At 43.5% G+C, this 72,089-nt stretch overlaps 1 long non-coding RNA gene across 6 annotated transcripts; it reads left to right on the plus strand.

Moving 5' to 3' along the window:
- The first annotated feature begins 26,484 nt into the window (after positions 1 to 26,484).
- Positions 26,485 to 54,473, plus strand: LOC142495909 (uncharacterized). 6 transcript variants are annotated; one of them, XR_012801850.1, is made up of 8 exons: positions 26,485 to 26,733; positions 27,937 to 28,074; positions 39,795 to 39,969; positions 44,051 to 44,130; positions 45,110 to 45,305; positions 48,360 to 48,575; positions 50,838 to 50,913; positions 51,024 to 54,473. It is a non-coding gene; the product is annotated as an uncharacterized LOC142495909 (long non-coding RNA). The 6 variants fall into 6 exon arrangements; XR_012801853.1 differs by lacking the exon at positions 50,838 to 50,913; XR_012801849.1 differs by lacking the exons at positions 50,838 to 50,913; positions 51,024 to 54,473 and having other exon boundaries at positions 48,360 to 48,771.
- Positions 54,474 to 72,089: the final 17,616 nt, after the last annotated feature.

Raw genomic sequence — 72,089 nt, forward strand, 5'->3', positions numbered from 1 at the left:
ACATGATATATAACAACGGGGTTAATGAAGCTGGTTTGGTGGACCAGTAGAAGACATGCAAATGCATGCATGAAATTTTGATCTCCAGTGCAAAAAAAAATTGCATTTTTAAATGAAAAATGTAATCACAACAGCTGATTCTGTGCTATGAAGGACAAGTTAGTTGTCTCTGAGCTTTCTGATTCTGCACTTCACCCTGGGCTTTCCAGTACAAGCTGTGTAATACAGAAGGTAAAAACTCTAGGGAAAATATACATGTTCCAAATGGCTATTTACAGTGATTGCTTTGATGTAGCTGTGGTACGTTTTAAAGTAGCAGTTAGAAAGTTGGCAGCAATCTGTCAGCCAAATGGTAACCCAGAAATATTATTTCACATTGATGTGTATTATAATAAAAACAAATACGGAATCAAGATAAAAATGGCATGTCAGGTAATTAATTATATTTCAACTATAAAGCCTGTTAATAATAATAATAATAGCATGTTCTTGTATAGCGCTGCTAGTTATACGCAGCGCTTTGCAGAGACATTTTGCAGGCACAGGTCCCTGCCCCGTGGAGCTTACAATCTGTATTTTTTTTGTGATGCCCAAGGCACAGGGAGATAAAGTGACTTGCCCAAGGTCACAAGGAGCCGACACCGGGAATTGAACCAGGCTCCCCTGCAGCAATCTCAGTGTCAGTCAGTGTCTTTACTCACTGAGCCACTCCTTCTCCTGTTGCTTTCTTTTATACCTGAACGGTCTGATATTCTGAGAATATCTCCTACAATACAAGGGCTGAGCTGATTAGCTAGCGTCTCCAAAAATACTGGACTCAATGGTGAAAGGTGCGTCAGGTCACTATGTCCAGGGAGGAAAATACTGGACACATACATGTCTAGTATTACAGTACCTCTCATTTTTTACTGGACAGAGTATCCAAATACAGGACAGTCCGGTTCATTACTGGACACTTGGCAACCCTCTGATTAGCACGACCACAACATTCACATAAACAACCAAACAAAAACATACATCAATCTTTTGTTTAGGGTTTTTTCTTTTCTTCTGTGACCTGAATCAGCAAAATATCCCATTACCCCTACAAAGAGAGGGGAAAAGACGAGAGGCAGAGGGACCAGCTAATTACATTATCATTAAATTAGGCGTTTAAGGGGCAGCCTTGCATTTTAAGAAGGCAGATGGTGCTGTGTGTCTAGGCAAACTAGCTGGAGAAAGGTGAATGGCAGCTATAGGGAGAGTGTAGCAAGAGCCATTTTTCCCTGACTATAATCACAGTGTCACATTAAATCCATAGGGGGCACTAATATGTCACACCAATGAGTAGCCACTTATCAAAGGCAAGGAAAATGTGAGTTCTCTGTATTTTTATCTATATATAGTAGGAGAATGGCAGGGCTTCATTAAGAAGTTATCAGTTACAGTAATTATACAGATTACAATTATTATCTTTTTTTAATCTTATGCTTGGGTTGAAATCCCATTAGCCCCCTGAGTGTCAGAGAGGCCTGCAACATATTGCTTTGCTGAAGCCCTCAAGGGCATAAATAGGAAGTTATACACTGACTTATTGCCGGAAACAATGATTTTAACTTAAGTAAGGAGTAAAGAGTTGTATTCAGTAAAACCAAAAATGAACAAGCCTTTTTAAGTATGAATCCTATAGCATACTATAGCTTTGAAGAAAAAAGAGGGGTGGTACTCGGGGCTCTCCTGAATCATCACAAGTCACTTTTTATACAAAGCCTTAACCATACACTCAGAGCTTTGTAATAACCATACGAACAACACAGCAGACACAGACATAACATGAACTCCTTTCTCAAGCAGCTTAAAATATAATCGATATGACGGGAAACATAGATACTCTAAATATATTAACGCTCATGCAACATGGAAAGTAAATACATTTGATTGAAGTTTGGTGTATTCTGTAGGGGTTTCTAGATGACTGATACTCGTTTCTAATCAAAATTTGAAGATGGAGCGAATGACGGACCTTGGCGAACCCTGATGGGAATGATTAATAACATGGTGCAATGCATTGCAGGTCCTCTAACAGCAGAGAGGTTAATTCAAGCTGAATGTGGATATAATTACTGTCAAGACACCTGCTGGCAAATAGTATTAAAAGAAATGTATGACAGATATATTTATACATGTACTATGCAGTACTTTTTTCTTTTGATTTCTTTTATTCTGAGTTTGAATATTTTTAGTCCAGAAAGATCCCATCTCAAAACCACTTTGCAGAATGGATTGAACATCCAGTAAGTTGTTCCCTCTGGATGTAAACAGATTTCTGTGAAAGTTCAGGTCAGCGGGCTACCCTTGATTTTTGAACCTGTTGTTTATGTCATCTTTTAGATATGATTTGACAGCCTATGAAATAATTCAGTGTTGGCATCGGAGATGAATGCAAAGTTTAGACCTTTCTGGGAAATAGAGGACTTTTCTTTCTTTACCTAATAGCTTGTCTGCACCAAGCCTAAGGGTGAGCATAGCTATACTCTTGGCTCTCTTTAGTGAGTTTTATATTACATCAAGGGGGTAATTACATCCTAGCTTGTCAGGAAACATGCTGTGCACACACAGTGACTGACAGTAGATTTGTGTGAAAGGCAGAGAGCTGTCTGGTAAGGTTGTCATGAGTTTCATTTGACATCTTTTGGTCAAACTGAAAGGAAGACTATATGATTCCTGGATATGTGGGATTATTGACCTGCTTTTGCCAGCAAAATGAAGTGCAGTAAACACTAAACAGAAGACTGATAGTAGCTGTAAAATTGTAGGCAGAAATTGACTGACGATCCATACAACCCCATGGAATGTTCATTCTGTGCATAGATCATGACTGTGCTAAGCATCTAACATACTTAGGGAGTGTCTGCTTATTAAGCAATCCAATACACATTGTATACCATGCTGCTGTGCAATTTCTGCAATGGTTATTACTTAGCAGGGACTTAGAATCCTTTTTTTAAAGTCATGTGACAGCCAAGCTTTTGATATCACTGTTCCTTTTTAGTCACGGGGATAGGAGCCCTGTTTTAACAGAGTCTCAAGTTGTATATATACCCATGCCCTCTCAAACCTGCCTCTAAATACATTGCGAGAGACTTATGTGCTCAAAAAGGAGCATACCTTGTGAACCTGGGAGATATGCTAATGAAATATGCAAAGTATATTTAAATGAGAGTGCATTAGTGTGACGGTAGGGGGGTAACCTGGCTCTCAAATAAAGGTTTACGTCTGTTTGGTTACCACCCCTGGTCCGTAATAAGGGTTCAAGAAGAGTCAGCTCTTGAGCCCAGTACTGTTTAATGTATAAATGTATTGTGCGAGAATAAATAATTTTGTGTGTTTTTGCCTTTCCAGGGGTGCCAGCAAGCAAGGATTGCTAGGATATGAGTTTCAAGGGGGGGTTTGTGGAGGAAGGGTTGTTAGAATTTGTCTAGGTAGTCTGGGTCCAGAGTTGCTGGATACCCCAAAAATGTACCCGAAAATCATGCTTGATTCCCGGATACATATAGGCACATTGTTCTGTGGTGCTCCAACTATATATATGGTTGTGAGGGGATTTTAACGTCCATTCTTGGTCTATTTGATAGTGTTTGGGGAATATAGGCTAATAGAAAATAAAGTGAAGCTTTTTATTCTATTCCCCATACCCAGAGACGTAAGAAATGTAACAGTATTTTATTAATAATGTTTAATAATGTTCTCCCGTGACAGGCCCACCACTGCCACCAGTAAATAGGCCTGTCACGGTAGACCAGGCATTTACACCTTTTTACCAGGATCACACATTGAGCAAAACAGGTAAAAGTAAAATAAATTGTAAATGTATTCGCATGAAAAGGCATACACACAATGGAACTCATGCAAGCAAAAATGGTATTACCCTAACTGGCGCTTAGATCAAATACTTTCTTAACATAATACTAATATCCCGTGATATTTAATCAAGTGAGTGTGAATCCAAAATGGATAGTGAAAATAGTGATAAAAATTCAGTGATATAAATTAAAAAATATTTCACAGCTCAAAACCCTTAATGGATTGTTTTTTCTCAATCCTACATGAATAGTTGGCCGGATGATTGGCGAGCGCAGGTGTATGCAAAATAAGAGAAACATACAAAATAAAGTGCAATATGTTTAAACAAATATTGTGATCGGTGAAACTTGAAAACCTGTGAAGTGTGTACTCACAGATTCCTCATTCCTTGTAATATTGGCAATCTGGTATCTTTGTATTGTCTGTCTCTGAGGTGCCTTTGGCCCATGGGATCTGGTCACCTTCCTTGACAAAGTTAAAAAGCCGACATAGTGTGTACTTTTATAAAAAAATTGTTTATCTATGAATCGAGATAAAATGCACTCACATGGTTTCAAAGATAAAATCGCATTCAAAGTAATAGAAGGAGCACGACCGGTCAGGGAGTATCCTCCTGTAATCAAGCATTGCTTTTATTAAGGCATTTTGTCCATCGGAAAGACATCATTGACATTGTTCACTTTTCTCATCTTTATACTGTATGTCTTCTCTAAAGGTATTTCATAAATAATGATATGTGATATGTATGACCACATGCAATTCTATGCGTTTCAACCAACTGCTTAAAAGGCATTGCTTTTACCCAACCATAGCAAATGATATTGTTAACATTAATGCAGGACCTCCGTAAGGTGTTTTATCGCTGAGATCCAATTCCAGAAATCCTAGTTTTGTCGGTTTTATAGACAGAATGAGCCACTCCAGCATTCAACAGCTGTTTCCTATTTCACAGTCCCTTGTGTCGAAGGTTCCTTGTGCTTATCATTGGATAAATAACACACATTATAAAAGTTATGGTGGGTCAAATGTACCAGAAACCATCCACCGTACAGTAAATAAAAATATCACTTGTGAGCATATTCACGTCTCAGACAGTTCTGCAACCCTGATTTTCACCATTATTTCTTAGCATACAATTGCTCTCAAAGCCCATCCTCTTTTGAGAGCTTAATTGTTAAAATGTGTCTCCCCTTTCCTAAACCTGTTCTTATTGCTGGCATATACCGTCCCCCAAAATCCCCACTACACTCCATGACTGATATTAGTCACTTTATGGCACAATTTCCTCTCTAAATGTGGAGTGAGTCGTTAGTTCTAGGTTATTTTAACCTCAATTGGCTTGACCCGCATTCTGTGCTTGATTATTTCCAAACAGAGTTCTTAAAACTCTGTGATACCCATACTCCACCATGAAGAACAAGAGTATGGCGGGGCCCACCTTCCGTGGCTTACAACTGATCTTATTGCGCTATACAATCTTAGGGATGCGTTGTGGAAAAGATACTGTACAAAGAAACTGGCACTATCGAGGAGCTTAATAACTACAGGTGCCTGTGGAATACATGCACAAGGCAAGCAAGACTAGCAAAAGCTCAATATTAAACAGACAATCTGTATCAAAATGCATCAAATCCAGCAACAATATATTCCAGCCTTCTATCCATCAACAACCATCTAATATAAAAAAGGATGACAAATCATGCTGTCCTTGCAAGCGTATTCAATGAATACTCTGTGGGGTGTGCTACTTCCCTCTTAAGAAAGTACAACCCTAACTAGATTCAAGAAGGAGAACCTGAGAGAACCCCTATATCTCCACCCCCTCCCAACACTGCTTACAATTTTCAATTTGTCCCAGAGCTGAAGGGAGATTACGCCAGTGCTCCTAACATTAAAATTAAACAGCCAATGTGAGCTTGACCTATTGCAATCCAAGTTCCTACGACTCAGTGTCCCAGCCATTGCCAAGCCGTTTGCCTCCCGAATCAACTCTATTTTGTCTTCAGGCCATAACCCTCAAACCTGCCAGAGTTGACCCAGTCTACAAAAGTGGTGACAAAAACATTGTCTCCAGCTACAAACCAATCTCTCTTCTCCCAATACTATCCAAAGTCGTAGAAAAATGTATCCACCCAATTAAGTGATTACTATAATGAAGCAAATGTCCTCTGCCAAATCTGTCTTTCACCCCAACCACTCCATGGTAACTACCCTCTTAAAAGTTTGCAACAAGATCCAGTGTGGAATGGAACTGGGACAACTTACTGGTGCAATATTCCTAGATTTTGCAAAGGCATTTGACACTGATGCCCATTATTATTATCATGTTAAACAAGTTTCAGTGTTCTGGCATACAGGAATAAACTTTAAACTGGTTTCACTCCTATCTATCATTTAGATCCCAATATGTGTCAATCTCAGGCTCTAACACTAACCGAGAGCCAATTTAACCACTAGGCAAACTAGCTAGCCACCTAGCTTGGGAAAACATGGGGGCTGGCAGCTGCCTAGTCTGCTTAGTGTAGTGTTTCCTAACCGGGCTGGGTATTTCCCGTTCTCCCAGCGCAGGGAGAAAGTGAGGCACTTGCTAAGGGGCTGTGCAGTTTCCTCAATCCTTATTGGCTGCTGCTGGGGAATGCAGCAAATCAGGAGGAGGTGCTAGCAGCCTGGGGATGGGGCCAAGCAGAGGATGAAGCAGCATGGATTGGACAGAGATGAGGCCCTGTCACTAATTTTTAATATCTGGGCATATGGCTCCCATTTAACATTTGGGTTGCATATTGATACACTAGCATCCAAAACCTATGCCAAACTAGGTGTACTTTATAGAAACAAACCCTCCCTAAGCCTGCAGGTCAGAAAGCGCATTGCACATCAGATGCTAATGCCAGTTATAGACTGTGGGGACATAGTATATGGTACAGAACCCCAAACTCACGTTAGCAAACTAGACAATCTCTACAACTCAAAATGCTGCTTTGTCCTACAATTTAATTACAACAAACATAACTGAGAAATGCTCCAAGAACTAGATTGGCTATCTCTTGAATCCAGGTGCAAAGTACATTTTTCCGGCCTTGCCTTTAAATACATTCTGGACCAGCTACCAGCCTATCTGAAAAAGCTCCTCACCTCTACCACACGCAGCACTTAATACCTGAGATCCGACTCCAAAAGACAGGTCTTCAGACAGATGGTTAAACAAAGAATCTGGTCATTGCTCCTTCTGTTACTGTGCCCCACACATCTGGAACAATCTACCAAAGACTCTCAAAACCGCCTCCAGTATAAGTAATTTCAAGACTTTAGCTGTATCACATTTTCCTCTGTTAATTGTCTGTTAAATACGCCCATAACATATATTCTCCTTAAATTTAACGTGCAACAATGTACTGTCATTATATGTCCGTGCCCAGGATATTCTTGATAATGAAAGATAATTCTCAATGTATTATTTCCTGGTAAAACATTTTATAAATAAAATACAAATAAATAAAATGCTTCCAATGCTGCCAGGTGTTCTGGGAAATATCATGTAAATGAGCCACACAGTGAAGCAAAAGGTGACACTGTTGCCCATTTGCATGTTATTTCCCAAAATCCCTTGCTGCAGTGGCAGCATTGTATGCTAAGAGATAATGGGGAAAAGCAGGGCTGCAGGCCTTTCTGAGACTTGAATGTGCTCACAAGTGATATTTTTATTTACTATATAACACAGGAAGCTGAATAAGGGGATCTGTGTTTAATATTGGCTCTGGCGACCTTGGGTAAATCACAAAAGCTCCCGTAGGTACCAAATTAGATTGTAAGCAGGGTTTATTGTGCCTATATTGTTCTACTGTACCTTGTACAGCTTTCCAAACACTAGCAGAGCTATATTAAAACAAATAATAATTATAACAGCATGCAGCTGAGGCTAGTGCCCAAAACCGAGACACAGAGACCACATGTTTCTTACAATGAATTGTGTTTTCTCTTAATAGGCAAATTTACAATTGAGAGCTTGTACTACAAATATTCAATTTAAAGTTAAAGTAGCATTTAATGTTTGGGTACCTCAGCTGAAAATAAAACAACTACAATATACAACAATAGAGAGTATGAACACCACACACACACACACACACACACACACACACACACACACACACACACACACACACACACACACACACACACACACACACACACACACACACACACACACACACACACACACACACACACACACACAGCAGGGTCACCCCTGACTACTAATCTGCCCTTCTCCTGGCAGGAAGCCCTGGTACAACAGGCTTGCCAGTAGTCATCATGGGGTTTTCCCCTTCACCTTTAGTGCTGCTCTTGAGTGGCAGCAGGAGTGTGGTACATCCTGTTGTAGCTGGGACAACAGGGTGCCCGCCTTCTGGCTGTACTTAAGGGCAGGACCGCCCTAAAGTTAGTTGTTGTTCACGTCTGTAAGCCTGAGATTGGGGCCTACCCATGTGCTCTTCCATGCAGGGAGGAGTGAGTGTGATTATACCTCTGTCTCCGTTAGGGAGATGGGGAAGAGTTAGGACGGCTGCGGGTGCCCTTGGCCTGTAGTGCCGGTCCAGGGACAATCTCCAGTGAGAGCTGAACTAAGGAGACTGCATCTGGCAGAAGACTGCTGTGTACCTGTAGTGTTACTGCAAAGTGTGTAGTAATAAACCGTTCCTGTTTGCAATATTCCTCCGGCCTGGTGTGTGATCTAACTGGGGGGAGAGGTACAAGTTCTACCATGGGAGATCATTTCCATTTCCCTGGAGTCTACGGCAGATGGAGGCGCTGCACTGCTAAGTATTATGTGGGGTATGAAACCCAGAAGCCTGTTCCTGTGTCAAAAAGTCATCACTGACGATCAGCCCTCTTGTTGCCAGCAGGTATGCACCACACACACCCCGTAATGGCTCCTATCTGCGATTGGGGGTGGGGGGGGGGGGGGGAAACATCGTTATATATATATATATGTGTGTGTGTGTGTGTAGCTGAGCCTCCTTACCTCCGACGCCTGTGTGTATACTCAAGCTTTTTTCTTATATCATGCGGACAATGTACAGTACGCTGCACATGGAATTTTGCAGGCTCAATTAGCCCCTGCCCTGCCTAATGTTGTCTGAGACACAGGAGGTTATATATTAAACTGTGATAGTGCCAATTGGGGCCTAATAAAACATAGAGTGTGACACTGGAACTAAAACCAGGTGTACTTCAAAGGCAGTGAAATAATTCCTTAATAAAAGCTTCTCCTTCGGCCCCCTTTACAAACAATGTTTTACTTGTAATTAGCTTTGTTAAACCAATGTAATTACCCTAAAGATGCAACCCCATGTAGCCTGCCAGAAAACATTTAGCAAATAACGTAAAAAATGTATTTGGCTTCCCGAAACATATATGTCTGTTTTCATTTGGGGGGAAATAATTCCAAGTTGAATTTCATAGGGGCCTCAGAATGAAGAAGTATTTGTCAAGTAAGTGTTTTATTTACACTTATTCCACCCTGTCCTTATGAGAGAGCGAAAAAAGAGAAAGCGAAGGGAATAGAGGGGGCTCTGGCTGTGTAAACTCTTGCTTAACTCACATTGTATGGTGAAAAAGTAGAAACCTGGACACATTAAAAAAATATTTATAAACTAAATTACATCACTTAAAAATAAATATTATAATAGTATTTGTCTAATAACATCCCCATTTATGCTATATTATTGTTTTATTTCAGTTTCCTAACACAACAAACTCTCCCCTCACTCTCCCGCTCTCCTTTCCCTCTCCCACTCCGCTTTCACTCTCCCTCTTCACATACACACTACCCCTTAATCTCCCAAATCTCTCTCATACACCCCCATTTCCTCCTCCCCACCCCCTCTCAGTTAAAGTCCCTACCTAGGAAGCATGGCGGCGGCAGACACCGGAAGTTGTGACTGACTTCCGGGTCGGACCACTGGGGTCCGCTTCTGTCACCGCCCCACCCTCCTCTGCTGTCATCTTCATCCGCTACCATCCAGATAGGAATAATAACTAAAAGCCAGGACTTTTGAACAATTTTGAAAATATTGCCAGACAATGGGACGTTAAATTAAAATCCAGAATTGTCCCGGCTAAACCGGGACGTATGGTCACCCTAACACATTGACATCAAACAAAAGGGAATATAATGAGGAAATAGAACCCATCCCAATTAACCTCACGCATCATGTTTACAAATGAACTTCAAAAAAGAGTTGCAAATACTTATACGTATAAGATTTGGATTTTTTTTTAAAAGATGTAACCACATGTAACCCCGGTGTGTGTCCAGAAACACAGAACACTGCCCATCCAACAGGTTAAACTCCTGGGGCATGTGACTATCTCAAGCCAGTGAGAGGGCTGATGAAGGAGGTGGGACTATGAAAACGAGTGAACCTTAAGTGCTAAGGGCAGCCATGTAGCCAAGAGTGTAGCCAGAGCTGCATGTAGCCAAGAGTGAATTGCTTGCAGAGCCATCTACCCACAGGGATCTGCATATGCTTCACAGAGAGCTGGATTGATAATTGAGTGGTGAGCCACAGCACAGTGAGCCAGAGCACAGTGAGGCACTACAGTGAGGAGTTGCCAGCCCTGAGGACAAGCTCGGGAGATAGACAGCTGAAGGATGGAATTCCCCTGCAATTAAAGCAAAGGGTACTATTTACACTTATCTTTGTGAAGTACAGGCCTGCAACTGACGTTCTGATCAAAGAGCTCCAACGATACACTAGTGTCACATAGCCCTGCCTGATCACCCAGGGTTGGGAGGCTTGGAAAAATGACTGTACAACACACTTCTATAAGCAGTACTGTTTTGGGCTTGGAGGTTAACAATTGTACTGTGTCTGTTATGCAATGATCCTAATTATAAGTGTAACCCTGTTTACCCTACTCAATCTCACATAGGGTCTCCTAAGGGAAATAGCACTCTGGTTACATCGCTCTTGTTGGTGCATACCTGCTGGTAACAGGGGGCCCTGGGTCTCCCGCGATGACATGAGGATAACAGGACAGGCTGCTGGGGCTGTGCCCGAATTCTTCTTACTGATGCAGCGCCTCCATCTAGTGCAGCCCCCAGTGGTGTGGGGTGAAGTATCTGCAAAACAGTTATATTCCCCTCCTCACAATATACTCCACTCACAGGCAGGAGGTATAGATAAAAGCAGATGGTCTTTATTGGTCCTTCTTGATTCAGCACAGTCTATGTCACAGCACACAGCACTCAGAGGTTGTCACCTTCAGAATGTTCCTGGACACCACTCCTAGTCAGAGCCCTAGAAGCTTTCCTTGCTCTTCTCTTACACCCTTGTGGAGTAAGAGGAATATCTCTCCCCTCTCCAGAGGGAGGGCCTTAAGCGTACCAGAGCCCTGGCAGCTTGCTGGAATCGACTATCCTCTCTCAAAGGTGGGGAGGAACTCTCTCAATCAGGAAGGGGCATTTCATTTAGTACAGATCCAGTAGACCCACCCCTGAGCCTCTGATTGACACAAGGCCTGAGTACTACCTGAACTGACTCACTGAACTACAGTGTGTGGGGAAAACCCATATTTACTCCTGGCAGACCTGCCCTTACCAGATATTACTGCACAGGAGGAGGACAAAATAATAGTCCAAACCTACCAGGGCTATATAAGGGTCACGTGGGTATTGCAAATCTATATTTTATGCTTTTTTTTGTATCCATAAACTATTATACATATCCTGCTGTGGTATCCCCCTTCTTATTGGCCCCACACACATGTGGGGGGTTATTATATTGTACGAACTCAGGCCCCCACCTCAGATACTAAGGTATAGTCAACTAAAGAGGGGTTACACACTAAAGATATGTTACAGGTATTAGTTGACTTTAATCCTAGGAGGAATTGCCCCAGTAAAGAGAGAATTTCTCTGTTTGTGTTCTTCCATAGCTACAGTACAATATGTATTTCTTTTCAATTGGTATCACAATGCTAATGCTTACTGCATCTACTGTGTTGTTTCCTCTACATTCAGGCATTTGGCCTCATGCTTATAGTGACATAATCTAGATCTGGCACAACCCGCTGCCAGAAAATGTATCAAGAGATGGAGAGGACACTTTGTCGGTGCAAGGAGGACATATCCGGCTCAACACACATTTACATCTCACAAAAGGGAGGCGTTAAAGGAAATTAAACCTCTCCCAATTTTCAAGTTACAATGTAAACAATCTGATACAGTATAACTGTGAAAAAAGAACACATCTTTTAAAATGCTACTGCTGTTTTTCAAGGTATCAGAAACTAATATTTAACTAATTAACCAAACATTATGGCTAAGACGGTTCGTAGTAACTGTACAAACCTGCCAAGATTCACTTTGCTGCAGTATCGAGCAAACTTCTCAAACGTTTGTGAAACCAGCGAAAACTTCACTCGAACTTTTGGAGCAAAAAAATTCTTCTGAAATTGCTCAAAGTATTCTAAATTCACTATTTCCCTTTTTTAAAAGAGGTAAAAACACAGCCTGCGACTTTTAAAATGTTTTCTTTTTAAATATTAAATGCATTTGGAAAGCGAAAGTAATCCAAATTAATCGAAACATGCAATGCCAATGGACTTTGTAGCGATATGTGAACTTGTCACAAACTTTTTGATTGATACAAAGTTTTTCCCAGAACTAAAAATGGGGGAAAATCTCATAGTTCGCTCATGCGTAGGAGAAGTTTGCACATCTCTATCCGTAACCATAATCGTGGGACATTATTCGAGCTGCCTTTCCTTCTTACAGATTATCTAATATGAGAACTGACTCTTAACACGTCAGGATTCACGAACGTCTGTTATAGGTCATTGCACAGCGATCTAGCAATAACTGCCATTGATTTGAATAGCACTTAACACTGCATCGCAGTGCAATAACCTTTATTGAAGGTCAGTGAATCTCCACCATAGTCTTAACTATATGAAAGGCTGAGGCAGAGGCCCTTGTTTTGTTAAGTCAGAGCTGACGCAGATTATAGCATACAGTAAGTGCCACCAACTTGTGCTAGTTAGAATAAACATTGCATACCTGAAAAGGTTCTAAAAACACAGAGTTTTGTTGTACAATTAACAATTTTCTTTCCTTTTTTTTTTTTAGAATTGCCAAATATTGTCCAATTTTCTTTTGCCTATTACTGCATATTTAAATTTAGAAAAGCTAGCGATGACTTTCTTTTTGCTAACACATTCGTGAAGATTTAAAAATACAGTACCTAGAAACACAATTTGCTGCGAATGATAATTTTGCCCCCCCAAAATTGTCCATCTCTAAAGTAACGTGACTAGCAGCCTACGCTAATGAGAAATAAAATGGACGTTATAATTATGCATTAAACCTCAGGGAAAATAGCATCCGTTACTTTTTTCAGGTAACGTCACATTATGAAATGATATAACAGAGTTTTGATAGTTCTGTGAATCCAGCCCTCAGTGAGGCATTTTGAACATGCATCTTTAAGCGTCAATGTATAAAGATGCATTGCTAATCTCCACTAGAGATGGGTGAACTTGTCAAAATCCGTTCAGCTTTAGTGGTCCCATCCGATCCGGATGAAATTCAGACGCAGATTATACCCTATTAAGTTCGGCATCTGTGGAATCTTCAGCTGGAATCCACTAAAATTCACGAATTACACAAAGTCCAAAAACTGAAACATTTATATTGCCACTTCTACTTCCTGCCTATTTCAATCACTTTCTGGTGAGGGCAAACGACAGGGTTTGTGGGAGGGAAGGGATAGAGAGAGATGGAGAGCTACAGAAAGAAAGTGTAAGGAATCGGGGAACACGCCCCTTGCGGCGTGTTCCCTCCTTACCTGCCGCATCTCAGTTCCCGCTCTCCTTACAGAGCATGCACGCACCCGCAGTTCCTCTACTTGTACCACGGAGCCAGGCCCACACCCGGTCGCATCGCGCATTCTCATACACGTGACGGCATGCGCCGCCCTCTAGCTGCGACTCAAGATTCTCTGATGTCTCTCTGTATGGCGTGCACCGCTCTCTAGCTACGAGTCAAGGCTCTCTGTGTGGTCGGCGCCACACTCTAGCTGCAAGTCAAGATTCTCTGATGCCTTCTAGTATTCTGAAGCAAGCGACGCCATCTTGCTTTCTGGCAAATCCTGCCCTTTTCCTCCTGACAGGAAGTAAGCCTCCCTCTGACTTTCTCATTGCTAACAGCTGCCGCTGCCTTTTATATAAGTCAGTTGCTACCTGCCCTGGTTCCTGCAAGTACTACCATCACATGCTGTTCCTGTCTGGACTTCCTCTGGGACACTTACTCATCTCCTTTGGATTCCGGAAGACTGGGACAGTCACTCATTCTACTACTGAGGTTAGTTTACCGTGCGGGCAGTGTAGGACCTGCTGAGTAGGGTTTACCTTGACGTGGTAGCAGGCTTATAATTCTTTGGCCAAAGGATTAAACTAAGAACCCTTACTTTGTATTTAATGTTGCTGCACCCTTCTGTTTCTGCACTCTATCCTCCCCTTCTCCTCACTAGTGGCAAACACACTCCCCCGCGATTGTGCCTGAGAACGGGCACCTCCCCACTCTGCTGCCAGAGCATGTACACACATGCAGCTGGGCTAGTCGTGTCTCTGAGCTTGACTCCGCACCTCCGGACGCGTCGCGCATTCTCCTGCGCGCGGCACGCTCACGTGACTACGTGCGCCGATCCCCAGCTGCGCGGCAACTTCTCCTATATCGTGTCTCCTGCGGCTTCCCCACCTCGCTATTGGGTCCCTTCCTTTCCCTCGGCATGTGTGTGTGAGCACAACCGTAACAGAAAGGAAGCTACAAATAAAAATAATTTAGTAGTTTAGGGAGAGAGATAGAAAAAGATTAAAAGATAAAACGAAAAATAAATTAGAGAGAGAAATACAGTAGACATTTGTTTTTTTCCATTTGGTGTTATACACAGTATATACACAGTATATATATATATATATATATATATATATATATATATAATTTTTTTTTTTTTTTTTTTAAATCTATTTTTTTCCTTTTTAAATTATGAGTGGTGGCAGTCAGTGCAGTTGGTGCTCTGCCGTGCCCCTAATGTGAGATTGAGGAGGAATATTTCCTCAGGCTCAGTTGGCAGTGAGGGCAGAACAGCAATGGAAGTGGTTGGCATGCCAGTGGGTTTCCTGCTGGAACTAGCCGTTGGAGTAGCCTGCTTCTCCTACTGCTGTTCATCCTGTGTCACAAGAACAGGTTGTGTTGGCAAGTAGCTCTGTTTTAGAAGAAGCAGGTACAGTAGGACATAGGATTTGCAGTTTAATACCCATTTGTTAGAGAGTGGGTGCTTTGCAGTGAAGCGGTGCGTAGGGGCAGGAATGGAGGCCACCTGGGGACGAATGGTCTGCTGTAACACTTGCAGACCAACCACTACGACATCTGGAAAAGGCAGCATCAGGGAACCTGCATATTCTCACGTGTCTCCAGGGGTCACCACCACCACCACCCACTGAAAGAGGCAGTCACCCACTCCTTTTTAACGGAACACCAGATCCAGGTGGGATACACGGTCCCCTCCTGCTGAGAAAAATGACTCTGTTGCTTTTCTGCCGATCTTCAGAGTGGGACAGGGCTAGGTGCCACAGAACAAGCATTGTGTCCTTTTGCTTGGCATAGTGTGAGGGTGCAATGTATGTACTGTGGGCACGTTGTTAGTAGTGGTGAGGCACTTGAGGAGATCTGGACACAGGCCATTGGCGAACATATGAGGCTGACCCAGCCCGGTGAATTCTGCTTTTTGGAAGGGAGTTGATTAGCCTCAATGCAAGTTGATGATCAGGGGCGGATGGGAGAGGGGAATGGAATCAGCAGTTTGTGCTTTCCCTCTCATTCTGGTGTAGTAGAGCTATGCACAGGTATACGCTTTTCAGTCTCATGCCAGACTCAGCGGCTTGCTGGGGCTCCTGGGCTGGGAGTCCCTATTCCGGGACTTTGAAGGTGTTTAATTTCATGCTCCTCCATTGTGAGAGAGAACATCAGTTTCTTCTATCCTATATACAAAAGAAAACTATTTGTTGCGCTATTCTAATAATCAATGGCACTCTTAAAATATAAAATATACAAATGTCATCAACAGAAAAATAATAATAAACCTCAATAGTAAAATTAGCCTATACATTTTTTGATTTCTAGTGACATAAGTGCAAGTAATATAAATGCAGCAACACACTCAGCACACCTGGTGCAGCGCTCAAGGTATACCTTCCACAGTAGACAAGTCCATCAATCCAATAAATTACCAAGATAAGTGCGCTACTCAGTGGTGCAATAAATACAACAGACAAGACATAGAAAAACAAACACAATACAAACAAAAAGAAATGGGAGGAGAAGAAAAAGAGAGGAGAATGGGAGGAGAAGAAAAAGAGAGGGTGGATCTCCTGTTAGGTAGTGAGACAGGGAATCCTGCATGCATAACCTAATACAGCACTGAGGAGGTTCATTCTAAAGCAGGGTGACTTCATTGATCTCCTCACCTGCTTGAAAGCAGTCTCAGTATCTGTGATCCAGAGAGGTTCTCACTCTGGACTGCACTCGAGAGCACACTGCACCATGGACCTTCTTACCCCCTACCCCAGCCAAGGGAAAGCCGGTGGTTCGAGGGTAAAGACTTGCATATTACCAAGTTTACGATATTTGTTGTAGGTAAGGTGCTTAGCCCCCTAAACCTGTAAACAGGGGCTACAGTATGCTGTTGGAGCTCCCTATAGGAGCTAGGTTGTTTTTGTTTCCCTGTAACCCTGTTTTGCTGGTGAAAGCCATTTTATGTTTTGAAAGTGGTGAATAAAAGGCTTTTTTTTCCCTTAAAAACGTCTCCTGTGCTAAAATCCTCTGCAGACATCTCTTATAAGAACCAATAGTGTACTACGTTTCAAAGATAAAATATATTGAAAACATGTAATTTCTAAGTTGGGAGAGAGACTTTTGCAATTCCACCCTGTCATTGTTATTCTCAAAAAAAATTACTAAAATATTTTGAGTAAACAAATAAAGTGGCAATAACATTTGTGTACCCCAATGATAATTACGGAAATGCCATAGTTTTTCCATGATAACCAAAAACAGTCTTTTCTTAAATATCCAATAGGGTTTATATTAACCAATTTAATGTATTTTGAAACAAAATGATGTATTAATTAGACAAACAATGAGTAATTAAGAGTCAGGGTATATGCAAAAGTAAGTGAAACCCTGATTTTATCAGCGAAATGAAAGAGGATCATTAGAATCAAGTGTTTAAATAATTAGGTAGATCCCCATCCTATACAAAGATCAGAACATTTGTGATAAGAGATGATAATCAGAACCTGAGCCTCCGTGGACCAACTATAAAGGAGAACAAATACAAGTGGGACAAAAAAAACACTCTTAACCGTAATAACAGGGGAAAAGATCTAAATCGACAAGACCACTAAGGATACAATATATCACAGCATCTAGAAATCTCAACAATGTAGCGTAAATAGTCAGTGGGTACACGGTGAAGCGGTTGTATATACAATCATGCTGAAAAATATATATATCATCGCCAAAACATTTGGGGCGTGGTAGACAAAACAGGTAACACAGGTCTGGTGATATATATCAGCATAAGGTCTCAGTCAAGAGTAGTCCTGAAAGTTTTCTGGACTACTTTTGACTGAGACCTTATGCTGATATTTTGCATGTTTATTTTGCAGGCAGTCTTGGGACTATATCCAGGTCTCATTTGGACGGATACAGCATTCATCTGTGTCATCTACTCATGTGGAGGTTGCTTGGTGACTTGATATATATTTATTTTTTTAGAATTTTATCATGTCTGTCCTCATCATTGCTGATTTTGAGTACATTTGTATTGTAAAATATTTGCACACAACAGTGAGTGCTCCCAATATGTGGAGTTTCTGCGATTCCTGTCTCTTAGGAGTCTCACCCTCTGTTTGTGATTAGTTCGATTCTATACTCCTGGCGAGCACCGCCTGATTCATTAAGCTGAGTTGGTAGTGTTCATTTTTGGTAGCAGTGCTTTTTCCTTCCCTTTTTTTCCACTAGTTCAAGACCACAGTCACTCTATCCAGGAGCGTTCGTCCTACCAAAATCTCTCCAAGAACAAACTGGCTAATCATCCAGGAAGTCACAAAGTACCCAAGAGTAACATCAAAGGATCTGCAGGCAACTCTCGCCTTGGCCAATGTGCATGTTCATGACTCAGCTCTCAGAAAAAGAGTGAAAAAAAATGGTGTTCATGGAAATATAGCCAGGAGGCAACTACTGCTCTCTAAAAAGAACATTGCTGCTGTCTAAAGTTTGCCAAAGAGCACATAGATGATCCACAAGACTTCTGGAACAATGTTGTCTGCATAGACGAGACAAAGATAGAACTTTTTGGCCTCAATGAGAAACGTTATGTTTGGCGAAAACCAAAACTGTGTTCGAAAAGAAGAACCTCATCTCAACCGTCAAGCGTAGTGGTAGGAGTGTAATTGTTTGGGGCTGCTTTGCTGCTTCAGGACCTGGACGGCTTGTCATCATTGATACAACATGAATTCTGTATTGTATCAGAAGATTCTAGAAGAGAATGTCAGGCCATCCGTCTGTGCGCTAAAGCTGAAGCAAAAGTGGGTTATGCAGCAAGATAATGAGCCTAAACTTATAAGCAGATCTACAAAAGAATGGCTACAGGAGAAAAAATTCCGTGTTTTAGAATGGCCTAGTCAAAGTCTGGACCTAAACCCCATTGAATTGTTGTGGCAGGACCTAAACTGAGCTGTCCATGAAAGGTAGACCTCAAATGTCAATGAGTTGAAGCAGTTCTGTAAGTAGGAATGGGCCAAAATTTCTCAAAACTGATGTGCGAAACTGACCAGCAGTTACAGGAAATGCTTACTTGAAGGTATTGCCGCTCAATGGGGTGCCACCAGGTTGAATCTAAAGGCACATAACTTTTCACACATGGATATTGAATATTTAATCATTTGTTGATAAATAAATGTTGAAAAAGTATCATGTTTTGTGCCATTTGTTTAATCAGGTTATCTTTATCTATTATTAGGAATTAGATTAAGATCTAATAACATTTTAGGTTTGAAATGTGCGAAAATCCTAAATGGTTCACACACTTTTTCTCGTCACTGTACATACTGTACTTACATTCAGTCTTTGAATTGAGGTTCTAAAAGTTTAGCCTGATGGTGTGGATCTCACCTTTTTGATACGGACAAAACAATCTATCAGACATTCAATCAATTTATCAACCATTTCATGACATCCTTATCCTCATTTCTCAAATTATGCTGCATATCAATTAATGTTTTTTCAAGGAGGAAAATCAGAGATGATCTGACTTATGCCAGCTTCCTCACTACTCACAAGAGTGGTGGCTTCCTTAAGGGCAGGGCCGTCTTAACAGCATTATAGTTCCCGGGCAAAGCAGTGCACTGGGCCCGGCCTACACAACCCCAGCCGTTAATTGCCTCCCGCGAATCCGTTACAATATTCTGCTTCCATAACATTGCAAGCAATAAAAACGGCAACATTTCTCTCGCGAATGCAGACATGCCAACTCTCCACTACAAGTCGTAATTTTTCTCCTCCTACCGAGTTAGCGGGAGATTTGAATGTTGAGGCGGGTGATTGGAAAATTAGTGTTAAATTCTGGTTTGTGCATAGATTAGCATGGGGCCCCCATGCTCGTGGGGCCCCCGGGCAACTGCCCAGCGTGCCCATGCGTTAAGATGGCACTGCTTAAGGGCCTCAGAAGCCTACACACTTCTCCCATCATATGCCACTGTATAGGCTGTAGAAAGGTCTCATGCAACTGCTTGGCATGCTCCATTACATTGGTCAAAGAAATGGGGAAAAGCGCTATTAATACTAAATAAGTGTCTCAAAATTAAGTTGGTGCAAACAATTGATGCATACATTCAGAAACTCATGTGACGTCACAACAAAAGAAAAAAAAATTCTGTGAATGTTGAATGAAAACAAAGTCTTGTGGCGCATATATCCTGGTAAAAAAAAGGGGGGGAAAGGGAAGGGGAACAAAGAAAAAAAAAAGAAACATTGTGAAGTGGTAGCCAATAAAGTCTGAGTATGGTGAGTATCTTTCTCACATTCAATTATTTCCTTTAGGGCCTTTTAAAAAATTATAGCATTTAGATGGAACCGTTTTATATTTCTTTATATACAGCGTGCTTCTCATGTAAATTAGAAAATCTCAAGTGGTCATGTCAAAAATATAAACAAATGTTGGTATGATATATTGTTGTTTAATAAAAAAAATTAAATCAATGAGATTAACAATCACAAGCATTTCTTTTGTTTTGTTTTTTGCATTGTATATAGAGGTTATTAGTCTCTTGGGGTTAGTCTCCGTCCAGTATCAGGAGGAGGATTCTGTTAATAATGTGTTACCTTAATATCCATGCTCAGCTTATTGCGTCTGAAAGACTTGTACCATTCATTGTGCAGGTTAAATTAAGAAATATGTGGCAAAAGTGTTACTACCTTGTTTCTATTATGATTCAAGCATGCTAGCAGTGCACTGAGCATGCACATGCCTATCACATCGAACCTCAGCTCACACAGAGCCTAATCAGCTCACAGCTTATGATGGACTCTTGCTGTAATCAAAATCTATCCTTAGCTGCATCAACGCCGGATTGGATCACATTTACAGTAAGCTCCCCCACACTCCACGCTGTTACCCGAACCTGACGAAGGAATTGAGTTTCCGAAACACGTTCTTCCGGGCACAGCGTGGAGCCTCTGTGATTCTCTGCAGCCACCGTAGTTTGTTCCACTATCTGGGATCCAGCCCTGCTATCCGGACGTGGTGAAAGGGACTCACTGTAACCGGAACTGGGTATCCAGCTACGGAGACCATCTTTAGTATTTTATATGTAAGTCCCAGATTTTATTTTCATTTGTTAATAAATTGCACCTTTCTATCAACTGTACTATGACAAAAATGCTGCATGGTGCTCAGGAAAATACAGCAATCACTGCAAAGATCTTGATCGTTGAGAAAAGGTGGATTAACCCAATGTTAAATGTACATATAGAATGTCCAAAAGATGCATACAAGCATTTATCAAGGACTTGTAATAGTCCGAAACGCGTTGGTGTGTATCTTTTTTTGTTCTTGATCCATTAAATAAGCCTTTATTTTGGGAACGCATCCTTGCATTTTTGCTGGAAATATCAGCGTGGACCTAGTGCTCCGTTTTTCTCCCTTGCTACACTTAATCAACTGTACTGCCTGGCTTTCATCCTCCCTGGATTTCTACTGCGAGACACCACCAGTCACTGGACTGAAGACGCAAATATTTAACTTACGGAGGAAAGCCTGTTGCAAGCCCTGCCCATTTGGGTTTCACCCACACTAGCCCATGTGAGTGTATTTTAGTATTTTAGTAATCTCCTGACTTCACTTATCACCAGTGTGTCCACATTCCTCCTCCACACGTCCTTCCCACCCCTTGTCTCTCCCCTCTACCCCTTCCCTCCTTCACCGTACCAGCATTGCATAACTCTCCGTAGACCTTTTTGCTTTTTTCCCTGCCCACCGGCTCATTATGAGCATACATCAGTTGCTCAGAGTCAACATATGACAACGAGAAGCATCAGGATCTGCACAAAAGACTACACTGAATGATTTCTACTCACACATGCCCGTGTGAGTACATTATTATATCTTAAATGATTTCATCATCCCTGGTAATACCCATATTATTTTGCTGACTCTGGGCAACCTTGTGCCTTTCTTCTGTTCACGGGTTCACCATATCAAGTACACTCCAGCAGATGAACATACCCAGTAACCGGAAGAAAAATATTTAAAGACAACGCTGATTGATATTACTCACACATGCCCGTGTGAGTACACATAGTGTTTCACTATGCTCCATCTCCCACAGTACTGCAAGCTGACACTTTGTATACACTCTTTATACACTGTATGTTCTATTGTTTTTCTTTTCGCATGCGCTCGTCCAAACTCCACCTACACCATTACCATGGATCATGGGACAATCCTTTTGATTGAGCAGCAGCACCACCAGGGCCAGTATTATTCATTATTTATCTACTTATTCACCACTCTTATCTGAGCCCTAACCTCTTTTAGGGGTCTGTATCTCGTCCAGCTATTTTTGAGGGAGCGCCACTGTTACCCACTTTTGCTCTAAGCTCCCGCTTGGATCTCTTATCAAGTACAGGGAGAGTCGTTTGGCTATTAGCAGGTAGCTGGACATCTCAGCATCTCTGTTTCTCCTCAAAACACCCACTCTTGTCTCTTATCGAATACAGGAAGGAGGACCGTGGATACGCACCGTTTCTATGTTCTCCTGTAGCTACATGCTCCATTACATAGTCGCTGATCGCCTTCTACTGCTCATGGAGACGCTCATGCACATATATTGTAAGGTGGAATTCCAGCATGTTGACGCCTCCATTTTAGTGACGAGGCAAATTGTTTTGCTCCTACAGCTTAGACAGGGGTGTGTACGATCAGCTACACTGAGCACATATTGTTCTGGAAACTGACATTGAGCCTTATCTCTTAGGCCTGGGACCCGCTGCGCCCTGCGGTGCGGGCGGCTGCACGGGCTTTCCCCACCAGCAGGGGAATCCTCCCGAGCCGGTCCCGGTCCCCCCTGGCTGCACAGCTCACTACACGCTGTGACGCGTCAGCCGCTACGGGATACAAGAGAATTGTGATCCCTAGTGTTGACGCATCACGTGGTGTGGCTGTGAGCCAATGAGGAGGGGAGGCTTCGGGAGGAGGAGAGGCTTCGGGGAGCGGGGAGGAGTGTGTGGAGGGAAAGCAGCATGAGTGCCTGTCTGTGTGTGTATGTGTGTGTCTGAGTGCTTATCTGTGTTTGTGTGTGTGTGTGTCTGAGTGCCAGTCTGTGTGTGTCTGAGTGCCTATCTGTGTTTGTGTATGTGTGTGCCTGAGTGCGTGAGTGCCTGCCTCTGTCTGTGTGTGTGTGTGTGTGTGTGTGTATGTGTATGAGTGCCTGCCTGCGTGTGTGTGTGTGAGTGAGAGAGTGCCTGCGTGTTGCTTCCATCAGCAGCTCCAGCCCGAGCCCGAGCCCGTGGAGGGAGGGGGGGGGCGAGAGTAGCGGGTCCCTCCGCTCAAGCCACGCCCCCCCTCCCGCTCAAGCCTCCCACTCCCGCCCACCTCCCGCTCCCTACAGACCGCATATCGCGGTCTGTGTATGTCAGCGCCCCGCCTGTCTGCAGTGCGGGAGCGCTGACGGAGGGAGCGGGGCCTTAGCCTTACACAAATGCAAGAACTTGCCAATGTGTTGGATGGGGGGAAAGGGGGATACTCATTTGCAGCTATGTCCTCTTCGTTAGTCCTGGTTACCGGAAACTGAAATAATGTAGCTAATTAATTGAGTATACATATTACTGCAAATGTAGAAAAATAAATGTCAGATGAGATTGCATTTAGCTTATAGTGTTTTGCTGACAGAGAACGTAGTACATTTTTTCCAAATTCAGAATATGGAAAATATTCATTTATATAATTTTGTTTCTTGCTATAAGCTGCTGATTGAGTTTATAACCGGGCTGGTGATGTTTTTGATAGAGCAGAGCACTGACCACACATAATAAAAGCAATGTTTACTCGCTCATCCCACAACGTGATATAAAATATAGCGTTTTCCTAGTTTAATAACATTTTTGAATGTGGCACAGACACAAAGAAAAAAAAATATTCTCTTTCTCTGCAGTTTTTTCAGTCTTCTTTAGATTATTGGCCATATTTACAAAGCAGACTTCTGCCATAGTACACCTTGTGGTCCTGCGCTGAAAAGTGTCTTATGACAAGACTGCTCAGTAAATGTGCCCTACCTATAGTATATGTTTCCAAGGAGAAGGGATTTTTTTTCATTGTGGGTGGGGCGAGGCTAAATAGGTGCAGTAGGCATAGAAAGCTGATATTTCATTATCATTTTAAGTGCAGCATGCTTTTAATATGGAGGAGAAATGTTTCTTTAGATTAAAATATTAGTGACACAAATAAAAACCACCATATCAATATCCAATCTGGTTTTCACATGTTTTTTTTTAATGGTGCTGCAGGAGAAAGTAATAACAAAGGGAATTCTGTATGTTTTCAGATGTTGCTGTGTTTTTTCCTCCCTCATTGAGGGCCTGAATTTGCGTGGGAAGCAGATACACAGATGATTTCAATAAAGGCAATAAGGCAGAATATAGTGAGTGAGCAGTCCCTGTGATTTATTTCATGTAAACATTGGGCTCGCAGTTTAATGGTTACAATACGCTGTGCACTGCAGCATGGAAAACTCGCATTGCACATAATAATAATGGTTACTGTTTATCTTGCAGACGGGGGAACTAATTCTCTATGGTTTGTTTGAAGCATTTTTTATTTATCCTACCTGACTCAGAGGTCCTCTTGAGCATGACCATGCTTATCTTACTACTGGGAGCCTATTATTCTGACCAGTACAACCAACCAATAAATAAATAAAAACGTAAATGTCAGTGATCTATAAATTATACAGTCGGTACTAGGTCATCAATTATCACCTTTTATTGTTTCAGAAGAATGCTGCATGTTGACTGAACTGGTGGTCTCCCAGTGTGACCCTGCTCTATTAGACCCCATGCTTCAGCGACAGTATGTATTTAAACCGTACTGTATACTTATTTGTGGAGTTATTGCTTCAATATCCAAGGAACCACTCCTGAGTATTTATTTTAAAGCTTATCTGAATCATGCATACTTATTTTCTTACATAGAACTTAGGATCCAATTTTTATTTAGCAGTAATCCACACAGTAAACATAACACCATATTTACAATGAGTAAGAGCAGCCAAAGAGTACTGCATGCTATTTACTTAAATTGCGGGATTTATTTGATGTACGGTTTTCACTGTGTTGTTTGGGCATTTACTCAACTATATTAATATGCACTTCCAAGACCAGTAGATGAAGAAATATTGATGAAGTAGCCTTGTTCCAAGTGCAGTTTTAAAGCCTTTGTATTTGCTGCGGATAACTCAGACAGGTGGCTCAATCAGTGGCTCAGTCATTATGCGCTGAAGCAGGGATATCCTTAAAACCTGACCTGTTGGTGGCCCTTTAGCCCTGGAGTTGGCCACCCCTGATATATATGCATCCCTAATCAGTTCATTGCTTTTTTTTTTTAAGATGCCAAACCTCACCATATAACTCCATCTAATATAACAAATATATCAATCAGCTGCTGATGACCCAACTCCTATAGTGCTTTATTTACTGTATGTTTTATAAACTTTTAGCATCTCATTTAAATGTTGTTTTAGTGTACATTAAGTGTGAATGTGTCTTTCAACATGAAATTGGATCATATTCCATGTTTCAGTGAACTCTGTTTTAACCCCTGCAAATATGCAATTTCCAAAGTATGAAAGTACATTTCTCTGCACACCTCACTCCTATTCCCCTCGGCTTTCACACTTTCACCTCCCACACAGTTTCGTTCTAGCATAGAGGTGAAAGCACTTCTCATTACTACGCTTACAAAACACTTTGGGGAGCTATTTGTATAAAATGAACTGCAGTATAAGTGCAAATTATAATTCCTTTTTGCAGATAATATATGCATATCTATAAAGGTAGATACAGACGGTACCTAGTCAGGGATTAATTTTATTTACGGTTCAAAAACAGGCTTCAGAGTTCCATATTGAAATATTGCCAGCCGTTTGACGATTTGTCTTGCGGTTAATTAAGCAGGGAAATGGTTTCTGCCCTATGGAAATGTCATGTCATCCGCATGACATCCCTTGTAAATTGGGGACGTGTCATGGACCATTTCCCAAGAGAGCTACTGACCTGTCTTTAAAAGCACCTTGACTGCATGAAGAAGTTTCAAGATTTCATGCACTTGGTGCAAGCGCATTAAATTACATGAAAAAACCTTTTTTGCTGTGGGAGTTAATCAGGAATCACGTGATGTACAATATGCAGCTTCATGAAAATAAATCCCAACAGTCCTGTAGTAACATGAATGATTGTTGATGTCAAATGAAATCTCTTTCATTCTTTTACAAGTCATTTTGAACTATTTCAGGGGTAGAGACGTCACCCCAGATATGCTATGCTATGCCCAGTAAGCCTTCATCTGTTTTCAAAGAATTTACAGCCTTGTCCGTGGGAAAGGCCTGTAACTGATAATCAATAAGCACTTTTAAATGGTTACCTTTATCGAGGTACTACGGTATAGGTTAGGGCTCTTACTCAGACACTAATTCACTTAACTGAAAAAAAACAACAAAGTGCAGCAGAGTGCCCCTCTTACCTACGTAGGAGACTTCCTGGCTATGTAAAATAGCGGGACAACAATTCCCAAAAGTCCTGCGGCGGAACTCCTATCATATGGGCCATTACAGTCAATCAGGAGTGTGCCCATAGTAACACACAGCAGAGGAAAGATCGGGGTGGTGCGGTGGCCATCTTGCGGTTTAGCGCCTCATGTTATGTACGGGAGATGTGTAGGCGGCCATTTTGTGGGAGTGGCCATTTTGTAGAGGTTCTTCTCAGCGTTCCGTTGAGAGTTAACAGTTGACAGTTGAGAACAGGCAGTTGATCCGGAGCAAGGGAGGGAGTGTCCAGAGAGCCTGCCAAGCTCCTGGACTAGGCCCAAACCTGCCCCATAGCCCCAAATAGACCCCCCTCACCGAAGATAAGTGTGTAGGGCTGCCCTTAAGATAGGGAGCTCCTGTCAGAGAGAGAGAGAGAGAGAGCGCAGAGTGGAAACATCTGAGCAGATCAGAGCGCAGAGGGAGGCTTTCCACTGCGGCCTGCGTGACAGACATCATCCGGGACCTAAGGTGTGAGGGGCTTGTGTTGGAGACGTGGGACATGGTTGTGGTGCTTGCTCCTAAAGGGAAGTGTGGCTTAGTGGGACCTTAAGCCAGGAAGGTGAAGTGCACCAATGCAAGGGGGAGGGTAGCGCTGCCCTCACACATATTGGGAGGGGTTGCTCGCTGGACTCTGGGTTAGAGTTGCCCAAGCAACCTTGGTACTATTCAGGGCTAGCTACCCCTGGGCTATTGTTATTTCTATTATAATACCGTGCATTGTTTGTATTGTGTCATATTATGCTTTCTGTGGTATTACAGTAAAAGAGTTATATTTTACTGATTGTGAGTTTGTTATTTGAGTATACCTTAGGTATACAAGTCCTATGAAGAGTCAATCCCATTACCCTAGGATCCTCATAGGTGGAGGTGCTGCACCTTATAGACATATATTGAACACTGTCACCCCAGGCTCCCTATGAGTGGAGGCTGAGGCCTTCTGTAAATCCAACAGGTAGCACCAGTACTGTAGTAGCAGCTGATTCCCTTAGGGTGGGGGAACACCTGTTACAAAAGTTACACTGTTCAGTGCAAAAAATATAACTGTATTTTATAGGTATTTTAAGCATAAAAATAAAAAATCAGAGAAAGCAAAGTACAAAAAATACCACCAATAAATGGATCTTCTCATATCAGAAGAACGTCACAAGTAATATATCCATTGCATAGTACTGTATACTTGGCTTCAAGGATGCTATATCTACACACCATCATCTAGTCTGACAAATATCATGTGACACGGAATGTTATGGGCCGAAGTGGCTATGACATCCAGATCCACTGCTCGTAGATACAGCATCCTTCAAGCATTAAATAATGGATATATTGCTTGTGGCATTCATCTGATACGAGAAGATGCATGTATTGGTGGTATTTTTAATATTGTTATGCTTTAAAATACCTATATATATACATATATATATATATATATATATATATATATATATAAAATTTATTTTTTTGAGTGCTGCTTGGTGTTACTTTGTTTCTTTCATTTTTTTTTCAATTAATGCTAGAATGTAACGTGGCGGAAAAAAACCACAGGTCTCCATCTGACATGAAAGAAACAGAGATATTTCTGTTTATTGAAAAATTGTGCTTGAAATCAAATGAGACATTGTTGCTGGAAAAAGAAGAGGCTTTTTCATGGGGACTGTCTTTCTTTGGAATTAGTATGAACCAACCGCTCACCTATCAACTCCCTTGCATATAAACCAGGACCAGATCAAAGAGGCTGACTTTCCTCATGGGAAACAGTTCAAACAAAAAAGAAAAAGGAGCATAGAAAAGCAAAAGCTAAAATGAGATCTAGTGAGTGATAAAAATCCATCTATGTAACAATGTACAGTATAAGTTATATTCTGCGCCTAAGATATTGGTACGCTAAGAATTGTGAAGAATGCCATTACCTTGAAAAAATCTACATGTGTCTGCTACTTACAGTAGATACGTTTTTAATTATGTATTTTTTAATACATGTGTTTTATGTAACGGGTACTTCCCTTATCCCAATCACAAATATGTGTGTGAGGTAAACCTACGTGTTACCAGGTGTGGTGCGTATACCTGTAGGTTCACATGTGGCCTGAGCCTCTGCTTACTGGGAACCTGGGGTGAGTCTTCTGGATCGATCTGGTTTACAGTGCCTCCCCCTGTGTAGGGTTCTAGGAATGTAGAAGGTTGCCTACACAGGACCCACATACACAATAAGTACATACAATGAGATGTATATAACCAGTTTACTATATATGCAGAATAATCATAACACTTTGCATCGGTATCAGCAACAACCACTGTATACTCAGTAATACTGCTCCCCCTAGGGGGTAACTCTACACCAGTTGCCGTAGTCCCAAATGTCACTCACTCCACTAGGAGCACCCACCACCGTGTACCCCCACACAGTGTCCACAATCTAACCCCTTTGTCCCGTGGTCAGCGCTGCCACTATGTGAGAATATGTATATATAGGTGATTTGTTGGTGCCCTTATGAAGGTACCTGCCGAGCGCTCCTGCACTCGGGCCTGCAAGAAACTTTGAAAAGGATCCGCCGCTTGGTGATCCCGTCTGTGATCCGGCCCTTCCTTGCACGAGGGTCCGCCAGGGGCGATCCCACCCTAGAGATAGTCTCTGTCACTTTGGCACAGGCTTGAGCCCAATCCTCCTCTCGGGGAGCGCAGCGTCCGCTGTGTCCCTAACTAACACTGGTACTAATGTGGCAAGGTCCCTAACCTAGGGCCTGTCCCTGTAGCACCACAAGCTGTAAGGGGCTCAGGACCTAACTGGGGCATAGGGGGCTGCTGGCCTAATGCAGTGGGTCACAGACCCCTGCACTCACCTCCTTCCCCTATCTCTTCCTGGTCCTGACTAACGTGCTTACCCAGCGCGCGAAATGTATCTAAATTCCTTCCTTGGGGAGATCCTCTAACCCTATTGGCTCCCTGGCATCACATGGGATCCCCTATGGCTCATGGGACTCGTAGTCCCATCCAAAAGCCTTCCCTGGTAGGCTAGGGTCCGCGCGCTTGTCCTCACGCATGCGCAACTGGTCCGGCCGCCCGAGTTCTCACTGCGCATGCGCGAACTCTCACAAGATGGCGGCGCCCTGCACGGGAGCCGCCGGAAACCTCCGGAGTGCCGAAGCACTCCCTGCATGGCCCCCACCATCCAGAAGTGCCGGCGGGTCTGTCGAGTGACCCCCGGCAGCGGAGGTAACGAGGGGGGGGGGGGTCGCGGGGCCGATAGGGTACCTGGCTACATATATATCAAATGGAAATATAACTGTATGCTCATTTGCATATCTTAGGCAAGTCTGCAACCCCACCTTTCACCATTATCACCCAGCACACAGCACTTCCACTGCAGCAAGGGATTCTGGGAAATGACATGCAAATGAGAACACAGTGCCACTTTTTGCTTCAAAACCATTTTAAACATGGTCACATCTTTAAGCACAGCCAGGGTTAAGATGCATAGCCAGTAAACCCACCCACAGACAGCTGTTTCAACCTTAATGGGTCAGTGTGGGGTTGGTTACACCGGCTATGCAAACCTGAAGCAATGAGGATGAGTTTTACAAAACTTAGTTAAGTTATGGTGAGTAAAAAAAGTGACAAAAACCCTCCACAGCAAATGGAAATATAACTGTATGCTCATTTGCATGTCAACCATGGCTGTGCTTAAAGCTGTGACCATGCAGCAAGCTTAAGCCTATAGGGAACCATGTTAAAAATGGTTATTGAGGCAAAAAGTGACACTGTGTGCTCATTTGCATGTCATTTCCCAGAATCCCTTGCTGCAGTGGAAGTGCTGGGTGATAATTGTGAACGGTGGGGTTGCAGACCTGCCTAAGACATGCAAATGAGCATACAGTTATATTTCCATTTGCTTTGCTGAGGAGGGTTTTTGTCACCTTTTTTTACTCACCAAGACTATGACTAAGACTAAGATACACACCTACACACCTCTCCACACACACCTACACACCTCTCCACACACACACACACACCTCTCCCCACACACACACACCTCTCCACACAAACACACACACACACACACCTCTCCACACAAACACACACACCTACACACCTCTACCCACACATACACCTCTCCACGTGAGTAAAGGCACTGACTGGCACTGAATTTGAACATGGTTCAATTGCCAGTGTTGGCTCCATGTGACCTTGGGCAAGTCACTTTATCTTCCTGTGCCTCAGGCACCAAAAACATAGTTTGTAAGCTCTACAGGACAGGGACTGTGTCTGCAAAATGTCTCTGTAGAAAAAAACTAGCAGCACTATATAACAAACAATTATTATTATATATATATTACAGTATATATGTTACTTTTATGTATGATGCACTTATTCCCATGATCTGTTATGTGTATTATTTCTTATGTATATTATTACCACGTGTATTACTACTGTGAAGTGCTATGTACATTAATGGCACTATATAAATAAAGATATATATATCTTAATATATAAAATCGAATGGTTAGTGAGGTTAGTGCTATCTGCGGTGAATCTGATTGGTCCTCAGCCTCTGGCCAATCAGATTGCTGTGTGTGACGTCACCCAACTGCCACTCTCTTCCCCCTCGGCTCGCTACACACACACACACCTCTCTCTCTCCGGCGCTCATCTCTCCCTCCCGGCGCTCATCTCTCCCCTCCCGGCGCTCATCTCTCCCCTCCCAGATCTCTCCCCCCCCTTCCTCCCTCGCGGCGCCAGTAGAGGTCCGCCGCTCATCTCTCCCCTCCCGGCGCTCATCTCTCCCCTCCCAGATCTCTCCCCCCCCTTCCTCCCTCGCGGCGCCAGTAGAGGTCCGCCGCTCATCTCTCCCTCCCTCTCGGCGCTCATCTCTCCCCTCCCGGTGCTCATCTCTCACCTTCCTCCGCTCACGTCTCCCTCCCTCCGCTCACGTCTCCCTCCCTCCGCTCACCTCTCCCGGCGCTACGCTCATCTCCATCCCCGGCGGGGGAACAGGCAGCGGACCCCCTTCCTAAGATGGTGGCGCGCCCGGAAGGACCCCCTTCTTCCCTCGCGGCGCCGAGTGAGAAGATGGCGGCGGCCGGAAGTAGAGATAGGTGTCGCGTGTGTGTCGCTCTAGGTGACGTGTGTGTGTGTGACACTGTGTGTGTGTGTGTGTGTGTGTGTCACTGTGTGTGTCACTGTGTGTGTCACTGTGTGTGTGACACTCTGTGTGTGTGTGTGTGTGACACTGTGTGTGTGTGTCGCCTCCCTGCCTTTCACGCACCCCCCCTGCCTTTCACGCACCCCCCCTGCCTTTCACGCACCCCCCCTGCCTTTCACGCACCCCCCCTGCCTTTCACGCCCCCCCTGCCTTTCACGCCCCCCCTGCCTTTCACGCCCCCCCCCTGCCTTTCACGCCCCCCCCTGCCTTTCACGCCCCCCCCTGCCTTTCATGCCCCCCCCTGCCTTTCACACCCCCCCGCCTTTCAGGCCCCCCCCGACTTTCAGGCCCCCCCCCGCCTTTCACCCCCCCCGCCTTTCATGCCCCCCCCCCACCTTTCACGCCCCCCCCTGCTTTTCACGCCCCCCACCCTGCAATTCACGCCCCCCCACCCTGCTTTTCACGCCCCCCCCTCACGGCCTCCGGGCAACGCCGGGTATATCAGCTAGTATATATATATATATATATATTTATATATACAGTTGTAGCCCTGTGTAGTTTTGGGGTTACATGTCTTTCTCCTCCTGTGCAATAATTCCTGTTAAGACAGATTCCCAGCAAGCTCAAACTCCTACACCCACCACAAAGTGAATATATATTTATGTCAACCAGAGCGCTATTGAGCGTGGCAAATGTATACAACAAGAGACAGGGGGTGCCCAACGCTGCATCCAATTGACAAAACATATAGAGTAAAATACTTCAATAATAAAATACTTGGTTATTTAGTTAACCCTTTGGCCAAAGGCGTTATAAGCCTGCATACCAACGTCAAGGTATAACCAAGATAATGCAGGTCCTACACTACACTGTGAACCCTTCCCCTAACCTCTGTGAGAGGGAAAGAACCATAATGGGTCTTGTTCCTGCAGCAAGTGAAATGACCTTCCAACTTAAAATGGTGAAGGGGGAGGAGTGAGCTCTGGGAGGAGGTGCCATAGCCTCCAAAAGAGACATAGGTTAACACAGATTTTAGGGGAAGGGTTCACAGTGTAGTGTAGGACCTGCATTATCTTGGTTATACCTTGACGTTGGTATGCAGGCTTATAACGCCTTTGGCCAAAGGGTTAACTAAATAACCAAGTATTTTATTATTGAAGTATTTTACTGTATATGTTTTGTCAATTGGATGCAGCGTTGGGCACCCCCTGTCTCTTGTAATTCCTGTTAAGGGCTGTGTTGCAGGGTACATGCAACCACACATGCGGGTTCTCTTGATAAGGCTTATTTATTGAGCCTTAATAACATACAGCACACAAACAAAATAGCTTCTCTTCAGCATACAAAAAACTAAATGGCTTCTCTTCAGCATAGAAAACAAGGCAGCTTCAAATCAGCATGCAGGACACAGACAGTTCATCATACATGTACTTTGAAAACAGACCTTATAGCAGTAATCTCTTCAGTAGTTCAGTCCTGTCTCCTGACCAGCTAGCCTGCATTTTTGTACAGCCTGGGGGTTTTAAAACACCTTGGTTATGCAGCTGGGGTCAGACTAATTAAGCAGCCCTTCTCAACTGAAACTTAACCTTGTCACTGCTGCACTGCAAGCCTAAACATAGGTTTGCCAGGTATATGGCTGGTGACATTAATTCACCCTATCACATGCAGGTTGCCAGGAGTAATCATGGGGTTTGCCCTAACCTCATGTGCTGTGTATTATTCAGTGAAGGAAGTGACATCAGACTCTGTGTCCACTTAAAGTGACACAGGGGTGGTGCCTACTGAATCTATATAATATGCAGCACATCCTTAATTTAGTGAGTGTGCCTCACCACCTGAGTGAGGTGAGTCGGTCCAGCAACCTGTCAGGGCTCTGGCAGTGTTTGTGGCCCTCCCTCAAGGGAGTGGTGTGGAAGACTATTCCTCTTACTCCACCAGGTAGTAAGGGAAGAGCTAGACCTGCTTTCAGTGCCCTTGCCTGGGAGTGTATGGTCAGGGACTTCCTTTGGGTTGGCAACCTGAGATGAGTGGCTAGAAGACCAGCCACTATGATGGGCGGCTGTCCATGTCTGCTGTTAATAAAGGATGCCAAGGAGAAGGAACGCTTCTGTCCTGATTGTGGAGTCAGTTGGGAAGAAGGTGCACATAGGGTTCTCCTTCAGAGACTCCTCCCTACTACGCTGGGGGTCTGGAAGAGATGGAGGCGCTGTACCATGAGTGAGTATAACTCAGCATTACCTCTTAAGCCAGTCCTGATGCCATTCCCCATAATACCATCAAGCGGGAGACTCAGGAGTCCTGTAAGCCAGCAGGTGCACCACACTAGTATGCCATGTAACAGGGGTAAGAGTCCACATAGGGGGGGCAATATGAGATTGGCCCGGGCAAACACCGTTACATTTGGAGGCGCTGCTGAGATTGGCAACAGGACAGGCTTTCAGCTAGGCGAACTGATGTAGGAACATGTATGCTTCCAGGAAAGTGCTGCGGAGGGAAGGGAGCCTAGGGGTAGTCAGGAGGTTGCCCCCTCACAAAGCCCACCCTAGATGCCCCTGTATGGTGTGATATAGTTCTGGAGACTAGGCTATTGCTTGAGGTCACCTGGAGGAGGGTAGTTGTTTGATGCCTAGGGGGTAGCCTTGTTAACTTGGTTCAGGAACTCCTGGAATGTGTCAACGCTATGTATAACCGACAATAGGTGACATGTTAAGTACAGTGGGGCTGATCATAGGTACTTCTAGCCAGTAACCAGATTATACACCACAGAGCACTTACACTGGACTAATACCGTGTGCAGGATACACAGGAAAGAGTTTAGCCTAGCATGATGTATTGCATTACAACTGAGGCATATACACTTGAGATACATGTAGATGTGCACGCTGGCTAACTTTATTGCACCAGCATGGCGACCGCCCAGCAGAAGAGCACCATGTGCAATTCCAGCAAACAAGTAAAGATGGCGGCTATATGTGATGTGGTCCCGTGCGGTGCAGAGAGCCCAAAATGGTGGCCAGAGATGAGAGGCGCACGTGCTGTGTGGACAGCGGAGGAATCATGTGCAGAGACGCCTATACTGAGTAGGCTGTGGAGTGGCGCGAAAGCGATGACCGCACCCTTTCTGTCCTGTCTGAATTCCCTGGGTGTATCAGAACAGGAGATCAGTGAGGACATTGCAATTACGTGTGAAATGTCGGATGATGTACCTGATTGCCAGTCGGTGATTACCACGCAAGTCAAAGCTGCGGGGAATGTAGACTGCAGAGTAATCCAAGATGGCGGTTCCCACCATCCTGGGACACCACATGGGCAGAGTGCAGAGAGAAATTCTGCAGGGACTTGGCCGGGAAGTGGCACGAAAGCTGTGGCCGCGCCCCTCTATACTGTAACAGGATCAGAGCCGATTCTGGGTTCTGACTTGCAACTGTGGGACCCTCCTCTAATCTCCACCAGAGGAAGGGGTCACTGCACCCACCACTGGAAAGCTAATCTGAGTGAAGGAGGAGCCGGATGTGAGTTTCCTATCCTACAGTTGCGAAGAGCTGGCGAGAAAGAGAGACTGTTGTGTCGTGTGTCTCCCTTACCCAGCGCAACTACTGACTGTGCCATGGTGGATTTGGATATCCACCCCTACCAACTTCCAGGAGGCTTCCTGGTAGTGAAGATGGGTGATCGAGAAGTCCTCCGGTGTCTATGCATGCAGTGTAGACTACCGGGCGCAGAAGCCAGTACGACAGCGAGATGCCCTCAATGCGGCATCCACTACTTGTGGGCCATGGAGCCATTCGCACCTGGGCACGCAGAGGCGGGAGGAACTAAAGCCACATTGATGGCAGTAGAACCACCAAACATCAAGACAGAGAAGAGTGATCCCGGAGAATGGGGATCGTTCCTGATGGTAGCGCCGGAAAAAGAGGGCGTAGAGGCCTGTGACGATAGCGGGAAACCGGAGCCTAAAAGTCGGTCCCCTGCGGAGGTACGCTTACCCTCATCAGCATCATCCTCATCGGACGATGATCATGGGAGCAGTACATCGGTGGTGATGCACCTACTGGCGGACCACTGCAGCTGTGCTGTGGAAAAAGAGCGGCTCACCTGTGACTTGGGCCCGCTACAGATCTACATCCCTCGACGGCAAGCGCTGGTGCGACCGGAGCAGCGGAAGAGTCCTACGGCTGTGGCGACTCCCAGTGCGGCGGAGGGACATCCGGAGACGGGACCGGAGGAAGAGGAGACCATTGCAAGTCGGCGGAGTGGTGAGGAACCTCCTTACTCCCCACAGGCTCTAATGGAGGCGGCCGTACTAAAGGCCCCAACCAAGGCCCAAGCGGAGCCGAGAAGCGTCGCGGGACATCCGGTGCCGGACGTCGAGATAGAGGAGGAAGTTCCGGGGTGAGACGACCCCACCCAAGATGGCACCACCTCGCGAGAAGAAGATGACGTCACTTCCGGGATATCCAGCAGAACAACCGGGAGTATCCGGCAGCGGCACTGAGCAGCAACCGTCTATCACAGCAGGATGTGGATAGACATCGGCAGGCTATGCGAGGCCGTGGAGGACAACGGTTTGGTGATTCTGCTACACCCAAAGCCACGACGGGTCGGGGCATCGCCAAACTGCCGATTTTCCTGCCAAAGCGTAAGGACACTTCCCCATTCCCTTTGCCCAGTGCCAAGGCCAATGCCCCTGCCCCTATCCCTACCATGTCACCTTTGGGGTCACGTTCGAGCCAAGGGTGGTCTGGGGAGTCACGGGACACTTCGGAGGAGCGACCTGTGTCGGCCATGGACTGGGGGGACTGTTTTCCTTCGGATGAGGGATCAGGGAAGGAGGTAGTACCATATGTGAAACCACCCAAGATGAATCCTACTATTTACACCCACATTGTTAGAGGGAGGCCTAAGCATTATGGGGCCTCTACACATTCTAGTATCACATCTGGGGTATCATCAGGAGGGGACTCAGAAGGGCATGAGACTGCTCTGGTGGTGCGAAACCAATTGTGGGATCATAGCACTAAGTGGTGGGCTCCGTTATATGAGGGTTACTCCGATTGGTTGGACCGCACTAGATTCATCCTAATGCGAGGAGATGTGATTGATCACTGGTGGGATGTGGGTGTGTACTCGGCTGAGGAAGGCCAAGAGGAGCTTGTGAGGAGGTGGGATGAGATCCAAAGGGCTATAGTCACACCTAAATGGTGCTCTATTTTGTACGATGTCATCGCCCCTGTAGAACCATTGTCCTGGGTTCTGCCAGGTAAAGCAGGGAACAAGATGCTGGTGAGAGTAAGCAGGGCTGAGAGAGCCATAGTGGCTAGATATAAACAGTCTCAAGGATTTGAGTACCCGTATGTTCCTGAGCCTATAATGCAGGAAATTGAGGACAATCGGGATACCTGGCTAAGGGAAGCCGTAAAAGACTATCTTAAATCTAAATCTAGTCACTACGAGTACCGCACAGAAGAGAGAGTATGTTATCTCATGCGTATTTGGAGTGTAGGCCGGAACACTTACTGTATATGCATAAGTTAGAGTACAGACCAGAGAGTGGGCCGCCCAGATCGTATTTTATTACTATTATCGATCACAACGGGCGAGAAGTCAAGAAACCTGATCCCAGGCACTATTACTGAGTGGATTCTCCTAAGGAGTAGTCCTAGAGATGGGAGGGTTGCAATGAATATGTTCTGAATTACAGTAATGCACTTGTGATGTATCTGTATTTTTGTATTGATGTGATTTTGTATTGTTATGTTTACAGGCTGTTCGTTTGAAGAAGACCCAGCAAATTTAGAACCAAGTGGGGACCATTGGATCCACCAGAGGGTGATTGTAGCCCTGTGTAGTTTTGGGGTTACATGTCTTTATCCTCCTGTACAATAATCCCTGTTAAGGGCAGGTTGCCAGGAGTAATCATGGGGTTTGCCCTCACCTCATATGCTGTGTATTATTTAGTGAAGGAAGTGACATCAGGCTCTGTGTCCACTTACAGTGACACAGGGGTGGTGCCTACTGAATCTATATAATATGCAGCACTTCCTTAATTTAGTGAGTGTGCCTCACCACCTGAGTGAGGTGAGTATGTCCAGCAACCTGTCAGGGCTCTGGCAGTGTTTGTGGCCCTCCCTCAAGGGAGTGGTGTGGAAGAATATTCATCTTACTCCACCAGGGAGTAAGGGAAGAGCTAGACCTGCTTTCAGTGCCCTTGCCTGGGAGTGTACGGTCAGGGACTTCCTTTGGGTTGGCAACCTGAGATGAGCGGATAAAAGACCAGCCACTATGATGGGCGGCTGTCCATGTCTGCTGTTAATAAAGGATGCCAAGGAGAAGGAACGCTTCTGTCCTGATTGTGGAGTCAGTTGGGAAGAAGGTGCACATAGGGTTCTCTTTCAGAGACTCCTCCCTACTACGCTGGGGGTCTGGAAGAGATGGAGGCGCTGTACCATGAGTGAGTATAACTCAGCATTACCTCCTAAGCCAGTCCTGATGCCATTCCCCATAATACCATCAAGCGGGAGACTCAGGAGTCCTGTAAGCCAGCAGGTGCACCACACTAGTATGCCATGTAACAGGGATAAGAGTCCACATAGGAGGGGCAATATGAGATTGGCCCGGGCAAACACCGTTACAAAGTATATACATACACATACGCATATGCATGAAATGTAGAGTATCAGAGCACAGCAAAGCATTTCTAGCCATTTTCTGTTATACCAATCCCTTTTTGTAGTGGTTATTCATTAAAGTATGATAGTGCTGATTGCGCCATTGACATTACTGGACATTAAAGGTGCAATCCTAGATGGTGAATGTTTTTGCAATCTTTTATATAGCATTGGAGCAGAGGGTCTCCAAAGATGAACCCCATTAATTTCATCTCCAGGGACCCCCTGCTTCCAGGGCCTCTGTAAGCGCGGGTCTCGGTGCACAGGTACGGACGGCACCATCATCATGTTGGCTATGGTAACGATAACTCGGGCCAGCCTTTCTTCAGACTTTACTCTTTGATTGGCAATACTGCTCGACCCCGTTATAACGCTGTGTTTGGGGTCCAAAGAATCCCATTGCGCTATAAGCGGATTGCGTTAGAAATAATGTACAATTGTATGCATTGTACAATAAAGTATTTAAGACACCACTAATCGTGTTGTAAAGTATTCATAAATACAAAAATTGGGAGCCACGCTTGCATCCCGATATAAGCGGATTCGTGTTGTAACGTATTGCGTTATAACAGGGTTGAGCTGTACAAATATTTTTACGTTGATAAGGTAGGAATACAGATGTATCTGACCGTATTACCCCCACAAGGAATAACGCAGTCAATATTACATGCCTTAAGGAGAGAACGCATGCATTCATTGTTTTTCAATGGTGCTTGCTGTAATGCGGTGTGATGTGGTAATGACGCGGGCGCGTTAACGCATCTTATCATGTTAAAAGGAGCAATAATGTCTGCTACATCTGTACCTCTACATTTTCTTACAAACCCGGAATACAACTACTTTTTCAAATACACGTCTGTAGTTCCATTTTCTAGGTTAGGAATTTATTCTAAACGTGCCCTCTGCCTTTTTGTGTTAGAGCATCAATAGTGTTTTCTAAGAAAAGGTCAGAATATATTTGCTTAATACTTTTCCAGGCTTAGAATATATTTTAAAAAAAATCAGCCGCATTACCACTAATATTTTTAACGTGATTTTGTCTTGCATTCAATATTTGCTAAAGCAGTCTTCCCAATGTTGGTAAGGAATTCAGCTCTGTTTATTTGAATGGGACTAAAATCTTCTCCAGCATGGGAAAGATGCTTTCACAGTGTATTACATAGGGGCATTTGACTACTAAAATGTGCATACATGTAGAGCAGGGGTAGCCAGCTCCAGTCCTCAAGAGCTACAACAGGTCAGGTGTTTGGGATATCCCTGCTTCAGCACAGGTGGCTCAATCAGTGGCTCAGTCGAAGACCACCTGTGCTGAAGCAGGGATATCCTGAAACCCCGTCCTGTTGGTAGCTTCTGAGGACTGGAGTTGCTTCCCCCTGATATAGAGTGAATAATTGGTCTGTTTGCTGCTGTTTGTGTAAATGTGCGAACACTCCGCCAGCATGAAAAAAAAATAATAAAAAGAGAAGTGTTAAAATGCCTCTGTTAGGGCTTTGTGCCGATTTCATAAAAGCCTTTTAGTGTATTGTATGTTTGAAAAAAAAAATGAATGCACTTTCAATAACACAGCCACAGCAATAATTGCTTTTGCATAATGTCTGATTCCTGCGTACTGCATCTGCCCTTCATTTGTAAAACAAACTCAAGTAATTTTTTTTTTTTTTTTTTTCATTTATTTTTTTTTAATTCATTGTTTTACTAATATATATTTTTTTCATTATAAGCCCTACATGGGCATAGGCACCCAAAGCGAGATAATCAGATTTGAAATAGGACGGGCAGGTCAGCTGTAGGCAAAGCACGCAGTGAGATGAAGCGCAATTAATAGGCTCGGGGAACAACGAAGCAATTGCAACATTATTTCTGAGATTCGCAGCTCCCTGAGCAATGAAGAATGAGGTATTAAATCCAGCAATAAACAGCTCCTTCTCACTGATTTCCAAGTATACAAATGTGCCTGCCGTTCAAAACACATGGCAGCAGGGAAAGTTGACAACCTCCTATCGTCACGCTGCTCGCGTTCGCCTTTTTTTTCCAAAGTGAAACCCCAGAAGGCTCTGGGACAGTTTCACATTGTCTGATTACAGTGTTTACACCATGTTTCATTTTAAACTTGAGCCAGCGCGCCGCTGCCCCATCCTCTTTAAGAGGAGGCCGAGCATCTGCAGGCTGGAGAGATGATTCATGAGGAGTGAACAGATGGCTCGGGGAGAGACACCAAGCTTCATTACAGACCAATATGGAACTTGTCATTTATTTAAAAAAAAAAAAACGGGATAACATGTGTTAGTTTTGGTTACGAGCACAACACGGAGCGAACGACCCTATTTAGTGTTAATGAGGACTGCAGCCTGCGAGGCTGAGCGAGTCCTCTCTTTACATCTGCGGGGATGAAAAGTCCACTGTGAAATCTCACCTAACATAGGAGTGGCAAGTTAGGGCCAAATAAAACGTGACGTGCATGTAGTGGCTGGTGAGAAGGTTTCCCTGCCATATGTTTAATACGCTGCAGGTTGTTATTCCATCTAATTGACCAATACGAGCAGGTTCCTCATAGATGTGCTTTCTATGTGAGTTTTTTTACATTTCACAAATACTGTATCTTTTTCAGATCCAGTGTCACTGCCAATGTCTTCACAGCTTTCAAATACAGATTGATGTTTAGACGCATTCAAATTAGCTATGCTGGGAGGGTTTGAAAATGCATTTGGGATTTCTTTGTAAATATAGAACATGCATACAAAAAATACAATGAGAAGAGACTCACGATGATGAGACCCAAAAGGTCGAAACAGATGTCTGTGAGTAGGTTTATTGGCTCTGCACTTCTTTAACCCAGGCTCGGCTATGAAGCTGTGTTACGGCAGGCATAAGCTAATAGGGCTTCATGTTTTAATGGACAGCAAACAAAGAGTGACACTCTGGGGCCTATTCTAGTAGCTTCGATAACTTTGCTGCCATCTTGAATGATGTAGCATTACCCCAACAAATGGTTTATCATTTGTGTTATCACGGTATTCAGAAAGAATCAGAAACCATTTCCTCAAGTCACAAACCAGGAGGTATGAAAATACCAATATCATACGGGACAGCAACAATGGTATCTCAGCCTCTCTCTAAGGGTACGGCCCCAGTGCCTGCGCTGCACGCGCACCTGCGAAGCTGGCGGCGCGTGCAGCCAAATTCCCCAGTCTGCAGAGCTGCAGGGGGAAAGACGGGGGGGGGGGGGTGACGGGGGAGTGATGTCACCCGGCAGGTTCGCCCTCATTGGCTGAACCGCCGGACGTCGTGGCCTAGCGCTCCGTCGCTAGTTCCCCTCACAATTTTCTTGCAGGCTGGAAAAACTCATTGTGCAGTGCGGCGTCCCCCCCACGCAGCGTGCTTGCCCCCCCTCACAGCAGGCTCGGCCCCATTGAGGGGCGGCTCTTGTTTCTGCAGCGTCCACAACAGCGGGCGCTGCAGTAGCCAGCGGGGACCTGGCCTAAGGCCTCGGACATAGTACTTGCCGAGATTCGTGGCCTGCATGTTTGCGCAATGGGGGGGGGGCATGGTGGGGGTGTGGCAGGGGCACGGCTGTGACATCACGAAACTGGTTCGCCCTCATTGGGCGAACCGCTCACATGACCCGGTCGTCGCGTGGGAAATTTAAACTTGGTAGTAGCGCCAAGTACTCGTCTCCCCGTCGGGCATGTGCACGTGCTCGTGCACTATAGACAAACACATTGGCGTCCTAGTGGTTGTTTTTGGCGCGAGCTACGTTGCTCGTGCCGTCTCCTGCACTATGGACACAGCCTAAGTTCTCCCTTGTGTGATCTGCCGCAGTCTGTAAGAGCTGCATAGAGAGCTGCATCTCCCTGCACAGCTCTTACAGGCGATCACAGTGTTTTTATTTACATTTTAATAACAGTGTACTGTAGCAGGGGGTCTCTGGAGCTTAACCGCATTCATTTTAGGTCCGGGGACCCCTTGCTTCCCGAGGTACTGACCCCGGTATGGGGTTCTGGTATCTCCTATGCATTTAAATGTCCCGGGTCACGTGACACGGGAGATTTAAACATTGTAGGGGGATACCGGCACCCCATCTCTGGAAACAGCGGGTCCCTGGGGTTGAAATTAATGCGTTCCTACTCCGGAGAACCCCTGCTTCAGTTCACTGTTATTAAAATGTAAATATGAACAGCTTCATTACCTTAGCGACTAGCGGCTAAGGCAATTACGGGGTTAAACCTGAGTGTCAGGTTTGTTGAGGATACAGGGCCTTGGTGAAGGGGGTAGATGCCCCAGGGAAACTACCTCCACCCCCGCTACCCATTGGTAGGCACAGTGTTAAACCATGGCCATAATATGGTGCTTTTATTTGTTGCTTGTTTTTTTATTGGTAGTTTGCCCATGCATTGATATAGTGGCAAACCATGGCCATATTATGGCCATGGTTTAACACTGTGCCAATCAATGGGTAGCGGGGGTGGATTTAGATGCCCTGGGGAGGGTGGTTAGGTGACCCGGGTGGGTAGCGGGGAAGGGGTGGTTAACCCCTTAATCACTATATTGGTTACTAACAGCTACAGTGATTAAGGGGTTAGTGGCCATTAGTTTGTTATTTGATTATAATGTTGCTGTGCATGGAGAACATGGATGTGGAGGACAGGGATGAGGATGGCCTTCATCCTGGCATGGTTAAGTAGAACTTTTATTTACTGTACTTTATGCTGGCTAGATAATGTTTTATTTAAAGAGCTATTATCCAGATCTGGATAATAGTTATTTTGCTCATTATTGTACTGTATGTGTTAGTAGGGGAGAGGGTTGTTGGGGGTAGAGGAGGTGCCCATTCATTGCTATTGAGGTTTTCTTTACTCCCATTGAGGGCATAGGTTACCACACTGGAATTCAATGGGTGTATTGCTTAGTATTGTGTTTTAATGTTTATTGTGGGGGTGGGCGAAGGTGGTATTTGGCCATGGTGGGTGTTTATACCTATATGGTGGGTAGCGGGAGGGGTTAACCCCTTCATTATCTTACTGGTAGTAATCACTAAGGTAATGAAGGGGTTAACTCCTCCTGCAACCCTCCCACAAGGCCTAAACACCCAACACAGGCCAAGTACTACCTTCACCCACCCCCAATACCCACAATAAACCGGGTACTAGTATTGAACCCCTTCATTGCCTTATCGGTTAAGCTGCCTGTAAACTTATTTTTATTGAATTGGATTGAAGCCGGGGGTCACCAGAGCTGGTATTAATGCGGGGCAGCTCCGAAGACTCCCTGCTTCAATCCGATGCAATAACATTTAAAAAAATGTTTAAGTCCTATTGCAAATCCCATCTTGCCCTTGGGGTGCCGAGATTAAATTTGCGAGTTGCCTGCTAGCTGAGAGCCTCGATGAGATTCTCGTAGCTATTAGAATAGGGTGATTTTTAAAAAAAAATGCAAGTTGGAGCTCTTTTGGAGCTCTTGCTCAATCTGTTTGATCAGGAGCGAGACCGCTTGAGAGATGCACTTCCCATACGAGTTTGCAGGTCATCAGAGCTTTCTGAATAGCAAACATTTGAAATCATAATGGGAAGTGCTAAAAAGCTTGATGAGTTAGTTATCGAAGCTACTAGAATAGGCCCCTATGAGTGCTCATTTGCATGTCATTACCCAGAATCCCTGGCTGCAGTGGAAGCATTGTATGCTAAGAGATAATTGGGAACGGCAGGGTTACAGACCCAGTCTGAGACATGCAAATGTACCCATATTTCTATTTACTGCACAATGAGAAAAAAAGGGAAATTTGGTTCTAAGTAGAGAGATAAAATATTTTTGTTCTCAAACTATGCCCACTATTAAGAATACTGTGAATATGCTTTCTGGCACAGGAGTGTATTTTAGTCCCATGTATTTGAATTGAACTGCTCTATTCTCCTGCATGGGGAAAGAGCTTCACATTATATTTAATATAAGCTGTATTCTTTCCCACTTTCCAAAATGATAGAGAGAAAATGGAGAAAAAGTTAATCCAATTCAATTGAATGTTCATGATCTCTTCTCTAGCATGAGGATGTGGATTCACAGGTTCTTTTTTTATATATCCTATTAAGTTATGTGTGTAGCTTGACTTCCCCAATAAACACTTCTCAAATTGCAAGTTGATGCAATTTACACACAGTGAAATACAGTAGCTGCAAAATACTAACATACATATACATTTCAGGTTATTTGTCAACTTGTCTTGGCTGCAAAAAAACCAACCCCAGATTTATCAGAAAAAAAAGTTCCAAATGAAAATCAATATTCTTGATAAATCTGGTGCTGTTTTTTGTCAATGTATTGTCCACAGGAGACTGTCATACAAATTCCTATCGGCATTTGAAGATCCATGTTAAAAAATATTTTACACGGGTGAAAGGAATTAGTATCCATTGATATATAGTCCCCAATGCATGTCAATCATCTTCCCATAATCTTCCCATCTCTACGGTTGGTGTGTTTTTGTCTCTATTTTGCGCATCATAATCATATTACAGTAGCTGCAGTTCAGATATGTTTAGTGAGATATAACCAGATGTCTATCTATAGGTAGCTACAGTACATATTGAGAAAACTATAATAACACCGTATAGGGCATTTCAAGACATTGGTAAAACTTTAAACGTTCGCAAAAAGAAATCACTTGACCAGTAGACCCTTGATTAATACCCCCTCATCCTCGGCCTCCAAAGCTACCCACTTAAAGCAAGCTCAGACACCATATAACTTGGCTTTTCAACTACCTCAGCCTTTATTAACTTTTGAACTAGTAACCAAAGCCAAAACAAATTGCTCATTGCTGTTCCTGGCCTTGTAAATATCCCCAATAACCATCTTTGAGGAGAACACCTCTAGGTCCGCTGCCCCTGGGCCGGACCTACGACGACTTCTACAAAAGCACACTATTAGTCTGATCCTCCACCTTTAACACAAAAGAAAAATGCCAGAAACCTTTAAACTTAAGATAAATTGTGCTTGTTAACCCTTCTTTCAAGCGTCTTTTATTTTTCTTCTCTTTTTCTAGGTCTAAACCCATTGATTGTGATACTTTTTCTTTTTTTTTCACATCTGACGATCTTGTAAAGATTCTAAGCCACACAACACATGAAGAGAATTCACACCCACACTGCAAATCAAAAACCTGAAAGCCCAACAAAGCAATACCGAGCAGCCAGACGGGAGGATTGGAATTGTTCCTGTCATGCTGACCACCACAAAAGGTACAGTACCCCACATTAATCATCCTCTCCAAAATCCCACCTTTTCTTGTATCTCCCTCAAAGCATTATTCTCCACCATAGACAAAAACCTCACTCTGGCTTCTAATCGGGATGCCCATTCTGGGTCCTTCCTCCAAGAGTCGTCTGAAGGGAATTTCATGATAGGGAATAACCTTTTGCCACATTTGTTGATTTTCATAGTTAATTTTACAGTATGTTACACTCTAAATAAAATTGTTATTTTATGTTTGTGAACTTCAATATATGGTTCCTGAAAATTTTGCGTTCACACAAATTTCTAAAAACATATCTGATCTGCCTAAACTTTTGCAAATTGAATGCGGTCATATCTAGACAACTTTTAAAATATTCATAACTTACAGTACTAATAAATACTTTAATGTGTACTTCCAATGTATAGATGTAATAAATATTATCGCACCCGCTATCGCATGAAAAAATGAAAAAGCCTTACCTATAGCAAGAGTTTCAACACATTATCGTGCGATTTACAATTGGATACAATAGAAAGCTTTAGTTTTGAAAGAACTTAGACTGGTCTTGGTTTTGAGAGTCTCAGGTAGGTTGTTCCAGTTGTGAGGTGCACGGTAAGAGAAGGACGAGCGGCGATATACTTTGTTGAGCCTTGGGACATGAAGAGTCCCTTGGAGTCAGATCTCAGATGATAAGTGCTGCGTGTGTTAGAGGTGAGGAGCAAGTTCAGATACGGGGGAAGCTTGCCCAAGAAGTATTTGACGGCATGACAGGAGATATTATCTTTGCATCTAGTCTCATGTGATGACTAATCTAGTTCTTTGAGCATTTCACAGGGATTTACTTAATCAAACTCCATTATCCATTATCGGAGCTATGTGAACCCCCCCCCCCGAGTTAAACAATTAGACCCTAAAATGAGAGAGAGGGAGAGGGACACACATACACATGCTCAAAATGGAGAACACCTGAGATACCTGTGGTCTCAAGACTGGTTTGAGGGGCTATATGAAGCACTTGATACTTTAGTAAAATAGGTTTGGTCTCTCTCCGAACTATAACAGAGCTCTGTGGATAAGCGTTGGTAGAGGGGACACCTCTTTTGCCTATTATTAGCACTAATGTCCATTAAACGAATGCAAGGGCCCCTTACGGCTGAAAACAGCACTTAACACTGCGTTAGTGAGCTTTAAATTAACACGTTAGCACTTGTTAAGTCAATGACAAAGCTTTGTGGATCTGGACCTTAATGGTTAAAGAAGCAAAGCTTAACACTTTGTTACCCTAATAGAGCATACTTAAAATCATCGGGGTGTACACAATTTTACCAGTATCTGTACTCCCACAACTGTACAAATTATTCTCAATATTCCCTTTATTTTGTTCTGTAGACATATAGGGACTGACAGATTATCATTTAAATGATAGCTGTCAACTTTTCAAGGATGTTCTCTTAGTAAAGAGCAGATGTTATAATCAAAGAGTTCTGGAGAATCTAGGAATAATGACAGTTAAATAATTGGAATGATGATCATTTTTATCATGGGGAAACCAGTTAATTAACATAGCTACAGTTACAATGTTACCAAAAATAAATACATATTTTGTGACTACTGTAGATATTTATTGTGGTCTGCTGGGTACACTGTTGCATCAACTGGAATGAACTTTGTAATAAAATATGGCTTATGGGATACTTGTGAAGGCTCAATTTTGTAACTAGTGGGGGAAAGACCTACTGTAAATCTTTTCAGTAAAAGTAGAAAAAATAAGCTCTTCACTTTATTGTGATGTTCTGTCAGGAAAGGGATGGGAATGCATCAAAAAAAAAAAAAGAACGCCACTGCATTTTCAAGGAACTCAAAGAATTTTGTTGCAAGAAAAACCTACTGATGAAGAGATATTTTGAAGGCCTCCTCACTATGGGACACATTTATCAAAGTGTCGGTGTGGGTTATCACATCAGTGACGGCGTTTACTCCCATTGAAGACAACGGGCAGAAACACAGAAACGGGTGCGATATCCCGTACCGGCACTTAAAAAATGTCACCAACACCCCTATTTTAATAAAAAAGCAAGAACTCCCATAACCAAACACCAACCTTGCCGGCACCGCCAATTTAAGGTCCTTTTGACCTCACCAAAAATCTCAGCCCACCACTATGACAATAATAATCAATTAACATACAATTATAATAATAATGACACCCCATTCTGTTATTGAAAAATGAAATATGTATGTACCGTACTGTATATATTATATGGGAGTGAGGCCATTTCTTTACATCTTAACCATTACATTGTGACCACTTCTTGCCAAGCTTTTCTTGAATGTGCCCATTATTATTATTTATTTTTATTTTTATTATTAGTACTACTGAATCTAAATTCATAATGCCTGTATTGTTAACCTGCACCCTAATAACATAACCCCACCAATCCCCCCCCCCATAAATTAATCTTCAGGACCATGGATCCTCCTATAATAATGACCCCCGACCGGGTTTCCTTCACTTTAGTTTTACTATAATAATGTGCAACCCTTTGGAAACCTACACAAACGATTCCTTGTTTTTCCAATTCCGTAAGTGACTACAATTCTTGCATTCTGTAGAAAATGTTAAATGTACAGTAAGTACAGTTTTTTTTTTTTAAATCATTTTGCAGTAGGTACTGAAGCCTTAATATGTAAACCTTGTACAAAATATATTCATCTCAAAATTATAGATAGAGTTGCAGTATGATAATGTGATCAGCGCTAATATGTTGAGGGAATTGATCTTAACTGAATTGAGGCCATTTGTGGTGCAAATCATCTGCTAAGCATGCATAAAGTGACACAAATGAGACAAATGAGATCTTACCAGTAAAACTTTTCAAAAATGTTCCAAATAACCATAATGATATGCAACTCTGAGACACAAACACTGTTGCTTCAAGGATGTTTTCCCAGTAAAAATGCAATCTCTCCCAAACTGTTGTTGTTTAAAATACATGAATGCGAAATGCTCCAAAAGATATTCACAATTCACAATTCAGCTTTTATTTATTTTCTTTAGAAACCCCATAAGATCATCAGCAAGCATTTAACCAGACGACAGCAAGTAGCAAATAATCTTTATGCGCTCGCACAAACAAATACAAGCAGACGTCTCTGTTTCTAAAACACAGAGAGGAAAAGAATGAACCACTGGAGATAATAACAATGCTTTTTTTTTTTTAATCAAGTATAAGTGATTAGTTCTTCATGGCAGCAGTGCAGAGGAGAACGCATGGTAATTACCAGAGTTTGAAGGAGGTGAAATATGGATGTACTGTAAAAATATTGTCATAAGGGACCCCTTAAATCAGCTGCCATTTTGTTTTAAAAAGCAACTTCTTTGTAATACAACCCTATTCAATGTAATTTACTACAGCATGGTCAGAGATATTTTACACATGGTTAATTATCAATTAAAAAGGTGAGCAGTATTTTTGAACTATGATTTGTCGGGACACCTATAATACACCCATAATTATCTGTGTCTAGCACATTTATGATGGCTTGGTCCACTAGCACACATTTGTTTCTATGTTGCTTGATCTTAGCTCCATTGTCGTCTGCTATTTCTTTTGCCTATAGCTCCTACGGCTATCTTTCCACAATACCTAATCAAGGGCTAATTTAGTAAATGACTGTTACTAAGTGGGGCAGAGGAAGAGGGATGCGCTCGGATGAATATAAACAAATAGTGAAATAAACTACTGGGTGCTCCGAGCAACAACATGTTCCCTGCTCATACAGTAGTACAGTACATGTAATGAAGAAGGTTGGCATCATCAATTTTGAAAGGTTTATTACATAATTAACGTTTCGCTGCTGACCCTCACCTTCATTAAGACTGCAATAATGTTTTCAGTATGGCCAATAATCATTTACCACACTCCTGCCTGCTGAAAATGAAGATATGGAGCAACCTAGTTGCCTATGTATGAGATATATGTATTTAATATAATAAACCTATGTTTTTCTTTTTAGAAAACAATAGAGAGAGAAAAAATTACAGTTTATATCTGGTATGAGATTTTGTAAGGGCACGGGCCACATCTGTATGCAATTGTTTCATATAATACCAATAAAAATGATTACACCTTGTGCGTGTATCCATACATATAATTTCATCATGACCTTTTCAATGCAATCACTAGTATTCTGATATATTAAAGGACAAGCTAAAAAGATATACTTGCTCACAATGCAAAATTCGTATGAAATACAAGCACATTAGAAAGATGACATGGATATAATGTAGCATATACAGAGAAACATTGAATAAGATATCTCATAATGATGATATATTTTGATAATAAACCATTGTTAATAATATTTTCACATCTTACTTAAATAATAACATGCAGAACTATAACAAATGCATTAAATCTTATTGTTTATTGAGACCTCTAGGTATCCTGGGCTTTAATTAAAAAATCCAGAATGCATTTCTCTTGCAAAAGGTGATTTAGCCTATGAACACCTCTGGATGATAAAGTGATATGTTCTATTCTATAGCGCATCAAATCTGAATTATGGAACAAAGCAAAATGTTTCAAACCAGAATGATCTTTTTTTCCCCATTTTCAGTGTTCCTGATATGCCAAAATATGTGCTTTTTTTTCTTACTAAGTATTTACTGCCAGTACATAACTCTTTCGGTTCCAAAGGAAACTGAATTACATTACTCTTTATCCTCAGACAATGAAAATGTTATAGTACCAATTTCCCCTTGTTTTAATTTTGATGGTTTCGATTTTACACTCTCCTAAACTGTTGGTCCTAAAAGGAACAAAACATGAAAAACCCTATAAGGTTTTTTTTTTTTAAATAAAGCTATTTTCTAGTAATAGATAATACTCTCTTCATTTTTTTTAACTCCTAATGCCATGTTTAATGATTGATAATGATTTTTTGAATATTCTGAACATCCTGTGGTTGCTACAGCAACTATTTAGAAAGTCATATCCACTTCGTCTGTTGAAACAGACTGTGACACACACACCTTTTTTGAGCTTTGCCCTTTAGCAACAAAGTACCACAAACATATATGTTGCTGTGTTCCAAACAGCAGACTGTCTATTACTCTGAAAGCTGTAACAATAATGTGTTACACATAGCAGTATAATAATACTTATCAGCTGCAGCATTTCACAGACTGCAGCACAAAGTTAGAAGGCCATTACGTTAGGCACACAATCAGGATTTTTACAGATTTATAACAGGAGCACCAAATAATTGACATCTTAAGGAAGAACATAGAATTATAATCTGCCACATGCTTCACATATAAAAATAAGCCAAAATAGTGGGAGGGAGTAGTATTGTTGCTTTAAGAGCAGGGCAGCACTGATCCTGCCCCTGGAAGACTCCATGTTCAGCATACATAAATCTTTTATTTGTTCTCTGTTTTTTGTTTTTTTGTGGAGGCGGGGGGTTAAAAAAAGTCAACTGACAACATCATTATTATTATCATCCATTTATTCTGCACTGATGTTTTCCGCAGCACGTGAAAGTGAAAGACTATAACAAGCAGAACAAACAGATTACCACCCATTTATGATGAATGACACACTGGACCAGTATGTAGATCCTGATTCATACAGTTTATAATGTCAGAATAGAGCTAGCCAGATAGCCAATGTGAAAGGTACATCTTCCTTTGACATGCCACTTTCTTCTCGTCCATTAGCTTCTGCGGCTGACACCATCAGTAGGAAGAGAGCTATTCTGGAACCATGGTCACGTGCAGGATGTGAATGAGGCCAGATAGCTTAACCCATCCCTATTTGAAAGCACAACAAGTCCTTATGTATTTTCTTAACTTTATTGGGGAAGTCACAGCAAATAAAGGGTACTTGTAGATGTTGTGGAGTGGTAAGAGAGTGCTTCTCTATGTGGAATGCTTTGTATCAGGGGAAGGTAAAAACGGAAGGGCCTTGCCAGGGGGTAGATAGCATGAGAGGTACTCACTCAGCCAGCTTAGGATGGAAAAGGAAGTGAGTAATCTTTGTCACACAGGAATAGTGACAGGACTATGCTACCTGTGAATACAGACAGGGGAGTATGGAAAAATCCACTTAGCCAGGGGGTTTAAAGAGGATGGCAAGGCAACCAGCTACTGGCAGTGTAAGAAGGGAATGTGTAACAATAATGTATCGATTACACAGGCACTGTCAGTTTTCAGAGCAGGGAAAACATGCAAGTGAAATATAAAGGGCTAGCAGGCAGAGCTGCAAAGGGGGGAACAGAGATGAACAATCCTGTTCCAGGACAAGAGCTGTATATCTACTTAACCGTGGCCCCTCAGTGGTAAAACCTGCAAGGACAACAAGAGAAGAAGGCATTGCAGCTCTAAATTGACAACAGCGGGATCCCTCATTTGATTTTATTAAACATGCTTGTACATATGTCCCTTACACCCACATAACGTTGTTTATTATTTGTTACATTCATTGGCGCTCGTAAGAATGTTTGTGTTTATTCCATTGAAATGTACTGGGAGAAATGAAAAGCCTGTTGTAGGTGACTTTGAACCAAGATGTAGTTAATTCCCTTAAATCCATATCTAATGAAAGCATATTCCACTGTTTGCTAGTAATATTCTCAACATCCTTAGCACTCATGCAATTACTGGTGTGGTGATCAATTTAATATATATTCTTTCATCTTTATACTTTGATTTCTATCCTGAGTAAGCCCTGACACCAGCAATTCTTCTGGATCTGTATTTAATGCTCTTTGAAATGCCAGCTGTGCAGTATATATTTTATATAAAAATATTATGCATGTCTTCTGGCTGAATAATTAAAAAGTCCATATCTGACCAATCCCTATGTAATCTAAAGAACCGTCCCATTGGCTTACCAGTTATTAGAGAAAACTGCTGATAGCTATTGGATCTTAAAAGTGTATTTCTTAAATTTACAGAGGCTGCCTAGAAATATGGATAGAAATATGCAATTCTTCAAGGGAATTTCAGTTTAGACATTAATTTTGAGTACAGATGTGCAAACCAAGTTTGCAAACTTTGCTAAATTTTTTGAACTTTGAAAAATGTAACTATTTTAAAAAAACGGGCATGTAAAAATCTTTACAGCCCGAAATATGGAAGGGGAGGAATAGAGGAGAAAGATATTTGCACATTTAAATTAGCCTATTTCCCATGTGAAATATAAATATATATTTATATATAAATATAAAATATGTGACTATTGGGAGTTATATATGTTAATGTGTATATTCTGGAGGCCAGGGTCATGTGTAGGATGATTTGCGCAGATAGGTTCAACTCGTTCCTTTTACAAGCACAACAAGTTCTTTGTCTTTCTTCACTTTATTGAGAAAAAGCATGGACATACAAAGGCCTTGTGAATGATGCTATTGTGAGAGAATGTCTCTATGGTGAGTGCGCTTGATAGTGGGGAAAGGTGAAAAAGGATAAGTCCTGCCAGTAGAGCAAATTACAGGAGGGGTACTCACTCAGCCAGTGTAGAAGTGGAAAAGGAAGTGCCAGTGTATGCTGGGTAGCAGGATAGCCTTGGGACAGACCATCTGTAAGTAGGCAGAGGGGAAGAAGGCAGACTAACCCATTCTAACAGAAAGGCTGAGGTTGCTGTAGCAACTCACTGGCATAATGCAGAGACAGGGATCGCAACACTGTGTCTACCACACAGGCACTGTGAGTGTACAGAGCAAAATACATGCAGCTGGAATGAGAACGTGACAGACAGAAGCTGCAAAGGAAAGGGGGGGTGAAACAGAAATGTGGTTCTTGTTCCATGACACTCCCCATCTGGTATCTGGAGATACCACTATATAACTTGAATATGTGGAACATATGTGCAATGCAAACAAACATAACACAATAATGCAAAGTCCATGTCCACATAACGAGGCGATACCGGCCGGTACCACTGGCATGGAAATCCTTTGGCAAAGTCTTTTAGTAAAGGATGTTGGGTGGATGCACCGGTCCAGGTTAACTGGGTTTACCACAATGTCTCTCTGTGAAAGTCTCTGGCACTGTTTCTTTTTAAACTTATGGAAGAACAGTCCTTTCGTCTCTGTGGTATTACGTACAGAGTGCATCCCCTTGTAGGTATGCCAGCTGTGGGAGCCTGTCACTCTAACACCTGGCGTTTGGCAGAAGGAGATGGCTTTTGGCTCCTTGCAGGAGCGGATCGATACTCCTGGAAGATCAGTTGTCGAATCTAGTCCAGTAAAGAGGACGTCGTTCGGGGAGACTCCCTGGAGCTGAGCACTGGGGCTGAACACTACACGGATTTGATCGGATTCCTGAGGGTGGTAGACCCGAGATGATTGGATGTACCAGCATTCTTCACCTTTATTTATTAGAGGTGCTGGCTTCGCGTGGCCGGTAAGGAATATCTTCTGGATGAAGGCCACAAAGTTGTTTTTGGTCTCCGGTTCCCTTTGTAGGTCGCAGAGGTGCGAAGTGAACCTAGAGATGGCATGTTCTCCATTGTTTGGGAGGCGCCTTCTTGGTGAATGAACTGGTAGCTGGTTCACCCAATTGCCAGGTCCGTTTTTGACGAGCTCCTTGACCGTTAACATCAGGAATTCTCTATCTCTCATCAATGGTGTTTGCTTGTCATCCTTTGTGGTTTAGAACACTGTGCACCCTAAGTCATTGGTGCATTCCTCTTGCAAGAGAACGTCTCCACGTATTTTGGTGATATGCCTTTGTGTCACTTTGTTGACTGCCCTCAGGAGGTTGTTCTCTCCCTGGACATGACAAAAACAGTCTCTTTTGTACTTGTAAATCCTTTTGGGAAATGTCTCTGCACTGTCTCCTCTTACTTGTGTGAAAGAACAGTCTTTTTATCCCTGTGGTTTCACCTGCAGGGTACAATCCTTTGCGGCTATTCCAGCCGTGGCAGCTGGCTGCTTTGTCACTTGACATTCTGTGGAGAGGAATGGCTGTGCGTCTCAGCTGTGTCATTGCTCTCAGGGGAACTGTCTGATTGTTTCTTTTCCTTTGGGAGATCTTTTTGTCGGTCACCTTCGGGAGGTTACTTTCTTCCTTCGGTGGAGTCGACTCATTATCCTTGGTTGTCTTAACCACTAAGCATCCTAGGCCATTGTCACATCCCCCTGATGTGAGGATGTTCTTGTCGATCTCATGGGTATGACCTTGTCTCTTCTCTTCACTTGGCCCTCCTGTCGCTTGGAGATGGCCAAGACCTGGCTCAGAGAGGGATGTGTGTCCACATTCTGTTATCACCGTCCTGCAGGCGTCAACATAGTCTTGTCCATGCTCTTTGTCAGTGCACGCGTTGCCCACTATCACCCATCCTAGGTCAAGTCTTTGGGCATATGGTGTGTTCTGGGGTCCGTTATGCTGTTTACGGACTTTATGTACCCTCAAGATGTCCCTACCGAGCAGCAGCAAGATCTTGGTGCCTTGTTCTACCGGCGGGATGTAGTTGGCTATTCCTCTGAGGTGCGGGTGATGGCGTGCCACGTCTGGTGTGGGAATATCATCCCTGTTTGTGGCCATGTGATTGCACTCGATGAGTGTGGGGAGAGATATCTTCACTCTGTTATCCACTGAACGTATCACGTAACCGCTTGCTCTTCTCCCTGTTGTCTCAGTTGACCCTGCACAGGTTCTGAGGGTGTAGGGAAAGGCATTGTCTTGTAAGTTGAATAAGTTGAAAACTCCGTCTTCGCCAATGATCTGTTGCTTTGGTCGTCGAGGATTTCATACATCCGAATAGCCTTCTCAGGTTGTCCCTGGGGGTGCACTGCGACAAGGCATATTTTGGAGCAGGACATTTTGTCGCTTTCTTTTCCGCAAACCTTGGTGTGCTGAGATGTGACGGATGTTGGCTCTCCTTCTCCTACCTCCCAGCCATGCTCCGCTACGGAGGATGGGTTGTTGAGTTGGTGGAGTGTCAGCACCTCTGGATGTAAAGATGTTACGTGCTTGTCACTTTTGCACACTGTACATTTGATTTCTTCTTTACAGTCTCTGCCTAGGTGAGTCGTGGAACCGCAGCACCTGAAGCAAACTCTGAATTCTCCAAGTAACCTCTTGCATTCCTCTAGGGACTTCATCCTGAACCCAAAGCACTTGTTAAGTGGGTGTGGCTTCTTGTGTATCGGACATTCTCTGTTTGGGTCCCTTGGTTCCTCGCCTCTGGCGACCGACTGATCAGGAGTAGTTTGGGTCGTGGGAGGCACGTCCGTCCTGTGGACCGAGATGGGTATTTGAGTGTTACCGTATCTCGCTACTGGTCTCTCATTCCTCAGGCTGCTTGCACTGTGTGTGGTTTGCGCACCCAAGATGAAACTGGGATCGTTCCTTGTCCTTGCCGCTTTACGGATGAAGCTCAAGAAGAATGAGAATGGGGGGAAGGCGACTTGCTTCTCCCTTTTGTATTTGGAGCCTTGTGAAATCCACCTTTCTTGGAGGTTGAAGGGTAGCTTCTCCAGGATGGGTCACACTCCATGAGCTGAGTCTAGGACGTTGAGACCTGTTAAGGAATGATCTTTTCTTGCAAACTCCAGCTCTTGCAGCAGGTCCCCGAGCTCTCATAACTTCGAGTAGTCTCTAGCTGTGATCTTGGGAAAGCTGTCAACTCTTTTGAAAAGCGAATCCTCGACTGCTTCTGGGCTACCGTAGCACTCTTCTAGCCTTTCCCACACTAGGTCAAGACCTACTTGGAGGTGGTTCGCGTTTGCCATCCGAAGTCTCTTTGCGTGCTCCCTGGATTAGTTTCCCAGCCATTTGAATAGCAGGTTGATCTCTTCCCTTGCTGAGAAGCCCAAGCTGTTGATTGCGTCCTTGAACGTGAACTTCCACGCCGGTAGTTCTCAGGACGGTCGTCAAAGTTGATGAGTCCTGTTTGCAACAGGTCACGCCAGATCATGTACTTGGCTATGTCTGTCAGGCCTGAGGCATCAGCGTGTTGTTCCCTTTCTGAGGTAGTTGCTGGGAGGGTCCGTGCGGTCGCCTCTTACTTGGCGCAGACGCGTGATGGCTGCTGGTCAGTGAGAGGGGCTGTGTTCTCCCATGTGGGTGTACCTGGATTGAGAGCCTGTTGTGGTGCATCCGTGTGCGCGCTGGCGTGTGGATCACTGTTGCTGCTGTGGCTATCCCAGACAGCATGTACCATTGATGGAGCAGCGTCTTCTCCTCGTGGACCTAGCAAGTCTTCGGTATCTGTGGAGTCACTCCATCCGTGTTGAGATGGCGCACTGGTGTTTACACTGAAGAGGCTCCTTACGAAGTCTTCAGTGCATTGGATTGGATCCTCTGAGGCTATCCGTCTATACGGTTGCTCCCCGCCATTCTGTCTCGCAGCTGCTTCTAAGACTTCGGATTGGGCTATGGCGGTAGTGGCGTCCTCTTCTTTGCTTAGTGCTTCTAGATCCATGTCCAATTCGGCCTTTCTACGCGCAGCGGCGGCTGTCTGTTCCTCCTCTTCTATGCGCGCTCTTTCTGCCTTTATGGCTGCCTCTCTCCGACCATATTCGGACCTGGCACGTGTGGCCTCTGCAGTGGCTCGCGCCTTGGTAGCGCTTGCGCTGGACACGTTAGATTGCGCTGATTTTGCAGACCTTGATGAGTGCCTTGATGTGCTGGAGCGCTGCGATGCGGTCTCCAAGAGGAGCTCTTTTCTCACGCTTTGCGCGTCTGTGATAGCGGTCCGCACGCGGCTGTCACGTGTAAGGTCAATGTTATTTTGTAAGTCTCTTTCTTGCAGGCTTTCGTCGGTGTTGGCTTTGGTCAAGTAGGTGATGTATGTCTCTGACAGCCCTTGGTAGCATGAGTGGTTAGACTTTATTTGAATAATTGCCTGTGCAAGCTGTTGTGCATTATCGCCAATGCCAACAACATTGTGTAACTCTAGTGCGGTTCTTTCCCAGGCCTTTTCTAATTTAGCGCGGTGCGCTCCAATGTCAATCTCATATTATTCGCGGGCCTTTTGTGTCAGTGTAACTGTCTGTTTAGGCCTTGCTTCTGCCTGCGCCTGTTGCAGTTGCGCAGCGGTCTCTTTGACAGAGTGGTCACTCTCCTGCGTGATATCTGGTGAGGCTCTGAGTTCTGCCATGCTATAGGTGTATGTAGGCCTTTAGCCAGTGTGTGTGGCGTGCGGTCTTTTACCTGTGTTAGCGATGGGCGACTGTCTCAGATGATGCCGAGCGGTGTCCTGCAGCGTTCAGCGTAGGGGTAGCTGTACTCACAGGTGTCCGGTGGCTCTGACCTGTGTCCTGGCGGGTGTCCGGTGGCATGGCCCTTGGTGGCGCTGGCTGTGGGGAAGTGCACAGGGTAAGGTGAGATGATAATCCCTCACTATGGAGCTGTGCAGATAGTGAACTCAGACAGAGAAAGGCAATCAAGGTTCTGTGTGTTATGAACTTTCTGTCTGCAAAGCTGCGTGTGCAGTGTAAGCTGCTTGCTGCTTGTCAGTCTGCAGAGACTGCTCTGTGTTAGCATAAAGTCTTAGAGTAGCAGCTCCTGTACATTAAGTGTCTGTAAGGCACACGGTCCTCCTTTTTCACTATTCTGGAGGCCAGGGTCATGTGTAGGATGATTAGCCAAGATAGGTTCAACTCGTTCCTTTTACAAGCACAACAAGTTCTTTGTCTTTCTTCACTTTATTGAGAAATTGATATACAAAGGCACTTGTGGATGATGGTATTGTGTGATAATGTCTCTATGGTGAGTGCGCTTGATAGTGGGGAAAGGTGAAAAAGGATAAGTCCTGCCAGTAGAGCAAATTACAGGAGGGGTACTCACTCAGCCAGTGTAGGAGTGGAAAAGGAAGTGCCAGTGTATGCTGGGTAGCAAGATAGCCTGGGGACAGACCATCTGTAAGCAAGGCAGAGGGGGAGACGGCAGACTAACCCATTCTGACAGAAAGGCTGAGGTTGCTGTAGCAACTCACTGGCATAATGCAGAGACAGGGATCGCAACACTGTGTCTACCACACAGGCACTGTGAGTGTACAGAGCAAAATGCATGCAGCTGGAATGAGAACGTGACAGACAGAAGCTGCAAAGGAAAGGGGGGGGTGAAACAGAAATGTGGTTCTTGTTCCATGACAGTGTACTCTACAAAATAGGGCTCACTCTCTCTTTCCCACTGACTTTTATAACTCCCAAAAAACGCATCTATGAAACATGTGGACAGATATACGTGGACACACCAACGACACATGGGAAATGTGCATCACTAATCTTGAGTCCTATCTCATTTGTATTTTAAACCAACAGTAAAATAATCTTAGTTCGTTTGAACAAATTCCATATGTGCATGTTCTTTATCACCCCAATTAAAGATTTTGGTGTCTTTTATAGTATGCTGTACCGTATGTGTTGCCACCTATGTGGATATTAATACATTTCTATTTCCTATAAAAGTTTAATAAAGCTTGTGTACTTAGGAACTGAATTGTTGGCATCAACAACCTTTAAACTGAAACCAGGAATACTACACAGAGGAGCCTCTTTGAACAGGACATTACCAGTCTTATCATTGGAAACCATCTGGCATAGGATAAATGGGGGGAAAAGAAGGGGGTTTCACAAAGTTTTGATAATGGGCATCAGAGCTCGATTGGCATTAACTGCCATTGACTTGATTGGCAGTTAATGGCGATTGAGCCCGATACCCTCTATTTGAGATTCCAGTTTCACCCCCCATACAGTTCCAATTTCCTAGCATTTTTAGAAAGACAAAGAGCTTCCACAAACATCATTGCTGGTGAATTCATAAATAAAAAGAATGTTGCTATGACTCATAACGTCCCCTGTATTCAATTGTTGCTACAAGTGGTGCTCATTCTTTATGCTAAGAACTCATGAACTCCCTATTTACAGAACCAGTAGGCTCCCGGTGGTAAAACTACTGTAGCATGTTTTTACCTATATTCTGTTAAAGGCCTGTAACATTTTCTATGTGATTCTACTATAGCAGGAGTATAAAAGCTATGTAATTTGATTTCTCCTACCAGCCCACATATACATTAGATTGGGTTATGTATTTCAACAAGGCTTAGAATACTGTCAAAAAGCAATGTTTTTTTGCCATAGCTATAATTTATTTAAAAATGTTTTACCAGGAAGTAATACATTGAGAGTTACCTCTCGTTTTCAAGTATGTCCTGGGCATAGAGCTAAGATGACAAATAAATCGTTACATAAGTGAACAGGATATACATTATGTACAAGACATTGCATGCACAGCTAGAGATAATATATATTGTAGGCGTATGTAACAGTTACAGACCAGATTAAAATGTGAGACAGCTTTAGTTTTTAAAGAATTTAGACTGGTGGTGGCTGTGAGAGTCTACGGTAGATTGTTCCAGTTTTGGGATGCACGGTAAGAGAAAGAGGAGCGGCCAGATACTTTGCTGAACCTTGGGACCATGAACAGTCTTTATGGGAACACAAGCCACATGAAAATGTAATTATAGGCATGTAGGAGACGTGTGCAGAGGTACGCAATGGAAACCGTTTAAAGTGAAACTAAAATTAGGCTTTATTGCGCCTGTCCCTTTAACACAGGAAAATGTATGAAAATAAGCTAAACAAAACCCTATCTCCGCTTTGGAGAGACTATCTACACATGTAGTTCAGCCCTCTCTAACTGGGTGGTTAGCTAAGATATTTACCAGCCCAAATATATATACATCTATACAACAGTATCATAAGAAAGTCTTATCTGTGTCTTGTAGCTGTATGTGAAGGCTTCTAAGCTCTCTTGGGTCCGCACCCTTTTGTGCTCAGGCAATGTCAGGATCCAGGTTTAGAATCGTGTCCCCTTTGTCTTGCTATCAGCGTGCAGTCTCTTTGCAGCTCAAGTCATCTGTCCTTCCTTGATTCAGCCCCCAATTGTGAGACTAAGGAATCCTCCCTGTTTTTCCTGGGTCAGCTCCAATTGTCAGCTCAGGAATCCTCTTCCTGTGTCTCATATGACACTATTTCACAGAGCTCTGATTAGGCAGGTGGGGTTGTTTGATTGCAGGTGTGCAATTAACCAGCACACTGCTGGATCAGATGCAAATTTCTTAACGGGCAAGTCCCTGTTACAAGGCAATTAATTATCAAGCAAAAAGTCATTCTCTTTCAGATTTGTTCATTAATCCTTGATTGCCACCTAAACTGGACATGTCTTCTATTATTTTAGGATAGAGTTAAAAAAAAACACAGGTCAAAATAAATTCTTACAGATTTTTGGGTAGGTTTATGAAAGGGTGAGAAGCTGGATCACGCAACAAGAAATAATAATAATAATTTGGTGGTTTTATGTGATCACAAGTACTGCACTTTCATGACTCAAACTGGTTGTTGTATGTTATAATCTGTGAATTCATTTACGTTTTTGGTGAGAGGAATGAAATGGCTAACCTTTCCTTTTCTAGTAAACAAGAATTTTTGGAATAATAACCACACAACAAGGTAAAGTGTGACACATTGCGCTGCCATTTATTCACATCTTTAAATCAGAGTGACATGACAGCGAGGCACAACTTTTTTTGGAGGGGAGGGGGATTACCCTTTTATACATGTAGCCCCCTTTCCCCATAACTAAGGGAAACCACCTGTGCTGCCGTTACCTGTGGCTCACAGAAGGCCTGGGCCTCCGCCGCTGGAAGCATGGGGTGATCTCTTGTTCGCCTTGGTGCAGCGCCTCCACCTTGGAGGGATCCCAGTGTAGTGGGATAGCCCCACTCAGGAACCAATTGCAATAGTAAACACACACGGGGGTATATAATAACTGGGTTTACTGAATATAGCATAACGCAACCTGTACCACACAGTATAATACACACAATACAATAACACAGGGCGAGTGTCCCCAAAATACATAGGGTGCATGGCACCAATATCACTGGTGGCCTTTCCCAATGTTAGAACCCACCCAAAAGTGTTCGGAGTGGGCCAGTGCTGCACTGTTACCTCCCTGGCAACTCCTGTACCCAGGTAACGCTGACTTTAGGCAGAAGGATCCGTCTGTCCCACGACATGAGGCCTCTGAGGACCTTTCCGTTCCACGTGCGTCCAATCCACCGCATGGGGCGAACTCCCGCTGGAGGGTCTCACCGTAAGAGTCTCTTAGTTAGCTGGTGGTCTAGTCCCAGACCACAGGCCGCAAGTCACTGTGTGGCATCTTGTCACTGGTGCCTAACACTGGTGCTGCTAGGGTGGAAGTGTCCCTATCTGTGGGCCTTCCCAGTAGCAGCCACAAACTATAGGGGACTCAGAGCCTGTCTGTGGTCTAAGGGGCAAATCTAGGGCTAGTCCAGAGGAGCACTGCCCTCTGGAATTTACCTCTCTCTTTGCTCTCCTTTCCCCTACTGGCGTGGTCCTGCTTCACGCCAAAACTGTATTCTCCTCTCTCGTGAATGCAGCAGCCCTATTGGCTGTGCTGCGCCTCGTGATCATTACTCCCAGAGCACTGTGGGATATGTAGTTCCCCTGCGGAACATGTATAAGATGGCCGCTGCTACTACAATGGTCCTGCGCATGCGCACTGCACTAAGATGGACGTCGCGACCTCGGACTCTTCTGCACATGCGCGGCAAACAAAATGGCGGCACCTTCCTAGGCATCCGCTGCGGAACTCCGGAGTACTGGAGCACTTTGCCACCAAGCCGCAACTCCACCGCAATGCTACCGGCACCTGCGCTAGCCAAGCGCTCATGCATTTGTCCCCCTCCCGCAGGCCAGGAGGTAAGAGGGGGACCTAGCTACATACAAAAATTAAATATTTCTTGGTAAATGTTTTACGGAAACCCCTGATTCAGCACAGGTGGCTCAATCAGTGGTTCACTCGTTATCTTTGCAACTTGTCCGGTTGATGACCCTTGTGGATTGGAGCTGGCCACTCTCCGTAATAGAGCTTTGAAAACCTTGCAGATATATAAACAACATAAAGAATACATATATGTGCACACAAAAAGAAACCTATTAGATGTTCAGTGCTCTGTAAACACTATTTTAACCCATTGAACAATTAACCCCATTCACTAAGCAAATAGACAAGGAACACACAGAAAAGATACAGTATGTGTCTTTGGCAGCAAATTGGTTAAAATGAATCAGAACTAGGATTTACAGTAATGCACATCATGCATACCCATTAGAGCAGAGGTGGCCAACTCCAGTCATCAAGGGCCACCAACAGGTCAGGTTTTCAGGATATCCCTGCTTCAGCACAGGTGGCTCAATCAGTGGCTCAGTCATAATGATTGAGCCACTGATTCTGCCACTTGTGCTGAAGCAGGGATATCCTGAAAACCTGACCTGTTGGTGGCCCCTGAGGACTGGAGTTGGCAACCCCTGCATTAGATGGCTTCAGATGTTAACAACCATTATACCTAGAACTGCGTTTTAGCCCCTACCCTTAAGAATTTGAGGTTTGCAGAAGTGTTTTTTTTTCTTAATACAATGAGCAGAACTAGAAATCCCAGGAATGCTGAAGGGATGCAAGTATAAAAAGAAAAATACTGTAGGAGTGGGCCAAATTGACTTCCGACAGCTTTGAAATGGCATAAATCTCTCTGCCTGACAACCCACACTAGATGTAAGAAAAATGGATGCTACTGTGCGCAAAAAGTGAGGAATGTGTCAAATGTAAGGAACAGTTGTCTTTGTGTTGACACAAATGCCCCTTCATCTTTGAAGCTTTGTAGCATTTCTAAAGTTCAGGCAAAGACAGGCATTGCAGCAGCATTATTTTAACTGAGACAGATTACACCAGTTGCCTATGTTTGGGAACTAGCAAGGACATGTTGTAGTTTGTTAACTGCTGTATGTATTTTCTCAAGCCAACATATATGTTTGCCAAACAACCCCCACACCCCCCCAAACCAATTTGTTTGACTGAGAATCTTTCCTTCTCCATATGTTTCATGTACCAGTCCATTCAAGCATTCATAAACTGACTACACTGATGGGAGCCTTGGTCAAGTGGGGTCATAATGGTCCCATCGCCATGCTGTGTCTGAATCTCATGTCAACATTGCTGCTCAGTCTGTGGCTGTTTCTTGTGACCATATCTGCATATGTGACATGACAGGTAGCAATCACTGCCAGAGCAGAATAGGCCTGTTTTATCAGACGAGAGTGTTGATTAGGGTTCTGAACAATAGCAAATGGGCAGTTTGTCTTAGACTGCTGAGACTACTGTGCGGATAAACATAAAAAAACAATCCAAATACTGTACTGTACTTGCAGACATGTTACTGGTTGCACTTTTCAGCGGTTTGCAAATAATGCGTACAAAATAAAGTTAACCCTTTCGTTAACGGAAGATCCTGCAACACATTGCCTTGTATGAAATACGTGGGCCCACTGACATTAAAGGGAAAACAAATCATTGGGTAGAAAATGAATTCTATGCTATGTTGGAGTCAATATTCCTCCACAACATGGGTATCTTTGTACTGAGAACAGAAGCATTGTCTGCCCTAAAGACACGTAGAGCTTCCTTACAAAATATGAAATCTTGAAAAAGTACAATGCATGAATGATACAATAGATATTGTAAGCTGGCAGATTTGTGAACAGATTGGGGCATTTTTATGGAGTATTTTAATTAACAGCTCATTTTCAATTGTAGATTTTCTTTGCGGTGTCTTTACATCTTACATTCTGGAAAAGAAAGGCGACGTGAAATTGTATCTCCTTTAAAAAAAAAATGTAACAGCCCTTTCCATGTATACAATATATGCCTATTGTTCAATACACATCTTTATCCCTTTATCTCCTCCCTATTTTTGTTGTTACAGAAGCCAAACTTAAGCCTCCTGTGACATCTAGCCTTCTGCTCATTTCATCTAAAGCTGGATGAGCTCCCAGCTCTCCCAAGCTGCACTTAAAAATGCTTTTGGTTTCCTTCAGCCTCTTCACTGCTCTGCTTGGATTCCAGTACTCATTTGCCTTCTGTTTTCTTGGCTCAGCCTTCTCACTACATCAAGATTCAGCCATCATCTCCTCTGTCGGAGAGGTGAGAGTCTTCGAAAAACGGGTCTCTCCTGTTGATTGGGACTCTGTGTTGCTGGCTGGGTCATTTTGTTGAGTTTATTTAAATCTGTTGCAAAAGGGGGAGTACAGATTGAAATTTCAGATTTGATCAACTGCATGTGGTTAAGTCAGTGACCAGAAAGCAATGAACAGCTGTCAGATATCATCCCGTATAGGAATATTACTTGAACAACCCTGACACTCAAAGTTTATTGTCCTCGCACATTTGGAAGAAATAAAAATTGTTGGTGTGCATTCATTAAGTTAATGCACCCTTGGGAACCAAGATTACACAGATCAACCACTGGATGTCCCCCACACCAAGGCAGCTGAAGGAATCTTAGCAGGGAAACAAGAAGTGAGGTTTTTATAAAGAAAGCACTTGTGTTATTGTTCGTTTCCAAACAATATCTTGTCATTTTCTTGGTGCGTGAGAAAGTGTGCATTAGACAAGGATATGGACTCGTTCATTTGCAGGTTTCCCATTTAAAGGTATAACTACAGTAAATGTGCCTTTAACTCCGCAATAAGGAAAATGGATTAGATTTACTAAGCAGTGCTACTTCATAAGGGACCTTCCATGCTTGAATACACCTTACAGCAAAGGCCCATATTTACTAAGCGAAGGGGTTTGATGGAGTAACACTGCTCAGAGAGATGGGTGAATCAGCCGAAATCCGTTTCCCGAATTTTTTCTGATGTAACCCCCCAAAATCTATTTCGCGGTGTAAAATTCACTAACGGATTTGTGCGGTTTAAATCCGCGCCGATTCATCAAAATCTGCCATTGGATACAACCTGTGGACGGATTTGTAGAATCCAATCCGCAGATTCAGCAATTCGTTGGCGGATTCTTAAAAATCTGCGGATTGGATGCTACAAATCCGTCCACCGGTTGTGGAATCCGCAGAGTGTATTGGTAATAATAATAAAAAAAATCTGCAAAACGTCGATTACTCTTTTTGACATGGATTCGCTGAAATCTGCGGACCAAAGAAACTAGTCGATCCACTGAGGATCCAAATTCTCCAAAAAAATGTGCCCATCTCAACTGCTCAGCAACTACTGCATACCCCAATATGTGCTTGGATACAAGGATGAAGCACACACAATTTATAATCCTGCCATGGGTGCTTGGAGGAGCCAAAGGCTTCCAGGTCCGAAGTAGAAGGAAGAAAAGCAAACACTCACGTGGACATTTTCAGGAAGTTTATTTCATGGATCAAAGGTCCCCAACTGGGACCTTTTCTCGTACTGTATTGATGATCCACTAAATAAACTTCCTGAAAATGTCCACATGAGTGCTGGCTTATCTTTCTTGAACTAGAAACATGTTACCCGCTCTACCTTTGAAAGGTAAGTGGAAATATGGTACAGTGGGTGCACTAGGGGAAGAGAATATAGAGTCGGGATATTGGGCCAAGAGATTGTCCACAGCATGAAGAGATGGCAGGAAAGCCTGTATTGCGTGCACTCAGTAACCCACTGATATAGTCAATATTTACAAAGTTGTAATTCTGTAGAGATCAGGCTGGGTGGCACACATGAATACAACATGAATATACCTTGAACATTGTAACTATATGGTTACCAATCATAAAGATCTTGTCCTAGTGGTTAATGAGTAATATGATATGTATTCAAAATACTTTTTAAAAGTAACGTACAGAAAAATACACCGGGGATAATACACAATATGTAATCCGTGAGATAGCTATTTGCAATGTGGTTTGTGAGTGAGTGAGCACTCCGTCACAAACTAGGGCACTGGGGATAGGTCATTGAAGTGCTGCTACTTGGAGTAATATGACCACAATGAACTGTAACAGAGTGAATGACCAGTGCCCTGTTGGTATAAATATAAAATGTATCGGCAACAAAATGGAGTACAATCTCCAAAATTGTCACTCAGCTGCTTGTTTGGCCCAGTAACTTGGTTATAAATGCTATTAGCAAGGTATCTATAAGGCTGGAGCAGCGTGTACAATTGTGGCTTAGTTGGATTTGAGAGCTACTGTGCTGTGTGAAAACAAATGTCTGGCTGTGTCAAAGTAAGGCCTCGGCCAAGGTACTTGCTTGCTGGCTGAGGCGCGCTTCCGCTTAGCACTGAGCCCCTACAGCCGCAATTAGAGTGGCTTTAGTAGGGGCTCGCCTACGCACACGGAAGCGTAGGTTTTAGGGAAATTTAAAATTTCCCCGCTTGCCAGAGCGCAGGGCCGGACACGTGAGTGGTTCGCCCAATGAGGGCGAACCAGCTCCGTGACGTCACAGGCCCGCCCCCTGACGGCACGCAGGGAAAGCACCCGCAAGACCAGGGAAATCACCCGCTTTCCCTGAGCCTCAGCGCACCTCAGCACGCCAGCGGGGAGCTTGGCCGAGGCCTAACATTTGCAGTAATGCACTAACTAAAATATTCTACAGCATATTCTACAGAATATTCTATATGTGCAATTTCCTACAGTGAGTAAATAACAAAAAGTACATGCCGAGCCATGCGATTCACTCAGACAAATCCTCAGAGTGCCAGTGTGACCGTTACAAAAAAGTGGGGAGACAGTAAGCATTTTCAGGATCAACGTGGATCAATGTGTCGTCCTCTACCAGGTACTTTCTCATATTGATGATCCACAGAATAACCATCGGGGAAATGTTCACGTGAGTGCTGGCTTCTCTTTCTTCCAATATCTACTTGACTACAGTAGGGCCCCGCTTCTTGGCATTTCGCTTCTCGGTGATCCGCCAATACGGAGGTACTGAGAAGGGGGCCGACATGTCTGCGCATGCGCAGAACGGAGACGGCCGAGTTTACGCATGCGCAAAATGGGGAAGCAGCCGAGTTAGCACATGCAAAGACGGGAGGACTGCAAGTGTCTGCACATGCGCAGAAGGGTAGGAGGCGTGGAAAATCGCCGGTTCCGCTTTTCGGCGATTTTCACTTTGCGGCGGCGCCGCCATGGAACGGAGCCCACCGTATGAGCGGGCCCCTCCTATATTTAAGAGAAGACAAAGGGCCTCATGCAGTAAGCCCCGATACAAAATTTTCGGCACGAATTGCGAAAATGTTTTTTTTGGGCGATTTGCCCTCGCAGTATTCAGTAAGGGCCGAATCCTTCCGATCCCTGCTGAAGCACTGCGAAAGCAAAGCTGCCGATGAGCTGTGGCGATACAGCCTGGCTCCCGATAAGGCTCCCGATAAGCCTTTGGTGCCGATAGATGTTTGCAGCTGAGAGAGACAAGCCGCTCTCTCAGCGCAAACTTCGGCACCAAAAAAAGTATTTAAAAACAACTTTTATTCATAGTGTACATGTGCAGGGGGTCTTCGGAGCTGAACCGCGTTGGTTTGAGGTCCGGGGACCCCCTGCCCCCCGAGATACAGGCCCCTTTATGAGGTGCCGGTATCCCTCGGCGTTTAAAGGTCCCGATCACGTGACCGCGACCTGTAAACAAACCAGAGGGATACCGGCACCCCATAAAGGGGCCTGTATCTCGGGGGGCAGGGGGTCCCCGGACCTCAAACCAACGCTGTTCTGCTCCGGATACCCTCTGCACATGTACAGTATAAATAAAACACACACACATCAATAAAGACTCGTTCCTTACCTTGGCGGCTATGTGCAACGGTAATGAAGCAGCATGAATGTCTTTTTAATTATACTGTACAGTGAGCAGGGGGTCCCCTGAGCTGAACCGCATTGCTTTGTGGAGCAGGGACCCCCTGCTTCCCGAGTTACAGGCCCCGGTATGTGTCATCGGGTGGCAGTGTCGCCGCCATGTTTATAGCGTCCCCGCAATAAACATGGCGTCCACACTGTAACCGATGGCCCAAACCGGGGCCTGTAACTCAGGAGGCAGGGGGTCTCTGAGCCACAAATAAATGCGCTTCAGCTCAGGGGGCCTCCTGCTTCCGCACAATATTATTAAAATACATTAATGCTGCATCATTACCATAGCGGATAGCCGCTAAGGCAATGAAGGGGTTAACGCATAGTAGCATGTTTGTTGGGGACAAATGCCCCCAATAAACATAGCATCAATACACAACATACAGTATAGTAATGGGCAGAATGACTATTATCCACAAATGGATAATAGTGCAGTTGTCCATTTACAATACATACACAACAATAAAGACTTTAAATACATATAGCACTCACCCATGTCCCACTGCCACGATGAAGGCCATCCTCATCTTCATCCTGCCCATGCCCCATCCGCTTCTGCAAAACAAACACAAGAATTACAACATCCAAATTAATGTCCCCTAACCCCTTAATCACCATAGCGGTTATTAACCGCTACAGTTATTAAGGGGTTAAGCCACCATCACCCACATACCCTCCCCCACAAAGCCCCCCAACCACCCTCACCCAATACCCACAGGGGAGTCCTACCAAATACCCTTGGGCCTAATACCCCCTCCCCCAGCACATACAGTACAATAATGTGCCAAATAACTATTATCCACATAGGGATAATACATTATTTGGCCATTATTAAACACATTCAATAACGTTAAAATGTAAAGAAACTTGTACTAACCTCATCAATAAGAAGTCTCCGTCGCCAGCATCATCCTTGGGGTCCGTTGCCAACATTAGAAATAGCCACAACATTTCAATATCATTAACATAACACTGAACCCCTTAATCACCTTATCGGGTACTAACCTGAAAGGTAATTAAGGGGTGAAGCCATCCTGCAATGCCTACAACAGTTATGCATAACATCCTCAGTGAAATAAAAACCAATTGCCTAACCAAATTCCATTTAATCATTCAATCTGTAGGCTCACATGCCTCATAAAACATTGCATTTACAGTGTATACATGTAGCATAACATGTAAACTGCATGTACACGCTGCAAATCAATGTTAACAATACAATAATGCCACTCAAATCGCCATACATCACAAGAAGTATATTATTTAATACAATAAACTCACCATCAATGAATTACCACACATCAATTACATCCCTAAACAATTAAAATACCATCCATACCAATTACACAATGAACTAAAGCTATCCTAACAGAGAACAACTTCAAAACATAGTCAAAAGTATACCAACAATTACAATATAATAAAGCAAGGCTTTCCATATCCTACTGTACGGCCTGGAAGCCCAAAACTTACATCTGTCTAAAAATAAAATACATTTAGCACACATCAATGCATAGCCACAATGATTAACAATACAGAATTAGAAGCTTTAACAACACTATCATTTCTTACCCTGTATATATATCTGTACACATACATACAGACATACATACAGTGGGAAGAAATGATATGCATTGTAAAAAATGAAAACATGAAAAAGCAACACAAAAAACAGTTACATTAAGTACATTTCTTTATTTAACTTACCATTACTTGCCCCCACCGACTCCCGTTGATCAGCTTACTCACGAACCAATCCACGACACCATCCACGACACCATCCAGGAACAAATCCACGACACAATCCAGGAACAAATCCACGAACCAAACCAGGAACCAATCCAAGAACAAGTGCAGGAACCAATCCAGGAAGCAAGCCACGAAGAAATCCAAGAAACAATCCACGACACGATCCAGGAACAGGAACCCATAAAAGAAAAAAAAACATAACAAATTAAACATTAAAATAATAAAACATGACAATCAAGGGTTGTACTAGTTTTATTCTTAGTGAATCTGTATTACAATACCTTGTTCCGGGGTCTTCTTGACGTCCGGTGCCACGCCCTGGTCTTCAATCTTCAGGAGGAGGTCCGTCCTCCTCGGCATCTGCCTTCAAAATGAGACGACATAGGCTTTTATAGGCCTATGACGTCACATTTGTCGTCATATGGTTCCCACGGCCCTGATTGGGCCGTGAAAACCATGTGTTTTGGCCGATGTAAAAAAATTGATGACATCACTTAAAGGCAATGCTAGCACAGCCAATCAGAATGGCTTTGCTGCTATTGCCTTTAAGAAAACGTCATGAAATGACACATGGCCGGACTCACATGGTACTTGAACCAATCAGAGTAGGGATGGAGTTCCCACGCTCTGATTGGCTGGCTTACCATGTGAGTCCGGCCATGTGTCATTTCATGACGTTTTCTTAAAGGCAATAGCAGCAAAGCCATTCTGATTGGCTGTGCTGGCATTGCCTTTAAGTGACGTCATCAATTTTTTTACATCGGCCAAAATACATGGTTTTCACGGCCCAATCAGGGCCGTGGGAACCATATGACGACAAATGTGACGTCATAGGCCTATAAAAGCCTATGTCGTCTCATTTTGAAGGCAGATGCCGAGGAGGATGGACCTCCTCCTGAAGATTGAAGACCAGGGCGTGGCACCGGACGTCAAGAAGACCCCGGAACAAGGTATTGTAATACAGATTCACTAAGAATAAAACTAGTACAACCCTTGATTGTCATGTTTTATTATTTTAATGTTTAATTTGTTATGTTTTTTTTTCTTTTATGGGTTCCTGTTCCTGGATCGTGTCGTGGATTGTTTCTTGGATTTCTTCGTGGCTTGCTTCCTGGATTGGTTCCTGCACTTGTTCTTGGATTGGTTCCTGGTTTGGTTCGTGGATTTGTTCCTGGATTGTGTCGTGGATTTGTTCCTGGATGGTGTCGTGGATGGTGTCGTGGATTGGTTCGTGAGTAAGCTGATCAACGGGAGTCGGTGGGGGCAAGTAATGGTAAGTTAAATAAAGAAATGTACTTAATGTAACTGTTTTTTGTGTTGCTTTTTCATGTTTTCATTTTTTACAATGCATATCATTTCTTCCCACTGTATGTATGTCTGTATGTATGTGTACAGATATATATACAGGGTAAGAAATGATAGTGTTGTTAAAGCTTCTAATTCTGTATTGTTAATCATTGTGGCTATGCATTGATGTGTGCTAAATGTATTTTATTTTTAGACAGATGTAAGTTTTGGGCTTCCAGGCCGTACAGTAGGATATGGAAAGCCTTGCTTTATTATATTGTAATTGTTGGTGTACTTTTGACTATGTTTTGAAGTTGTTCTCTGTTAGGATAGCTTTAGTTCATTGTGTAATTGGTATGGATGGTATTTTAATTGTTTAGGGATGTAATTGATGTGTGGTAATTCATTGATGGTGAGTTTATTGTATTAAATAATATACTTCTTGTGATGTATGGCGATTTGAGTGGCATTATTGTATTGTTAACATTGATTTGCAGCGTGTACATGCAGTTTACATGTTATGCTACATGTATACACTGTAAATGCAATGTTTTATGAGGCATGTGAGCCTACAGATTGAATGATTAAATGGAATTTGGTTAGGCAATTGGTTTTTATTTCACTGAGGATGTTATGCATAACTGTTGTAGGCATTGCAGGATGGCTTCACCCCTTAATTACCTTTCAGGTTAGTACCCGATAAGGTGATTAAGGGGTTCAGTGTTATGTTAATGATATTGAAATGTTGTGGCTATTTCTAATGTTGGCAACGGACCCCAAGGATGATGCTGGCGACGGAGACTTCTTATTGATGAGGTTAGTACAAGTTTCTTTACATTTTAACGTTATTGAATGTGTTTAATAATGGCCAAATAATGTATTATCCCTATGTGGATAATAGTTATTTGGCACATTATTGTACTGTATGTGCTGGGGGAGGGGGTATTAGGCCCAAGGGTATTTGGTAGGACTCCCCTGTGGGTATTGGGTGAGGGTGGTTGGGGGGCTTTGTGGGGGAGGGTATGTGGGTGATGGTGGCTTAACCCCTTAAT

Source organism: Ascaphus truei, chromosome 5, assembly GCF_040206685.1.
Source record: "Ascaphus truei isolate aAscTru1 chromosome 5, aAscTru1.hap1, whole genome shotgun sequence".
Lineage (NCBI taxonomy): Eukaryota > Metazoa > Chordata > Amphibia > Anura > Ascaphidae > Ascaphus > Ascaphus truei.